Source organism: Nothobranchius furzeri, chromosome 8, assembly GCF_043380555.1.
Source record: "Nothobranchius furzeri strain GRZ-AD chromosome 8, NfurGRZ-RIMD1, whole genome shotgun sequence".
Taxonomy (NCBI): Eukaryota; Metazoa; Chordata; class Actinopteri; order Cyprinodontiformes; family Nothobranchiidae; genus Nothobranchius; species Nothobranchius furzeri.
The window spans coordinates 49,386,127-49,458,215 of NC_091748.1; the positions used below are offsets into that span (position 1 = coordinate 49,386,127).

At 40.4% G+C, this 72,089-nt stretch overlaps 3 protein-coding genes across 5 annotated transcripts in view; 2 read left to right on the top strand and 1 right to left on the bottom strand.

The window, feature by feature from the left end:
* Positions 1–4,043: 4,043 nt before the first annotated feature.
* LOC107393335 (mitochondrial coenzyme A transporter SLC25A42) lies at positions 4,044–14,515 on the bottom strand. Its single transcript, XM_015971618.3, has 8 exons — positions 14,209–14,515; positions 13,684–13,831; positions 11,489–11,600; positions 10,376–10,401; positions 9,854–10,020; positions 7,410–7,526; positions 5,174–5,325; positions 4,044–5,064 (listed from the first exon to the last, which is right to left on the bottom strand). The coding sequence occupies exons 2-8, from the start codon at positions 13,768–13,770 to the stop codon at positions 4,739–4,741; spliced, it is 987 nt and encodes a 328-aa protein (XP_015827104.3). The 5' UTR covers positions 13,771–13,831; positions 14,209–14,515; the 3' UTR covers positions 4,044–4,738.
* An 835-nt stretch (positions 14,516–15,350) lies between these two features.
* mau2 (MAU2 sister chromatid cohesion factor) lies at positions 15,351–37,364 on the top strand. Its single transcript, XM_015971617.3, has 18 exons — positions 15,351–15,631; positions 15,916–15,999; positions 16,116–16,211; positions 19,425–19,519; positions 24,986–25,013; positions 25,100–25,255; positions 25,338–25,484; positions 25,766–25,856; positions 25,951–26,054; positions 27,012–27,089; positions 27,882–27,947; positions 28,035–28,118; positions 28,466–28,515; positions 28,604–28,681; positions 28,771–28,882; positions 35,624–35,714; positions 35,853–35,980; positions 36,108–37,364. The coding sequence occupies exons 1-18, from the start codon at positions 15,398–15,400 to the stop codon at positions 36,180–36,182; spliced, it is 1,797 nt and encodes a 598-aa protein (XP_015827103.1). The 5' UTR covers positions 15,351–15,397; the 3' UTR covers positions 36,183–37,364.
* A 3,902-nt stretch (positions 37,365–41,266) lies between these two features.
* Positions 41,267–72,089, top strand: part of gatad2ab (GATA zinc finger domain containing 2Ab) — a 47,245-nt gene continuing 16,422 nt past the window's right edge. For 2 of the 3 annotated variants that reach the window (XM_015971614.3, XM_015971615.3), the window contains exon 1: positions 62,880–63,889. In XM_015971614.3, coding sequence (XP_015827100.1) covers positions 63,807–63,889 — 83 coding nt within the window. In that variant the 5' untranslated portion in view covers positions 62,880–63,806. Of the gene's footprint in view, positions 41,439–62,879; positions 63,890–72,089 lie in introns of those variants that run through there. The other variant, XM_015971616.3, reaches the window with a different exon arrangement.

Sequence of the window (72,089 nt, forward strand, 5' to 3'; positions counted from 1 at the left end):
GGTTAAAACGGTTGGTTTCACTACATTTCATTGATGTTCAAATATCCTAGATGTTTATAAAATGAAATAAATTGTGTTTGCATTTGAAAATAAAAACATTTGGACAAATTAATACAAAGGAAAAACTGACATATCACGTATTTATAACTTGTCTACAGATAAAATGATTTAAAATATGTTTGATCAATTTATTAGACATATAAAAAGGAATTTTACATAAATGTGAATCAGTAATTTAATGTATATAATTAATTTTCTATAAATGTTAAGATGCAGTCTAAAGCAGAATTTCAGAAGGTTTTGATCATGTGGTTATTGGTAGATTAAATTTGGCATCAAACGAGGAAATATTAACATGTAAGAGCGGGATTTTATTAAAAGTCTAAATAACTTATTTGCTCCTTTTGTTTTTTCTTCAATCAAACAGAAAGAAATGTGCCATCCGCAGGAAAAGTAAACATGGTATTGAAGATTACAGACGGCTGGTTAAAGTAGGTTTTCCTTGAGCAGACACAAGGTCAAGTTCAGGCCATGAAGAGACCACCTAAAGGAGCTCAGTGGTTCAGAGAGCACTGGCAGAGCCGCTCGATGCTGCCACCTAGTGGGTGAGACCAAACCGGTTGCCTCAACCAGAATATGAGAGATGCTTTAAAAGAATAATTTAAAAATGCACAAATCATTTGACGCTGTGGCCCCCAGACTCTGGAGCTCTCTCCCCCTGAGCCTGAGATCAGTGGACTCAGTGGTCTCCTTTAAAATGCAGCCGAAAATTCACCTGTTCAAGCTTTGGTGTGACTTTCATCTCCACCTTCTCCTTACTCTTCTCTTTCTGCCTTTCCTGAGATCCTGATTACCTCTTTCTTCATTTTTTTCTCTCCCTTTCCTTACATTTTTTAATCATAATGTTTTATTTTTATAATATTTTTTATTCTTTTTTCCTTTTTATTTTTTTCTTGAGAAGTGCATTGTGACTTTCATCTTGAGAGGCGCTATATAAAAGATGATTTTCTTTCTTTCTTTATTTATTTATTTATTTATTTTTTATGTTATTTATTTTGGTCATTTACAAGGAAAAGAAAGAACACGGTAATACAGAATCTCGATGGAGAAGGTTTCTTTCTCTTTCTTTCTTTCTTTCTTTATTTATTTATTTCTTTCTAGGTAATTAAAAACTACTGTTAAAAATGAATCCCAGTTAAAAAATATTATATGTAGGATATTTTTATAAAGTTTAAAACAGTTTGTTGATCAGTTTAATTCAACTGAAGTCAGAGTTGTGGGAGAATGCTGACAACATAAAATTATGGACTTGACCCAAGCTTGCTAGTTAAACATAAAACCAGTGTAACGTCCAGAAAAGGTCAATATTGAACTATACATCGACCTACATAGTGACCGGTCATCTGCAGAAATAAGTCCACTATCTAGGTGGATTTTCTATTCTCTCTTCTGACACCCAGAAGATTCTGCAGTGCTTGTTGACAGTCCATGAAGACAAGATTGTCCACTAGGTCTCCAGACAAATACTGTCGTCTTAACTCAGACTGCTGGATTCCACACTCTGAATGAAAAGTGAACTTTTACGACTCATAAGTTAAATAATCATTAAATAATCATATGGTTGAATGAACCAGATGTTATATAAAATCTTTGAATAATCTGTGCCTAATTCAGTGAAGCTGGAATGAATATTGTTCTGACAATGATCCATTTATACCTTATGATCAGAACTGTTTGATTTAACAAGGTAATCATTATCTACACTCATACACATTGTTCATTAGATGCAAATTATGGTTAAGGTCACCACCACAAGATTCTTTATCCACAGAACTAGAAGAGCTTGTATCTGGAAGGTGTGGTTTTTTGAGGGATGTTTAGTAACGCCTACAAATATGTTAAATTCTGATTTGCAGAAATCATAAACTCTAGATCATTACATCTAGAGGGACTTCCCGAGTTATTCAGTTTCGAGCGGAACTCTGAAGTGGCCAATTCGGAGCCAGCCTCCTTGAGACACCTCTCTGTTTTGACACACAGTCAAACCTGTTGGCGCACTGCCAGCTGACACAGCCGTACGACTCCTTAAGAGTCCATCCATGTTAGACGCAACAAACTTTCATGCCTGTTGTGACCAGGAGACATCTCTAGACCGGATTGGTCGCACCGCGGTTAATCTACGAACTTCAGCGCCTTAAGGTCCACCCGACTTCCTGACGTTCCGGATCTGAGCAGGGGTCTCCGATCAGGGTTCGTAGACACAACAGACTGTGTCTGATGTTGTTTTATTAATAATCAACTTTCTAGTTTATAGCAGACAAATTCTTTTACACCCAGAATTCACAATCCCTTTCAGATACAAAGATTCTGATACACATCTACTTTACTACTGTCATGGTCTGTGTCTGCTTCTCCCCTCATGTGTCTCCTTGTGTCCTCCATTCGTTCTCTAGGTGCTCCTTTTGTGTCCTAGCGCCCTCATGTGTCATGTCTGCGTCTTCCTCATGTGTTTTCTGGTTTTCCCCATATGCCCCTAGATCTCCAGCCCTCTAGGTTTCTCAAGTCATTTCCTTTAGTTACAGCCTTTCATGATTTAGTATGTTTTTTCCCATCAGTGTTTATTAATTTTCTACCCCCCACCCCCTTTGAATTGTAGTTATGTTTCCTGCTCTTTTGTATAAGGTTTTATTCTTAGGTCGAGTTAGTTTCTCCCCTGATGAGTCATTGCCTTCACCTGGTCCTCCTCCCACACCCCACACACCTGCAGCTCATCTCCCTCTCATCCTCCCTGTGTATTTAAGCCCTGTCTTGCCTCAGTGTCTTGTCGGTCCATTGTTTGTATTCTGTCAGTCTTGTCTTGACTCCAATGTTTTTGATCTCAGCCTTCTCTAGCCTCCTGTGTTTTTGGTCTCTAGTTTTTGGACTGCCTTTGGATTTATTTTATTTTTTGGCTCCTCCAATAAAGGATTTTTTCTTATATCATTTACTGCCTCGTGTCATCTTGGGTTCCTGCATTTGGGTCCTAACCATTCAGCGTAACGTGACAACTACCTGCAACACACATTACATCACCACATATACACTCCATCACATAAAGCTTGTCATGAGTTCTCATTAGTTTAGAAAATAATACAATTCATTTTTAACTATATACTTGACTCTGCCTGAATTAATATTAGATGTGTTTATGGTCCCTGAACAAGCAAAGAATACTAAACTCTTCTGGTTAAACATTCAAAGATCGATCAGGTTGATATTTCATATTTATATAGAATCATCACATCTTATTGCTCATAATTAAATATGCAGCCGTTATGCTATAAAGTGTGATGCTACACTAGTGGCATTGCCTCAGTTATAATTGAAAAGATTCGACTGAAAAAGCAACAAAAATACAGAAAACTATAAAGCAGAATTTTTCATGGGCCAAATTAGACATTAAAATCAACCAATTGTACCACAGAGCAGAAGTAACTTCATTCAGTCATGTTTCCATAACCTGTTCCTGCAAAAACAAGAAGAGCTGTAACACTAAAATCAGACCTATCTCACCAATAAAATGGTTTCAGAGTCCAGATTTCATCCTTAAGAGCCTCCTGCATGATTTAGATGTTTTCCTGCTTCAATCACTGAATTACCTCTTCACCATGCATCCCTGTTATCCACACATTCATTCAAATCAGGTGTGTTGGAGCAAAGCGGCATCTAAAACACAATGGATCGTGGTCCTCAAGGTCCAGACTTGGACCGAAACAGCCCAGAGGTGAAAAAATTTTTTAATGTTTTACTTAGAATAACCATTTATCTCATTTTCATGTTCCATTACTTTATGTTAAAGAAACAAATCCTCAGGCAATCTCAAAACTAGAATTTGAATAAAATAATATAAAAAAGTTACAGTAACTGCTGACAACTGAATGTGTTTTAGTGATTAAAACAAAAAATAAATCAATCCTACTTCAATTCTAAAAAAAACGCATATACTGTAAAATGTTTCAATCACGTGGCTCCCTCTAGTGGACAACATAACACATTGCACCCTGTTATGATAAACACTTTAATTTGCACGGTCATACACTAAACGCTTTCGCTTTTGGACAAACAAGAGAAATAAAAGCCAGACTGCTTCTCTTTGATCGGTGAAACAAAGCTGTACAAACAAGAAAACAACCAAACACCATCTGTAGCACGGTATGAGCGCGGTACAGACGATCATGTACGTGAACCAACACCGGCAATATACAGTAAATGCGTTCATTCATAACATGTTTGATTAGCATCATGTAAAAGATAACAAAATAACATTCTTGCACTTCAGTGGGAGTGTGCCCTTCTAGCTGATTGTTCTCCCTCGATGTGAAATAAATCCACAGCGAACCCATCATAAAATATAAAAAATGCGAACAACACTATTTTCTAAATGAAAATAAAATAAACTCATTGTGTTGACACAGGACTAAATGACGCCTTTTATCTGATGGTACTGTGATTTTGAAAAGTACCTTTTCTGCATCCACTCTCTCTCTCTCTGATAGTGAGTGATCACTTTGCACTTAAAGGTTTGCGATTGTGCACATCTCTGTGCAGAATGGATCTCCTGTCCACTCATCCACGCCTCTGACATCCCATCTTCAGGATAAAGGTGTGTGCCGCAGGACGGTCCTGCAACAAGCAGAGATGCGCCCGACCCTCATGCTGTGCTTTGCCTCTGTGACCAAATCTCTGACTCTCATATGACTCAGTGGATGAAAAAGCCCATCTGATGCAGCTTCAGCAGAAAGCTGTGTGTGATGTCGAATGTGGTGAAGCTGATCCCCACCGCAACAGGTCCTTTGAGCCAGTTCATGCTCAGGCCTTTATACAGCCCGCGTCTGATTCCCTCCTGTGCTACAATATCCCGCATGGTCCCCAGAATTGTAGGGTAGGATGACCCCATCACGCCGGCAGTCTGCATACGCCGACGTACCACGTCCAGCGGGTACGAAGCCGACTGTCCAATCAGGCCTGCGCACGCGCCAAAGGCCAAGCGTTCGTAGGGATAGGGCTGGGATCGCTTCGTTTTTTCTACAGTGACACAAAATGTAGGACATAAGAATCAGGTGCAAGTTGGAAATGTGTGTTTATCTCCAAATTTGACCTAATTATCTGACATGAAAAGGAAAAGCAGCGATACCTGCATGCAGCTTTTTGAGGGTTTCGTAGGTGAAAAACGTTATTCCCGCATAGGGGATGACACCCAGCATGGTGGGGGTGAAGCCTCGGTAAAGGGTCTTCACGCCTTCCTCCTGGGAGATGCGCAGAAAGACGTGCATGATGTTACTATACCTGTAGGACACACACACACACACACACATCATAGACTGAAGAGATCACTTAGGTGTGAGGGTAAGACAACAACAGGGCATAAACCCAGAGAGAGACGGGGATTAGGTCAACTTTACAAAGCATCTGTACCTCACTTACAGGAAGTAATACCTAAATAAGATCCATTGACTTAATTCTTTTCTAAACAGCGTTGTAGATTTGTTTTGACCTTTCATTGTAGACAACTTGTCAGCAAAACAAGGTAAAACAAATCTACTACGCTGTTTAGAAAGGAGTTAAAACAATGGAGGGATTGCACAGAACGAACGTACAAAACAAGATCCGTTGATTTTAACTAATGAGCTCAGGTTGATTTATTACATTTCTAGCGCAAATTTCCAATAAACCCCAGCGTGTGTTGTTATATCATGACATTTCAAAGACATTTTTGATAATGATATGTATGATGACACAGCAAATCAAATCAAAACAAACATTTTATCAGTTATTGTTGATGCAGACAGGGAGCTCTCTTTCATCTGCTCTTGCCTTTGCTCTATTGTGCTTACTGTGAGTATATTGATGTATATTGCACACTAGGAAATGAAAATGAGTTGTGATGTCATCATTTATGTTGCTATATGACACCTTTTTACTCACCAACAGTGTTATAATTTATATGACTATTAATGTGGAGGAGGTGATTTGGCCTGGCGCTGCTGCAGCAGTAAATAAAGTTGTCACTGGTCAACCTCACTAAGGCAGGTAAGTAACAATGTCACTGGGCAAGCACACTCAGATGTGTAAATCCTGCTAAAAACCCCGATTTACAAACACAACTACAAAAGGTACAACAAGGTCTGGCTCCATTCAATTCAATGCGCCGTAGAAGTAAAGGAGGAAAACAGTAAGTCAATGGATCAAACTGGGCAATAACAAACAATAACAATGTCTAGACACGCTGGCTCCTATTGATGATGTACATATCAGATTGTCATGGTCTGCGTCTGCCCCTTCCTTCATGTGCCTCCTGGTGTTTCTCCATCCTCTCTAGGTGCTCCTTTTGTGTCCTAGCGCTCTCATGTGTCTTCTGGTTTTCCCCATTTGCCCCTAGATCTCCAGCCCTCTAGGTTTCTCAAGTCATCACCTTTAGTTACAGCCTTTCATGATTTAGTATGTTTTTTCCCATCAGTGTTTATTATTTTTCTCCCCCCTCCCTTTGAATTGTAGTTATGTTTCCTACTCTTTTGTATTGGGTTTTATTCTTAGGTCGAGTTAGTTTCTCCCCTGATGAGTCATTGCCTTCACCTGGTCCTCCTCCCACACCCCACACACCTGCAGCTCATCTCCCTCTCATCCTCCCTGTGTATTTAAGCCCTGTCTTGTCTCAGTGTCTTGTCGGTCCATTGTTTGTATTTCTGTCATGTCTTCTAGTGCCCCTCGTGTTTGGATTCTTCTCGTGCCTTTGAATATTTGGATACCCAGATCTTCGTCTGGATTTTTGGACTTTGGCTCCCAGCCTTCTTTGGATTAATTTTTGTTATTGATCATCCCAAAAATAAAGGATTTATTTTATTTATTCAACTTCTGCCTCGTGTCATCCTGGGTTTCTGCATTTTGGGTCCTCCAACATCTCAACCTGACACAGATAAAAGAAAGCTGCCGTTTTAGAACATCTTCATTTCTAAAACCTGCCTGAAACAAGAACCAATGAGATCAGCAAGACTTTCGTAGTTTACAGCTAGTTCAGCCATGATGGAAATCTCTGAAGGACTGCTCTTCTACAGGTGGAACTCAAAAAATTAGGATATGGTCCAAAAGTTCATTAAAAAAATGTATACTAATACATGAGACAGACTCAGTACATGTAAGGTCAGACATATCAAGTCTTTCTTTTTACATAATTGTGATGATTATGGCTTACAGCTTATGAAACCCCCAAATCTAAAATCTCAGACAATCAAAATATTAAGTTAAATTAATAAAACAAAGATTTGAAACAGAAATGTCAAAAATCTGAAACAGTGTAAACATACATGAACCTTTGCCTGAGATTGTAATTTTTCAACTTTCATCCGTTTAATCCTATAATCAGGAATGCTCACATTTCTTTGGCGGTGACAGCCATCCTGGCTCGCACCATGTCCAACGGGTAGGTTAGCATAGCAGCGGTCAACCCAGCCAGAGAGCCGGCCAGAAAGCGTGGGAAGGGAGGCAGCGCTCTGAAACAAGCAACCATAATAACAACAGTAAGTAATGTGTAGTAACACGTGTTTTAACTCTAAACAGAACCACTAATGCCCATTCCAAATGAAAGGGTGGGTGTTGACTGGGTTTCAAAGTTAAAATGAATATTTCCATTTTCTTTAGATCAGGGTCGCACAAACTTTTCAAGGCGATGGACAAAATCATCCAGTTAAGTCTTTTTTTAAATGTAAATTCCTTTTTTTAAGAATATGTCTCATATTGATAAAAAATATTAACATATGAATGTTAAAGAGCATGGATCCACTCAAAAGGCCTCTTGGAGTGGTAATACAGGGAGTGCAGAATTAGTAGGCAAATGAGTATTTTGTCCACATCATACTCTTCATTCTTGTTGTCTTACTCCAAGCTGTATAGGCTCGAAAGCCTACTACCAATTAAGCATATTAGGTGATGTGCATCTATGTAATGAGAAGGGGTGTGGTCTAATGACATCAACACCCTATATCAGGTGTGCATAATTATTAGGCAACTTCCTTTCCTTTGGCAAAATGGGTCAAAAGAAGGACTTGACAGGCTCAGAAAAGTCAAAAATAGTGAGATATCTTGCAGAGGGATGCAGCAGTCTTAAAATTGCAAAGCTTCTGAAGCGTGATCATCGAACAATCAAGTGTTTCATTCAAAATAGTCAACAGTCGCAAGAAGCATGTGGACAAACCAAGGCGCAAAATAACTGCCCAAGAAGTGAGAAAAGTCAAGCGTGCAGCTGCCAAGATGCCACTTGCCACCAGTTTGGCCATATTTCAGAGCTGCAACATCACTGGAGTGCCCAAAAGCACAAGGTGTGCAATACTCAGAGACATGGCCAAGGTAAGAAAGGCTGAAAGACGACCACCACTGAACAAGACACACAAGCTGAAACGTCAAGACTGGGCCAAGAAACATCTCAAGACTGATTTTTCTAAGCATGGACTGATGAAATGAGAGTGAGTCTTGATGGGCCCGTGGCTGGATTGGTAAAGGGCAGAGAGCTCCAGTCCGACTCAGACGCCAGCAAGGTGGATGTGGAGTACTGGTTTGGGCTGGTATCATCAAAGATGAGCTTGTGGGGCCTTTTCGGGTTGAGGATGGAATCAAGCTCAACTCCCAGTCCTACTGCCAGTTTCTGGAAGACACCTTCTTCAAGCAGTGGTACAGGAAGGAGTCTGCATCCTCCAAGAAAAACATGATTTTCATGCAGGACAATGCTCCATCACACGCGTCCAAGTACTCCACAGCGTGGCTGGCAAGAAAGGGTATAAAAGAAGAAAAACTAATGCCATGGCCTCCTTGTTCACCTGATCTGAACCCCATTGAGAACCCGTGGTCCATCATCAAATGTGAGATTTGCAAGGAGGGAAAACGGTACACCTCTCTGAACAGTGTCTGGGAGGCTGTGGTTGCTGCTGCGCGCAATGTTGATGGTGAACGGATCAAAACACTGACAGAATCCATGGATGACAGGCTTTTGAGTGTCCTTGCAAAGAAAGGTGGCTATATTGGTCGCTGATTTGTTTTTGAATGTCAGAAATGTATATTTGTGAATGTGGAGATGTTATATTGGTTTCACTGGTAAAAATAAATAATTGAAATGGGTATATATTTGTTTTTTGTTGAGTTGCCTAATAATTATGCACAGTAATAGTCACCTGCACACACAGATATCCCCCTAAAATAGCTAAAACTAAAAACAAACTAAAAACTACTTCCAAAAACATTCAGCTTTGATATTAATGAGCTGTTTGGGTTCATTGAGAACATGGGATGCACCGATACCGATACTGGTATTGGTATCGGCATCAATACCAGTATCGGTAAAAGTTAACCGATACCAATGCAGTTGCTTGAAAATGGCTTCACTGTAACTTGTCAATTCTGTTCACCTAATATTTTAGTTTTGATGATTTCCATTCAAATTTTACTTTTTATCTACCTCACAGTCTCTTCCTGTTGAAAGCAGAGAAGAAAATAAAATCTGTATTCCAAATCATTGCATTTTTTTTGTGAGGTGGAAGTATCGGTATTGGTAATCGGCATCGGCGAGTACTCAGATCCAAGTATCGGTATCGGTTTGGAAAAAAGAGGTATTGGTGCATCCCTATTGAGAACATGGTTGTTGTTCAATAATAAAATTATTCCTCAAAAATACAACTTGCCTAATAATTCTGCACTCCCTGTATTCTACCATGCTATGGGTCGCACAAAATCAGTCTGCAGGGCCACAAAAAGCCCCCGGGCTACACTTTTGACATGCGTGGGGTAAAAGCTAAACACTTACACAGTGAAATAATAAAGCTGTACTCACTTGCCCTGGAAGCCGTAGTAGCCCCCCAGCAGTTTCTTGTACTGCTCATGTGAGCAGAACTGGATGGCGGCGTACGGCATCACCCTCACCATGGTGGCAGAGTTGCCCCTCCACAGACTGAGTAGCCCGTCCTTCACGTACGTGCAGTAGATGACCCTGAAGGCCTCCTGCAGACAACGCATGCAGATGAATACAATCATTCACATTTTAATCTTGTTAATGCGTCTGGCATGTTTGTGTTACGCAACAGAATTTGCAACAATGTTCGACTGAACCTGTCTGTAAATGAGGACACATTTAATCACACCAGCTGTAAATCGGTTTACGCATAACTAAATAACTGTTCATAAATCAGAATCTGGTATGTTGGAAAGATCTGCTGCTTTTTAAATGACTTTTTTAAGCTCCTGAGTGTGTGCTGGTGGTAATTACTCAGCTTATCACTGAATCTGCAAAACAAGTTGTGAAAATCTACAATTTATCAGTTCCTGTTCTGCCGATGGCAGAGGTGAATGAACTCACCTTAGCTGAGAATCGTTGTGAGGACACTGAAAAACAACAGGAGACACAATAAACCTCAGCTGAGCAACACACACTCATGATCTACTAAGAGGATTAACAACTGCTCTGAAACTGTTGGGAAAACTGAAACAAACTGAAAAAAAAAACACATTAGAGGTCACCTGTTGTACACAGGTGGACAGGCTAACGGCTAGTCACGTTTACAAACTGGAGTGATGTCGATCTTAATATGTTTTATACCAGTTTACTCACATTTTACTGCATAAGCCTTTTACAGCTGCATCGTTGTTGGGCGAAAGCCTCGTATCAGTATCAGTCACCTCAACACATTTCTGTGATTTAAAGATCAACCTCATTTATTTTTGTAATACATTTGCAGTGGTCTCTGGTAGGAATGAATGCATTGTAAGGTATGCTGGGGGTGGAGCTCCAGTGCACCTGCTTCACAAACTAGAAGTGAGCCAGATCAGAAGTGAGCTTCAGAGAGTCAGATTTCCTGATGTTTGAGCATTTCTGACCTTTCTGATCCTAGCGCTCCACCATCTATCGTCTATCAGAAGCTAATGCAGGAGATAGGTGTAGGAGACTATTTTCATGTTCAGCCTGCATGAAAAACTCAAAGTGACTGATTATAATCAGAAATAATCATTAAAAAATGTTTTTTCAGTGACGTTGACCTTTAATTATTTAATATCCAAAGAACAAAGGACAGTTTATCTAATGCACAACATAATAATCATTCTCATTATCTACACTGTTATTGTGACATATTATTAAATTCCAGCTAGAACAATTTCAGACTGCAGTAGAAACACTATAAAACCTATATTTTTACCAAGTAGCTACAGAGTATTACGAATAACTGTGTCAATCCACAGTAGGAAGATTTGTAAAAAAAAAAAAAAAAAAAAAAAAAAAAAAAAACTTGCATTAAAAGTTGTGATGTGTTTTAGAATGAAGATGTTTCATGATGGAGGGCAACCACCTATCAACTCCCTGTTTGGACTCAGTCATTCAGTCCAACAATAGCTAAGATCTGAACTATTCATAACATTTCAACAAAAAACACTTCATTTAAATTACTGCAAATTGTCAACAAATACGTTTAATTACCTTGAAAAATTATTTTGGTGCGATCCAAAGGTGCAATAACGGTTTTGGCCACGGCTCCAGCAAACGCACCGCACAGCAGTGAGTCCAGGGCCGTCAGCCTGGGCCTCAGGTCCTGTTGGAAGACATTTTTCATGTGATACTCAAAAACAGAAAGAAATAACATAGTAATACTAGGGATGCACCGATGGATCGGCATTTGATCCCAATCGGCCGATAGCGCCCCTATCGGTTTTGATCGGAGTTTTCAAAATAGATCAAAGCAGACCGATCAGGCAGGGTTGTCACGGTAACCGGTGTAGCGGTAAACCCCGGTAAAAAAGTTGACAATAAAAATAACCGTCTTGTTTTGTAAAAAAAAACTATATTATCTCGATGGATTACCGTGGTTGCGGTGTAGGCGCGGTGACCCTTACCAGCCACCGTATCATCTGCTGAAGTTGCCGGCGGCACATACGCGCTTTGTTCTTTACAACCAAAACTTTCTTGAAGCTAAAGCTGAAATAATGGCCAAAGGAGGAGACGGCAGTGCTCAGGAGGACATTTTTTATCCCTCATAGAAGACAAAGTGGGAAGTACGGGCATTTTTTGGATATTTGAAGAATGCCGAGGGACATTTGATAGAAGACGGCTATCCTGTTTGCAGCACGTGCAGAAAAAGTGTCTGTGAAAGGCAGCAACACTTCAAATCTCACGACACATCTGCGTGACCATCACCCACAACTCTACAGTCAACGCAAGGCAAGCTAACGTTAGCGTTTTAGCTAAAATGCGTGATCCGAGGATTTGGGTTGAGGGAGAATGGAACGAGTCGCTATATAAAGCAGCCGCAGCGCCGCTACCTGCATATAAACCGTGTCGCGGACACCCCCATGTTGAAATGACGCTATGCATTACGGGGCTCCCAGGGGCAGATAAGAGTTGGTCTCTCTCCCAGGATAATTATGAATTTAACAATGATTACTGCCTGATGACATTTTCCCACATCTGCAAAGCTCACTGGAAGGACACAAACCGAGGACAATATTTTCCTGATATAGGGTTTATTACTCAAGTAAGGGTAAAAAAGTATCTGATTAGAAGGCTACTTGAGTACTGAGTATCATCTGATCTAATATTTTTAAAATGATGACAACAGACATAAAATAAGAAGTTATGGGCAAATATTGGTATTTTAAAGACTAAAGGGAAAAAATGTAAACAAATAAACAACATAATTACAAAATAACACATTTTAGGCAAAATTTAGACACAAACTGAGGACAATATTTCCTGACATACAGGGTTTATTTAATTGTGTGAAAATGTAGCATGTTTAAAAAAAAATACAGTGATAATACTGAAAACCGTGGTAATTTTGGTCACAATAACCGTGAGGTTAAATTTTCACACCGTGACAACCCTAATACAGACCATTTTAGATTAGGTTACATTTCCTTTATTCCCAGATTATGTAGTTTGTAGCACTCATTATAATGTTGTAGAAAATTTTTGGCCAATCCACGTGATCGGTATCGGAGATCGGTATCGGTGATCAGCAGCAAAAAACCTGATCGGTGCATCCCTAAATAATACAACACTAGTTTGTATTTTAAAGTGAAAGGGGTGTTTTGAAATGTATATTATTTACACATGCATGCACACAAGCAAGCAAGCACGCACGCACGCACGCACACACACACACACACACACACACACACACACACACACACACACACACACAGAGTGAAGCCAATACATTAGTAGAAACAACTCCTTCAATAGACATTCCCATTTACTGATAGGACGAACATTTGGTTTGGTAGCAGACAAAGCAAACTGATTTAATTATTTCTTACTTGTGAATAATTAACCCTTAATTACTCCAGCACACTGCAACCTGAAACCCTATTGATGCATTTCTGTAAAAGGCCAGGCCTGCTTAGGATTAGCAGGCATCTCCTCTCTATTTATGGCCATGGATCTGCAGAGTCATGCCCTTCTAGTGAATGTTTACAAGCTGGAGGGCTGTAATAGATTTCACAATAATGACAACAATAACTGAAGCACGAGTGACCTGCTTTAGGGTTAATCCTCAATGAATCACTCAGTGGTGTGTGTACACTGGTAAAGTCCACGATCCACACCCAGGCTACACAAACCTGCCCAGACGGGTTGTTACAATACCACATGAAGAGAACTTGATCAACACAGCTCACCTTAGTCTGGCTGGACGGCGGCAGGGTCAGCACGGTGGTCTGGGCCCCGGGCAGGCGGCGCTGGTGGTCGTGGACTCGGTGGGCCATGTCCTGTCAGAGATCCCCGAGCGCCGTCCGTCAGACACTCACTCAGGACTAAACAAACGCACTGCGGAGGATAAATGCACATGAAATAATTGTTACAAACAAGAAACGCAAACAACCCGTCTGCTGTCGCAGTTCCTCTGTTATTATACGAGTACGTGAGCACGCTCACGGCCCATTTTCCTGCCAGAACATCCCGGTTTGTAAACACGGTGCTGCAGCACCAACGATCCATCCGCTGGAGTTCGTTTTAAAATATCTCACGTTATATTTCCCTGCTAGCTGTTTGTTATGCAAAACTATTGTAGACAAACAATAACTTAACAGCCACTTATTAAAATATTAAATAAATCGTAAACTATCATTCCTAGTGTTGCGAAACAAATAACTGTAATTCTAATGCGATTATTTCCTTATTTTTGATCATGAACGATGACTTACCCCTTCGCTCGCGTCCTAAACGCACCCGTGTTTACAAATATGCGGTCGACGCGTGAAGACGGACGGTTATGACGACCAGCTTCCTCAACAGAACTCTGGTTTGCCTTCCATTCGTCCTTCGCTCTTATAAAAACTTGCCACGGGCTGGGGTGCGTCTCTTCCCACGTCGTTGGATGTTTCTGGAGATGTTCCCCGAAGATAACAAGTGATGAGTGACGTTCGTTTACAAGAGGACGTGGGCGAGATACCATTCTGGTCGAAGCTGCACACTGCCACTGCGCACAAGATCATTCCGGATTCTCGGACGGAAACTGGGGCAGTCTCTATCTTTATTTTGGACTACAAATCCCTCAAAGCCCTTCGCCCATCATGGCAGAATCTCGCGAGAATCTCTGCAAAGTTGGGTTGCCATGTTTGTTTTCAACTTTTTTCTGAACATATTTTCTCATTTTGATCTGTTTGAATTCTACCTTTTAAATTGAAAAATAAAACGTTTGCACTTGTCATTAAAACAGATCAATAATTTTAATTGAGCAAAAAATGTGTTTAATAACTTAAACCAACTTTTAACTTGTTAATTAATTTACCAAGTGTTTTCTTTCTTTTATCACAAAAGTGTGATCCACTCTCAGAAGGGGTTTTGGCTCACCAAAGGTCATATTTTCAGTTTTGCTGATGGTTCTGTCTAACATTTTAAATACAAAGGCTTATAAAAAACAGAAAGATCCTTTTATTTAATCGAAAAAGTATATTTTCTAACAGCATCCATTCATTCATTCTGCTTGTGTTTAATTATCTGTAAATGCAAAACTTCACAGTAAACAAATGAAGATAAATCAAATGTTTTACCACAAAACAGGTATAATAAATACAGGGACTAGTATTAACTAGCTGTAATCAAATAAACATATAATTATAAATACAAACAAAATAATTATTAAAAAAGAAAAGAAAAATGTGTTATTGTCCCTCTGGTTATTCGTTTACTGAAATGAAACGTTAGGTACATTTGAACATTCGTTTTGCTTTATTTTATTAGTCAATAAAGGAAAATACGATTGGTATTATGTTTTTCTTTAACATTTATGGAAAACTCAGACGAAGCTTGTTCGGCAGTTGCCTCTGGAACCAAACCTGGCAACCCGCGGGTCTGGTTGGAGCGCTGAAAAACTTGTTGTTGTCTGGGAAAATGGCGTCAAACGTAGAGGCCCCGGATCGCTGGTACCTCGCCCTTCTCGGCTTCGCTGAGCATTTCCGAACGTCCAGTCCGCCGAAAATACGACTGTGTGTCCACTGCCTACAGGCAGTGTTTCAGTTTAAGCCCCCGCAGAGGATTGAGGCTCGGACACATCTCCAACTGGGCTCGGTTCTCTACCATCACACCAAGAACAGCGAGCTGGCCCGCAGCCACCTAGAGAAAGCGGTGAGGGGCGTTAGATGTAGGAAAGAGCGGGGATGCTGAGGAGAGGGGGACGGGTTTAGGCCGCCGGCGGTGAGAACAACGGCCGGCGGAAGTGTTTAAATAACCATTTATTCAAAAAGCCTAAATTGTTCAAATGTGAAGACGGAAGCTCTGTTGGAGTCTTAATTTGGACAACTGTTTGTTGGGTTCTGGTGCCGCATTCAATTAGCTAATGTTAGCTGAAAATCAGCATTGTGAAGTGATCATAGGCTCAAAGTGACATTAGCAAACCTTTTGTTTCGCAGTGGTATATATCTCAACAACTTCCCCAATTCGAAGATGTCAAATTCGAAGCTGCAAGCATTTTGTCTGAACTCTTCTGCCAACAGGTAAGCTCGTGTAATTGACGACAATTTATGTTATTTGGTAGAAACAGCAATCACGGGTGGTGGTGTACTTTATCCTGCACTGTGACATCCCTAAGACGATTTCTATGAATTTTCAGAATTTGGTTGACTCTGCAAAACCTCTGCTGCGTAAAGCCATCCAGATTTCCCAGCAAACCCCGTACTGGCACTGCAGACTGTTGTTCCAGCTAGCGGTATGTATTAACACCGTGGTAAGAATGTAACAAGTGCTCAGATTTGGTGGTCCCAATGTTAAAAAGTTCAGCATTTCTGATTATTCACATGTGATGTCGTTTCAATCAAACCGTGTAAAATAAATCCTGCCTTACAGTAGGAAGTGACCGGAGGCGCTGATGTCACAAGTTCATCATAGCTGGTTTGTCCTCCCAGAAGACTGATTAATACTTCTCCATCTGCGTCGTACGAAGACGTGTAACTAGTGTTGTCAAAAAAATCGATACCTAGATATAAATCGATACTAAAAGTGGTATCTAGATTAGATATTCCATCCCTGTGGTATCAATATTATGGAGTCTCACATATACACAGCCTTCGTCAAGTACACCGACACGCACGACAGCCAGATGCCGTAAAGCAGCCTCCGCCTCCCAGACGAACAGAAGAAGACGCCGCGTGGCTACATTGCAATTTCCCACGCGAGTTGTCTCCGATCCAAGTTTTGTTAACAATGGCAACAGCGAATTTGGGAGGCGCTTCACAGCCCAACTTAATTAGCATACCAAGTCCTACACGTAGTTGTATATTCACGCTTATGTGCTTAAAGGAAAACTCCCGTTTATTGCAACCCGGACTTAATTTCTAGCATGCAGTACGTTTGTTTACTCACGCTGACAACTTTGGTGCTACTTGGATTCCCCGGGGTATTTAGATCCATCGGCAAATCGCCATCAGTGTATATCCATGTAACGGGTGCGGACGGGCACCCATGGTGCAGCCTCGAAATAAGACATCATCTGCACCAAAACATCTTCATGTCGAAAGGTTTTGTTAGGAATCATTATCGTGATTCCCCCTGTTTGTTTGGAGCGGGTCTGGGATTTCTAGGCGTAAACAGACTAGCCGCGGCTAATCTAGCCGGCACTTTTAATGACGTCACTGCCGTGCGCCAATCTGTTTTTATTAAGATTAGATGTACCTTTGTCCTACTGTGGAGAAATTCGTTTTCTCCCTTTATTGACCAACAGAGTTGTTCAAAAGTACAGAACAAAACATATGGCAATACAGCTATGACAAAAATGCAACTTAAACAGTGTTTAAGCAGCAAAACATCACTCTGCAAATAGTGTATATATAGTGAGACAATTCATGATTTAAAGTGTTAACTTTCGCCAGTTTTTGTATGCACGTTTTAAAAAATGCTGATACTTGAAAGGTTTAAGCACTTAATACACTTAATTCTTAACATTTAATTTTTGCAATATAAATTGAGGAATGTTATTTTTTGAATAAGCTTGTTCAATAAATTGGTGTTTTTAAATAGTATCGAAATCGAGTATCGAGTTTTTTTTCCCAGTATCGAAATGAGTTTGAAATTTTAGTATTGTGACAACCCTACGTGCAACATCATTATGCATTGGTGCAAGGGCTGTCCAACAGGCTCACGGAGGCTGACAGAGACGTTCCCAAATTTTTAAATATTTGTCCAAAGTGACGGAGATCGCAAGCTTGTGATTGGTGGGATGAAACGTCCTCAGTAGGGAACTGGTGCTGTCAATTTTCCTCTGTAGTCTTTTTTTCTTTATGAACTTGTGTAATTCTCCTCAAAATGCTAAAAGGCCCTCACATTAGCTTAAAGTAGTTTAAACATGGAAGCATTTGTTATTCAGGTGCAGCTCCTGATCTAGCCGTAAACTCTCCAAACTCTGATGCTGTTATAACCCACAATGCAGCTCGCTCATTCTCCTTCCTGTTGGTAAACGTGATGCCTGAGTTACGTTCCGAAAGCACGTAGAAAACGTTCTACCTCTTTAAATCCACTTGCTACTCATTTTCATGCTTAATGTAAAACATCTGAACCAGTTATCAGTAGGGATGTGTACCGAAATCGGTACTTTTTAAGGTACCGACTGAATTCCATAGTACCGACTGAGTACTGATTCACGTCATTTCAAACGGTGCCTCGTTTCGGTACCCGTCCTTCATAATGAGAACTTGCCTAGACAGCTGCGCATGCGCAAGAGCGTTTTGTCGTCGGTCGCTGCAAGCGAGTTGTAAACAGAGCAGCATGGAAGAAAGAACGCACGCTAAAGCTTGGGTCCACTTCACTAAATGTGATGGGTAACTGGGTGATGATGAAACCAGCGACAACGATCTAAGTGAGACATCCTCATCTTAATCTGCTCCGGAAGGTAAATAAAATGTTTAAGATAACGTTAGCTTGATATGTTAGCTTCTGTTTCGCTAATGGTGCATTTGCTTTCTCCTCGGAACTCCGAATTTCTGACTAGAAGAACATGAATGCGCTCTAAAGTTTGGCTTCACTTTACTAAATGCGACGGGTGATTGGGTGAAGATGAAACCAGTGACAACGATCTAAGTGTGAGGCATCATCGTTTAAATCTGCTCCAGCAGTTAAATAAACTGTTTAAGATAACGTTAGCTTGAGTCAATTCAATTTTATTTATATAGCGCCAAATCACGACAAGAGTCGTCTCAAGGCACTTCACATAATAAAAAGATATGTTAGCTTCCATTGCCACCGTTGTTATCAGCTAATGGTGCGTTCGCTTTCTCCTTGGAAATTCTAACTTCCCAGTAGGAAAAATCAAATGACAAAAGACGGCAAAAGGAATGAAGATACACAGTAAATTTAGTTCACAGCAAAGATGTTTGCTTCAGTTTAATTATCAACTTATAAAACTACAAGGACGATGTTAAAATACAAACAGTTGAATGTTATTTATCGTGATATTTATCAAATATGGTTATACATTGAGAAAAATATATATTTAATTATAAAAGAGAATTAAAATAATGAACACTCACAAGTATCAAATTGGTACAGTTAAGTACCGGTATCGATTCCTAGGTACCGGGAATTAGTACCGAATCGATTCAAATGTCAAAGGTACCCATCCTTAGTTATCAGTGAGAGCTGCACACAGATTTCTCACACAGAAACACGCTTATCAAAACAGAAGCAGATCGGTCAGGTTTTAAAACTGAGTTTCTGTGACAAAGTCCCAGCAGAATGCCGTTGCTTTGTATTTTATTTATTTTTTTGTTCCTGAATGATATAATTTCATTTTTTTCATATTCAAATCAAGTGTTTCTGCAGTTAAATAAACACTAATGACATTTTGAATGAGTCCGTGTTAAATAAAGTGCTTGTGTTTGTTTTTCACAAGAGAGTATCAAGTGATGGAGCCATTATTTCTCTCTCGCAGCAACTTCATACACTGGAGAAAGACTTGGTGTCGGCATGTGACCTTCTGGGAGTCGGAGCCGAGTACGCCCGAGTGGTGGGTTCAGAATATACCAGGTAAATGTTCCATTCCATTTTATTTACAAAGCACATTTCACGGCGAGGCCATCCAAAGTGCATGCAAAATGTCTCCTTATTAGCTGCTGTTGGGACATTTAAGGATTCCGCTGAACGGAGAAAGTGTCATTCATCAAATGGGCACAAACCAACGTATTATGTCGTCAGTGAGAAGATTTAGTAATTTATACCTGTTTATTACCTCTGTGTAACACACTTTATTATGATTTTGTTTTCTTAGTTCTTCATTGTACACAGTGTGATGAGGGTTTGTTTTTACCTTTGCCGACATGTTTCGACGTAATCATCAGTCCGCTACTAGGTAACACAGACCGACATTGCAAAAATAGCACGAAACTAGCAAAATAACTTCAAAAGATCACTGTTGACGACAGGGACACACTAATCTCACACGACGTTACATCCCCGTTCACACAAACACCAACCCAAACAAACCATTGATATAGTAGTCAACAGACTCAAACAGGATAAAACTCTACTCAGAAGAACAAACAGATGATATCACATTTAATAGCAATTTCAACATACTTCAAATACGATGGAACCATCTACAAACAACAGGAAGGCTTTGCCATGGGACACCCCTTGTCAGCTACCCTCTGAGAAGGTTTCATGGAGGACATAGAGCATAAAGCCATAACCACTGCCCCCCCCCCCCCCCCCCCGGACTGTGAAATCAAGTTATGGAATCGATACGTAGATGACATATTAGGCATCATTCCAAAAGGACAAACGGAAACACTAACGGAACACCTGAATGACATCAATGACACCAGCAACAAAATTTACATACGAAGAAGAAGGAGGCAGCAAACTCTCATGGACATGAAAATAACCAGACAGAGAGATGGGACCCTGAACATGAACACATACTGTACAGAAAACCAACACACACAGACCGATATTTATCATGGACATCTGAACATCCTACCATACATAAAATGTCAGTAATCAGAACACTTTACCACCGAGCAAACATAATAACAGAAAAAGAGCAACGCAGACAAGAAGACCAACACATTCAAAACGCTTTAAAAACGTGTGGATACCCGGCATGGGCTAATAACAAAGGAAAGCAACAAGTAACAACAAAAAGAAAATACGAACCAAAACAAAAAAATAGAAAACACTGAGCCAAAACCAGTAATTACACTTCCATACATCAAAGGCATAACAGAAAAGATTATGACGGCAATGAAAAAACACAACGTAAACACACCAACAAAACCATATATGTAGGGCTGGGCCATATATCGATATTTTAAAAATATCGATATCATGTTTAAACAGGATGACTTTATATCTTTATGTTGATATAACTGGTCAAACTGCTATGCTAGCGATTAGCCGCTATGCTAGCGGCATGTTGCTCCGTCTCTAAGTGGTTATTACGTCTATTCCCACAAGTTTGCTCAATCTGAGATCCTCTGGGTAAATGTGCAGCTCTAAACTTTGCATTTGGCGTCCTGGTTTTTAATTATTTGGGGACGTTCAATGCCAACAAGAGTTCTGTTTTTCCATCCTGCTTGTGCAGAGAGACAAGCCAAACCCTTCCCTCCCCTGTGTAATCAGAAAACATCTACGGATAGTCGGAGTGTCCAAATCACCTCAAACTTATTGTAAGGGTTTGAATGGTAAACTATAGGGTTAACGTTTTATTTTGAAGGTGAGCTCAACGGGTGAGAAATTTTGTTCCGGTTCCGTTTTATTCTGCTCTGCTTTGCTATGCTAGTAAATACTCCGTTACGAGCGATTCTGTTGAAAAAGGGGTATTGTGGAAGTTTGACAGCCAAAACATGTATAGAAATAATAAATGTCTTCTTCATACATTCTCCTGCAATGCCCTGGTCCTGTAGAATGATCCCTGGCATTTTTGCTGTGATTGCCTGTTTTTCTGTAAAATCACAGAAAAAGAGAGATGCTCGGGTCGAGCAGGCTGCTTCATGCGCGTTCACGCTCAGGCATAGCCCTCCGAACCGTTCTTTGAATGTTGTTTCAGCTGTCATCCACAATATGAATGTTACAGATACAAATACAAATACAAATGATGTCACTGGTGGTTTAGCTTTGGGCTGCTCGATTATGGCAAAATCAATAATCACGATTATGGTGACTGAAATTGAGATCACGATTATTTAGGACGATTTTTCTATTTATGTTGATTTTATTTGTTTTTATTCAGTCATAAAATTTCTCAGGGCACAATCAGGGCAAAAATAAATAAGAAACAAGATGATCACTAAAATAACTCCTGATCCCCAGTATAAAAAGACCAATATACTTATAGCTCATAGTCTATGACCCAAGGGCTGTAGACCTTGGTTTAACTCATGTAAGTCTAACCAGTACAGACCCAAACACCAACATCTGGCAAATACTGACAGCAAGAATTATACTGTGGCATTTATAACAAATAAACGCAAATAAATTGATGTTCACAAAATGTTGCATAACATTTATTGAAGTCGTGTCAAGGTGCTGTAGGAGTGCACTAGCACTGTGTCCTCAGAGAGATTAGTTATTATTTATCAGCGTGAGGAACTTATTTCTACCTTATTTATAAACTATTTATTTACAAGTCCATCAGTTAATGTAATAATTGTCCCAACCACAGCTGCACCCCCCCACCCCCCAACCTGCTCTCACAGCAAACTGGGCAAGCTGCACGTGTGTTTAGCACGCGCACATTTAGCCGGTTTTAGCGGCTCAGAAGTCCGCAGGTGGGGTGTGTGTCACTCACTCTGGTTAATCCAACAGGGAGCCGGCTCCGAGAGCCGTTTCTGTAGCGACTGGCACATCACTACATCATTCCCTTTCCTAATGTCCTGAAGAACGGTCCGGAGCGCAGGCGGAGTGTTTAGCTAACCTGCAGGAAACGTCGACGACAGTTATCCAGAAAGTAGCTAAGGGTTACCAGAGATGTTTCTGAGGTGTTCGCTAGGTACTTTTAAGATTTAAAAAGTCAAGAAGGGGGTCTGAGAAGCTGTTGGAAATAGCGTCAAAGTCGCCAAGTTGGCAACACCGGAGGAGCGCTTCATTTGCAACTCAGGGCAGCGCAAGTGGGAGGAGCAAATAATCGGCTTGTTTTGTTTTTTATAATCGTTCGAAACTCAGATCGTAATCGTGATTAAAATCCGATTAATTGAGCAGCCCTAGTTTAGCTCATCTAGTAAGACTTCGGGATTTCGTGCAGAAGACCCGGGTTCGATTCTTTATGTGAACATAGTTTATTTAGAGTTTCTTTTTTACATTAATGGTATTTTTTTTTTACAGTAAGATGCCCAAATTTTTATTTGAGACTCGCCGAACGGCATTGAATTCACAGAAAAAAAAGATGTGGGTTCAACTTTCATTTTGGAACAATTTTCCAAGCAAGGGAAGGGAATGATCTGAGCATGCAGGAGGACTGACCCATCATAAACCTTTGTTGGCTCTGCTGAAGAGAAAGGTACAGAACCAAATTATTTAATTAATTAGCGACACGTTCTCCTGTCCTCTGTCCTCCAGGCCACACACACACACAAGGGACTGTCTCACAGGGTATCTGTGGGTCCTTAAAAAGTCTTAAATTAGCGTTTCCAAATTTAAGGCCTTAAAAATCCTTAAAAATGACAAATAATCCTTAAATATGGTTTCCAAAGGTCTTAAATTACCCAAGACCCAATAAACTAGATTATTTTATTTCTATAAAATTTTCGTGAATTTCTAGTTAGTGTTCAGCGTTTTTTGTGTACGATATTGGCAAAAGCGGAACCATACACATGCAGTTGGTTGTGAAAGGGGCCTATTTTTAGATGAGCACATTAGCTGGTTAAGCTAGTGGGAGCTTGCGCCATGAGGAAGGGCAAGTTTAATGGTAACTGGATGGCTAATCCCATGTTCGCAACGTGGTTAGCACCGGTTCCAGGCAATAGCTGGAAATTATAGCTTAAATTTATTTTTAAAAATAGCTTAAATTTGGTCAAAGTGGCCTTAAAAAAAGTTCTTAAAGTCTTAAATTTGGCTCCCTTAAACCTGCAGATACCCTGTCTCAGCTGTTATTTTCGTTCAGGAGTGTGCACGTACAGCATGTGCGCCTCGTGCACGAGCCTTCTATTGAAGCTGCCGTTACGCTTTTGGCCTGAGAGGGCAATCGCGAGCATAAAAATTCAAAACTCCGTAAAGTCCCTTTAAGAGTTTGTAAGGCGTGGGTTACGGCGACCGTAGCCCGAAAATAATACTCATAAAAGAGCAACCAGAGACTCTTGAGTCATTACAGTATAATCGCTTATATGAGTCAATACTGTTAGATTCCAGCCATGTTTGCCCTGATAACTAATATCTCCACAGTGCAGGACCCATTAGATGCAATTACATCATCATAAATTTAGCTTAACATGATAGATTATTTTTTCTGTGGACAAGAAATAGACGATATGGGCCACCTCTAGATGAAATTTAAATCATTTTACTTTAATTATAAATATATAATTAAAAAGTGCCTGTGGGACATTTGATACACCTCTAGCTCTAGTGTGTGTGTGCGTGCGTGCGTGTGTGCGTGCGTGCGTGTGTGTGTGTGCGAGTGTGCGTGCGTGCGTGTGTGTGTGTGTGTAGACATCTGTACCAGAGAATAGGCACTAAGGTTAAAGTTTGACAAGAATCAATACATTTTTATGCATTTAATCTACTGATTTATGTATATAATTTCTCAAGACAGCTTGAAGTGAGTTAACTTGTAAATATTTTACAGGAGGAAAAATATCGAGATATACATCGTAATACCAGAATTCAGCAAAAAGATATCGAGATATAAGTTTGGTCCATATTGCCCAGCCCTACTTATAAGACAGTTAGAAAAAGACTGGAAAAGACTAAATATAATCGGCACAAAAATGTGGAGTCATAGGAAATCCCGTGCAAACTCTGCAATAAAACATACATAGGAGAAACCGGACGCCAACTCAACACATGAACAATAGAACATAGTAACGAGTGCGAGAAGGAAACTAGTCGAAGACACAAGAACAGCAAAACGGGAAGCAGAAAGCACAATAAAAAATCTGCCATAACTGACCGCTGTACAAGAGAAAATCGTATAATGGACGGGCATAACACACGGAGCATCAAAAGTTTAAAAGATGGATCAAAGAAGCAGTTGAAATAAGGAGGCATGGACCCAGGACCATGAATAGGGACAAAGGATAAAGGGAAGTGACGCCACCAACACCTGGTGGTTACCCTGACGAAGACGACGGCAGTGACGTTGAAACATGTCGGCAATGGTAGAAACAAACCCTCATCACACTGTGTGCAACGAAGAGCTAACGAAATCCGAAACAAACGCAGTACAAACGTAACAAAGACACTTTATTATGAGTTTATATTATTAATATGAATGGTTGTCTACTGAAAGGGATATTTAAAGTCAGAATAGTTTCTGATTACTTTCTTGTATTTTTTCAGAGCTTTGTTTCTTCTCAGTAAAGGAATGGTGAGTTTTCTAACCTCTTTCTTTCTTTCATCTTGTGTATAATTGTGTACGTTAAACATTGATTATGGCGACTTCCAACCTTCTAGTTGCTGCTAATGGAGAGGAAGCTTGGTGAGGTTCATCCTCTTCTCACACTGTGTGGAACTATAGTAGAAAACTGGCAGGGAAACCCGATCCAGAAGGAGTCTCTGAGGGTCTTCTTCCTGGTACTACAGGTCACACACTACCTGGATGCTGGACAGGTAGGAGATCTGTTTAAGGAGGATGGATGTTTAAAACATAACTGATGACAGTGTTTGGTTGTTTGTCCCCCCTCCCCTCCAGGTTAAGAGCGTGAAGCCGTGCCTGAAGCAGCTGCAGCAGTGTATCCAGACCATCTCTACACTCCAGGATGATGAGATCCTGCCCACCAACCCAGCAGACCTTTTCCACTGGCTGCCCAAGGAGCACATGTGTGTCCTTGTATATTTGGTAATGCTGAGTTTTTTTTTTTGTTTGTTCACCTGCTGTTATTGTTCTTACTGTCATTACAGAGTAAACAACCACAAATGTTTGATTAGTAGCAAACACTCATGTAGGTTGTGTGAAAGATGAGTTTGAAAATTTTCTTGAAAGAAAAGGAATCACGTCCTACCAATGAGAGCTTGTTGCTAGGGTACCAGAGGGATGGTGAATAACAATGAGTGATTCACATTCGCCTGACCCTGAGGACACATTAGTTAAAAACCTGCTTTTGCTTCGTCGTGTTTCAGGTGACAGTCATGCATTCCATGCAAGCAGGCTATCTGGAGAAAGCCCAGAAGTACACAGACAAGGCTCTTATGCAACTAGAGAAACTCAAAAGTGAGTCTTTAACATTACATCATGCTTGACATTCCTCGTAGCGAGCTTTTCTTTTTAAATTTTGCATACTGATATTTATTATTCTATTCTTCAGTGTTGGACTGCAGCCCCATCCTGTCTACCTTTCAAGTCATTCTGCTGGAGCACATCATCATGTGCCGACTCGTCACAGGGCACAAGGCCACAGCGTTACAAGAGGTACTTTGTTTATCTCCCCATGATCGTCTCTTGGGTTTCGTGTCTTATCGTGTAAATGCAGGGTATCCGCGGGTCCTTAAAAAGTCTTAAATTAGCTTTTCCAAATTTAAGGCCTTAAAAATCCTTAAAAATGACAAATAATCCTTAAATACAGTTTCCAAAGGTCTTAAATTTTCAAAGACCCAATAAACAAGATTATTTTATTTCTATGAAATTTTCATGAATTTCTAGTTAGCCTTCAGCATTTTTTGTGTATGATATTGGCGTAAGCGGAACTGTACACATTCAGTTGGTTGTGAAAGGGGGCTATTTTTAGATGAGCGCATTAGCTGGTTAAACTAGTGGGAGCTTGCGCCATGGGGAAGTGCAAGTTTAATGTAACTGGATGGCTAATCCCATGTTTGCGACGTGGTTGGCACCGGTTCCAGGCAATAGCTGGAAAATAAAGCTTAAATTTAATCATTAAATAGCTTAAATTTGGTCTAAGTGGCCTTAAAAAAGGTCTTAAAAAGTCTTAAATTTGGCTCCCTTAAACCTGCAGATACCCTGAAATGATTCATGTTATGTCACGTTCCACAAATGTGGAATGACCCACCAAACACTACAAGAACAGGGGCTTCCTTTTCGATTTTTAAGAAACTCCTGAAGACCCTGCTCTTCAGAGAGCATCTTCTAAACTAGCACCCTCCCTGCACCCCCCCCCCCCCCTCTACTGTCCACTCCTTGTTCCCTCCTCTCCATGAGTCATCATGCTGCCTCACTGCCACCTACAACTGACTGGAAATTATTTGTAGTTGTTGTTATTGTTGTTGTTGACCTCAAGGGCAACATGCCGATTATCACTTGTAAGTCGCTTTGGACAAAAGCGTCTGCTAAATACATAAAACATGTTTGTTCTAGAAACCTTGAAACTCAGTTTTGTGTTTTCCATTAACTCCTTCTTTTCTGTCTGTTCAGATCTCACAGGTTTGTCAGCTGTGCCAGCAGTCCCCCAGGTTATTCACCAACCATGCTGCTCAGCTGCACACTCTACTAGTGAGTATTGAAGTCTAAGCTCTTGTCTGTTGCTGGTGTGTACCTCTGGTTTCTGTCTGCCACTGACCACGTCAGGCCGGGCCAATCGCTCTGGTCATTTTCTGTGAACACTAAAATGTGATTAGTTCAGATATGATGGCACACACTCCTGTCACTATAGTGGATTGTCCTACACAGTAGTGGTTTGTCATAGGTTTTCATATGATCCTCTTTTCAGAGGAATCTCAGTTTTTAATAAAAGCACCCCCATCCAAGCCTTTCTACCCCACGTTTACTTTAGATCAGGATATGGTTCAGCAATTAAGTACTATTTTCAACACTTGTCACTCCAAAAATAGGACAAAATAATAGAACTCCACTGGCATGTGGGGTGGTGATATTGAATTGTGACCATCTTTGTTGCAGTAGTGCACTTACACCCTTGTGTGTTCATCTTAAAACAAATCTAGCTTCTCCCATTCACCGCCAGTACACTGTCCAGCCTCTCACAAATATGCTAAAGTACCCACGTTGGAATATAAAACTGGTTGTTTTAAAGTGGTAGAACAATTTAAAGATCAACTTCACAGAAAACATTTTTTACTGATTATTTCTGACTATAGTCTGGCTGAACATGAAAATAGTCTCCTACACCTATCTGCTGCATTAGCTTCTGATAGAAAATGGACGGAGAAACTCTAGGATTAGAAAACCCTCTAAAGAATGGAGAATGTTTAAATGTAAATTTAAAATGATAGTCAATGAAGTGTTTAGTCATCGGTTTGTTTTTGTCTCTTTGTCTCAATCCACCAGGGTTTGTACTGTATCTCTGTGAATTGCATGGACAACGCAGAAGCTCAGTTTACTACAGCATTACAGGTGAGCACGTTTGTCTTCACCTGCACCGTAATTGTTCTGATCTCTCTATTTCTCTGCTTTATACTCCAAACGTTTGTTGTATTTCAGCTCACCACTCACCAGGAGCTGTGGACGTACATTGTGACCAACTTGGCTAGTGTGTACATAAGGGAAGGAAACCGACACCAAGAGGTCACTTAAAAAAATATTAGGTTTTTCTTTTTATTATTATTGCAGTCACAATACACTGCAGGTAGTAGTTAAAGGTCGGTGTAATTATGAACATAAGATTGAATAAATGAGTGACAGCTCTTCCACCAGCTAATGAAACGCATTTAAATCCATAGACGGTGTTGCCGTCGCACCAGATCTCCACCAGAGGGCATCATTAAACTCACTTAGACGGTTTTCTTTTTTTACACTTGGATTAGAAAAGAATTAAAATACTGTCCTACAGAGTAAGAGCACAAGTTGTTCTTATTGCTAAAAGTACGAGAAGAATGTGTTTTGATGTGTTTTTGTTCTTGTGTTCTTTTCAGTTATACAATCTCTTGGAGAGGATAAACCCAGACCACAACTTCCCAGTGAGGTAAGGCTTTTTGTGCATTATCGCAACATAAAAGCAGTGTTTAGTTGTCTTAGTTAAAGGTACATGCTTTGTGTCTGTTTGATTTCAGCTCCCACTGCCTCCGTGCTGCAGCCTTCTACATCAGGGGGCTGTTGTCCTTTTTTCAGGGGCGTTACAACGAAGCAAAGTATGCAGACCTCAAAACTTCTGGTCTCCAAAGATGCAAACACGCTCTAGTGCTCATGATTTTTATTTTTTATTTGTAATGTGTTGCAGACGTTTCCTGAGAGAAACCCTGAAGATGTCGAATGCTGAGGATCTGAACAGACTCACTGCCTGCTCTCTGGTTCTGCTTGGCCACATTTTTTATGTACTGGGCAACCACCGAGTAAGAACAAACACTTAGCATACAAAATTATTTTACTGCTTACTTTAAGAAAGAAAGAAACTAGAGCTAGTTTTACATCCAGAAACCTTGGAAGTTTTGACCAGGATTTGCCTTTATAATTTCACCTCGTAGTATTTCCAAAATTAGGAATATTCTGTTCCAGAGTGATGCAGAGAAACAATTTTATTTATATTAGGTCTGTTTCCACAATAGAAACTTTTTACCAGACTTTTGCTGGATGCGTAGCTCCCCTGAACATCAGTAGTAGAGCCCTGCACGGGCCTAAAATCTGAGCCCGTGTCCGGCCCGGCCCGAGGGGGTGGAGCCCCAGCCCGACCCGGCCCGAAAAGGTTTTCAGGATTCTCTGGCCCGGCCCGAGCCCAAGCCCGACTTTTTTTTAACCAACTAAATGAAAACAAAGTGCATCTATCTTGACCAATGTGTTAAAGATGTGCAGGATCCGAGCGTCGCAGAAGTGCATGCGGGAAGCTTCCTGCCACTGAAGCGAGTGTTTTCCAAACCCTGTCGCTCAGAGAGACTTGTCACTTAGAAAATGTTCCCTGATTATGAAACTTTGGCTGAATAGTGCTTGTTCCTGTCTCCAATGTGCGACGCATCCAGGAGCCGTCTGAGGAGAATCCCAGAATCTCACATCCTCTTCAGCTCATATAAGCGCCTATGATTACGCACAAGCGTGACCCAACCCGGTCTCACAGTAGACCGGGTTGGACCTGTTCAGGTTTACGCAGACAATCTTCACATAGAATTGACTTACAGATATAAAATTAATTCAGTAACATATAAAGCATTTTATTTAAATATCCATTCATTATTTTACAAGCACAGAGAGCCGCATCAGATGGATGGAAGAGCCGCATGCGTTCCCAGAGCTGCGGGTTGCCGATCCCTGCTCTAGTTCAAGATATCATTAAAATTCCAAAAGTGCTGAAAAGATTAAAAATGGGGCTTTCCATGCATATACAATACATTACGGTATCCACCGGGATTCCCTGTCTTGAGCGCAACGAATCACAACACAGATTCAGAGACGTGCCGAGTTTGTCATCCAAAATGCTCCGTTTTATAACTTTTGAATGGCTGATCAGATTCAAATAATTCCAACGATTCCTAAAAGTACATAAAAGCAGCTTTCCAGCGATCTATAGCATGAAGCAATCAGAGTTAGAGAAAATATCGCTAGGGGAAATCCTGCTGTACAGCCTGATTGAAATGGAGCGCAGCGCCGCGGTGAAAGCGGATAACGTATAAAATGACATGTTGAGGACGCAAACTCAATACATCTCTTTTATTGTGAGGTAATAATTTCTCCGAGTTTTGCGGTTGCGGGCGGGAGTAGACATGCACGCTGCAGGTGCGGGCGGGAGTGTAACACACGTTGCGGTTGCAGGCTGTAATGGTCAGAAATTCAGCGGGAGCAGGCAGGAGCGGGATGAAGAAAACAGTCCCGCGCAGGGCTCTACTGCTGCGTGTAAGTGTTTTAATTTTTTTTTTAATGATTTCGATTAAAAATAAAGGAGCCCGACCCGTGTTCGAGGTCATTGCACAGTTGTTGGCCCGAAGCCCGGCCATCGGGCCGGGCCGACCCGAGGGCCTAGGGCTTCAGTGCAGGTTTCTAATCAGTAGGTACTCAGAATGGCCCGATGGAGTCACTGAGCAGGACATCAGCAGACGTCGCCAAAACAAATGGCCTTTGTAAAACTGGAAGAGTTGCTGGTAGAGCAGAATGGAAGGAAACATCGGCACATTGCGACCGCTGTGTTGTGAGTTTCGTCATTAATTGGTGCAAAACACGCAGACCGTGCCAAAAGCTGTGAAAAAACATAATCTCCGGTGCTTCCCCTACATAGACTCAGGCGTGGCACTGCACCACGGCTACGAAAACTACTTTATCTGTCTGACACTAAACGGCTACAAAAATGTTTCTGAATGTTCGTTCTGCGTGTTGATTCATAATCGTCTTCATTTTTCTTATTTAACACCGTGTAATTGATGTTATTTTACCTTTGGCTGACATGTTTCGGCTGGAACTTCCGCCTTCGTCAGAGCCGCCAGCTGTCCGTGACGTCACTTCCGTTTATGTGTTGTGAGCATGAAGGACGCGGGCAGCAGAGTACTATGTTGCCCTAGGGGGCGCTATAAATGGCAAGAATTTATACTGTTGAACTGGCTAAATGGATCTGCAAGAAATTTTGTAGATGTCATCATTATATAGTCTTAAGACAACATTATCAATATGGTAATGATCTATCTATCAATCATTTCAATTTTAAATTTGAAAAAATTACTAAAAATCATTGTTTGCTCGTAAGAGGCAAATATTTTTAGGTTATGTTAACTGCATAGTGATTAGTTCATATAACTAAATGTGAAGAGGTTGACTGTTTCTATTTACAAAAGTGCATTTTTAGGCTAGCAGTTGTAGCGCAATTTCCATTATGCCAAACTTCTTGAAATTTGGCACAGAGTTTACCCTTACGTGTTTCATGAAACACTTAAAATATAGTCCTGATTTGAGCACCCCCTTGTGTTTAATATTAGGACTAATTTTTATTGATGGCAAATAACGCAAATATATTTTTATTTTAAGATAAGTTTAACATTTATGATTTTCATAAAAATATAGGCAGATGTCCCACATCATAAAGGTAATCAAGGAATATTTTGAGATTTTTGTACGAAAGCATTGTTTTTTTTTTTTAGGAATTATTTACTTGATGTCAGTTTTTCAGTATTGTTGAATAAAAAAGTAAATAATTTTTGTTAGAATATTTTTTATATAGAGAGTAAATATAAACCATATACAACATTCCACATGTACCTATAGTTATCTGAGAATTTTCTACTAATTTTGTAAAGTAGCATTCTATTTTTATGAATATTTTAATTTTGGGTGTGTTCCTTAAAATTGTTTACCAATTTTTTTTAAAGCAACTGATTTAAAAACAACAGCCTCGTATTCCACATGTTGACTTTGCCACGTGAGAATATTTAGGTAATTTTATGATAATTTATGGATTTTTCAGGGTTTTTTAAAATCATTTGATCAGTAAGTCATGAAATGAAACTCATGGTTTTTGTTGAAATTGCATTAAATCTAGAGACATTAATAAGTACTAATATTCTTCCCAATATACTATTGATGTTTAAATTGTTGTTTGGTAATCTTTAGAGCAAATTAGGATTTTATAATAAAGTTTTTGTTTCGGTTAGTTTAATTATAAATCTCAATATAAATATTTTTTGAAAAATGTTTTATTTAGAAACAATAAAATTACAAAACCTGAATTCTTATGACCCCATGATGGTCCAAGAATATTTTGGAAATTACTTTAAAGGGACTTTATGGAGTTTTGAAATTTTATGCTCGCAATTGCCCCCTCAGGCCAAAAGCGTAACGGCAGCTTCAATAGTAGACTCGTGCACGAGGCGCGCATGCGGTACGTGCACACTCCTTAACGAAAATAACAGCTGAGACAAGGTTTAAGGGTTTAAGGGAGCCAAATTTAAGACTTTTTAAGACCACTTTGACCAAATTTAAGCTATTTTTAAAAATAAATTCAAATAAAAATGTGGGCATCTTACTGTAAAAAAATATACCATTAATGTAAAAAAAGAAACTCTAAATAAACTAGGTTCACACCCAGAATCGAACCCGGGTCTTCTGCACGAGAGTCCGACGTCTTACTTGGTGCGCTAAAGCACCAGTGACGTAACTTTTATCTGTAACATGTATATCCTTGATTACACCTGAAACAACGTTCAAAGAACGGATCGGAGCAGAAATGGCTATTTTGTTGCTAATTTGCAGGAAATCTCTAGAAAAAGTAGCTAAGGGTCCTCAGAAATGTAGCTAGCTTTGTCACTAGGCGTTAGGAACAGCGACAAAGTGGCACTGCCTCTTTCTCTGCTGCTAAAGCTACGGATAGCAAATGCTACGGGCTATGCCTGAGCGTGAACGCGCATGAAGCAGCCTGCTCGACCCGAGCATCTCTCTTTTTCTGTGATTTAACAGAAAAACAGGCAATCACAGTAAAAATGCCAGGGCTCATTCTACAGGACCAGGGCATTGCAGGAGAATGTATGAAGAAGACATTTATTATTTCTGTACATGTTTTGGCTGTCAGACTTCCATAATGCCCCTTTAAAAATAATACATTTTTAATTAATTTAATAAGCATAGTCAGTAATATTGTAACAGTAAATGGTAAATAGCATGTGTTTGTATAGCGCCTTTGTAGGGTTCTACAACCCCCCAAAGCACTTTACAACACAATCTGTCTTTCACTCATTCACACATACAGTCACATGCTAGCGGGGATGAGTTACAATGCAGCCACAGCTGTCCTGGGGTGCACTGACGAAGGGTGAGGCCTGCCGAAAACTGGCACCACTGGTCCCTCTAACCACCACCAGCAGGCAAGGCGGGTTAGGTGTCTTGCCCAAGGACACAACAGCAGCATTCTCTGGTCAGAGTCGGGATTGAACCTGTAACCTTCCGATTACTGGAAGTCCCGCTACACCTCCTGAGCTACTGCTGTCCCATAAAGCACGACTTAACTGACTAAATCTCCATGATCTTTAAAAATTAAACGATGGAACTGAATTGCAATAGGGATTGAGATGTTTACCATACCTATGAAAGATTTTTGCATAGGCTGTGCAAAAGTTTCAAAGAGTTTTCCTGAGTGTTCATTTCATTCTGCCGGTTGAAGTGAGCTGACAGGACGTCGGCAGGAGAACGTGTTTTTGGGGCTTTGCGACGCGAGGAATGGAGAAGGCGGGGGCGGGGCCGTTTCAGTCTTTCACCCATTCATACACGCAGTCACACGCTGGTGGGAATGAGATGCAATGTAGCCACAGCTGCTCTTGGGCGCACTGAGAGGTGAGGCGGCATTCGCTGGTCAGAGTCGGGATCAAACCTGCAACCTTTTGATTACTGGAAACCCCGTTCCACCTCCTGAGCTACACGTGACTTAAATGACTAAATCTCCACGATCTTTAAAACTTTAATGATGGAACTGGATTGTTATATGGATTGAGAAGTCAGCCATGCCTATGAAAGATATTCGTAAGAGCTGTGCAAAAGGTTCAATGAGTTATCCTGAGTGTTCCTTTTATTGCGCAGCTTGACGTGAGCTGACGGGGTGCCGGCAGGAGAACGTGTTGGGGCGGGGCCATGTGAGGGCGGGTGGGGGACTTGCGCTGGTTGGCTTGGAACCCGTTGATAACTGCTTGCAGTTCTAGTTTTGTCTTGATGGTGCTTGAACAGTTTGAAAATGTACTTTGAAATGCTTGAAAAGTGCTTGAATTTGTCAGTGGGAAAAGTGTAAGAACCCTGTAGAAATAAATGTTTCTGTTATTCTTGATCTGAAAGCTTTTAATGCTCTAGCTCACACCTGGTATAGGAGGGATTTATCAGGTCCCTTTAGTTTTTAATCTATCCCTAATTTTGGTTTAGGAACATGGAGCAGGAAATGGGAGGGATTGATGTAAGCGCCCAAACAAACGAACAAAAACGTTCCACGTGTATGAAGCCAGAGCCAGTGTTCGCACTCTGGTTGACTTATTTAAAGAGAGAAAACACTTTTCTATGTAAAGGTTCTTGGTGCGGCGTTTTCAGCTGCAGCCAGATTCAGACTGACAGTTTCATTAGGTTACTGGAGTGTGTGTGGAGTCCACAGACTTCAGTAGCCAATAATACATCAAAGGGCTGCATGGTAGCGCAGTGGTTAGCACTGTTGCCTCGCAGCACGAAGGTCGCAGGTTCGAAACTCGGCTGTGGCCTTTCTGCGTGGAGTTGCGTGTTCTCCCCATGCATGCGTGGGTTTCCTCCGGGTACTCCGGCTTCCCCCACAGATCACAACATGCCCTACAGGTTATAAATTGTAAGTCGCTTTGGATAAAAACGTCTGCCAAATAAATAAACATAAACATGTCTTCCTCTTTTTGAACCTGTGGTAAAGGAAGTTATTGGAGTCTGCTTCTTTAAAAACCGGAGAGAATTCGGGAAAGAAGGTTTACACTGACTATTTAGTTCAAGTCTTCACCAACATGGCTACAGGAAGTCCTGTGTGTGCTGGGTGTGTACACAGTTCATACATTTCTAGTGTCTGGGATGGATAAATGTCACAACAGAAAGCAAAACCAAATGTACGCTCGAGCCCAGAGAGGACGCGTTGTTTCTTGTGACAAGGATGTGTTGAGGGAAGTAAACAAGGAAGAAATAAACTATAAAGAGGGTCATTTCTGTGAGCTGCATGGAACTTTTATTTGAAGTGCATTAGCAGATTGAAAAAAAAAATGTTAATTCACTCTTCTGGGATAAATGTGGCTAAGAGGAAACAGCTATTTAATTTTATTAGGCTAATTCTTTTAACATGAAGTTGAAAGGGTTGTTGATAAAGAATCAAACCTTCTGGTGGTGTTGGTCAGATTGTCCATGCTCCCTCCCTCATAAGACACCCTCTATTCCAGGTTATGAAATCTTAATTTCTTTAAGCCCTGAACACCACATGAATATATTAAAATATCTGATAAATCATTCAGTAATTGTTGGCTTTTCTGGGCTAAACACGTGGAAGGCTAGCTCTTCCCTTTTTAGAGTTTGTAGCAACACAATCTTAAATTTGAACTTGTGTAAACGGAGGAATTGTTTATTTTTTGCAAAGATGATGTTGACCCAGATTCAATTGTCTGAAAAGTTCTGCTTTTCCCTTTTAGGAAAGTAACAACATGGTGGTTCCTGCCATGCAGCTGGCAAGTAAAATCCCTGATATGTCAGTCCAGCTCTGGTCTTCAGCTCTGTTGAAAGGTAGTTTTAAGTATTTGTGTTGCAAGATAATTCAGTGGAAGATGCTCTGCTCATTCTCCACTATGAATAAACTCAACATATGCTTTTGATTCGTGCACCTTGTTTACGACGCAACCCGTGCCTGTGCTGTGCTCACAGACCTAAACAAGGCTCTTGGAAACGGCATGGACGCCCATGAAGCAGCACAGATGCACCAGAATTTCTCCCAGCAGCTGCTGCAGGACCACATTGCTGCCTGCAGCCTCCCAGAGCATAACCTCATCAGTGTACGTCATCACATCTCACTTCAGTTCTGTAACAAATGCACATTTGTATTTCTGATCCAGATGTTTGTTTATTTTTTCTAAAATGCATCTCCTCTATTGCAGCTATTATAATATGTCTGTTTTTCAGTGGACCGATGGCCCTCCCCCTGTCCAGATCCAAGCCCAGAATGGTCCAACCACCAGCCTTGCAAGCTTGCTATGAGGAGCCTCGTGGTGCCTGTGACCATCGCTGGTCAACGATCACAAACAGCAATTTGATGCCTAACAGCCTGCTATCCACACCTCTGTAGCTTGACTGTATTTTATCAAGTGACAGGTTGGACCTTCACTTTATTCGCTTCTCAAGATTTCTTCCTGATTGTCTACTTTTCAAATTTTTTCCCCTTAAAGTTATAAAACTCTTAGACTCTGACGGCATGGACACGTTTGGGGCACCAGAACAGGGTCAGACTGTTGGTTAGGAGTAAAAGACTCGCAGGATCACATCGCCTCAGAACCTTTCCTCACATTTGCCAGTTGTTTTCTCTTTTTTTCATTTAATGGGAAAAAAATGGGTTTGATGGAGGCAGTAAAAAATGTAGAAGAAATAAATTAATTCGTGATGCTATTTTTGTAACTGTTGATAAATATTTTACACCTTGCCTTTTCTTTGTATGGATGCTGTTTTCTCTGTCCCATGCATGGAAGTTACTGACACCGACTCCCTGTACAATAGGTTCTGAGCCGGGTTGCTAACATAAAGTTTTTGATATTTTTTTGCACAAGATTCATGGTAGGAAATGTAGGGACTTGTAACTTATTTTCACAGAATATCAATATTTGAAGTTTCATTTTTACAAACTAGCTATGTAGATTTTTTTTTTTTTTTTATTTTTTTTTAGACAACACCATCCACTATGGCTAAAGATGCATTTAAAAACTACCGGGTAGTAGAATTATATATTATGTTCACTAATACCCTAAAACAACACAGAGTCACTAATGTATTTAAGTTTCAAGATGGAGTAATACCTGTTCTTGTGTATTACTTTTTGAAAATCAAATTGAGACTTTGATTTTTTTTATGGTAAAATAAATTTATTTTATTTTGTTATATTTTCCATTTGTCTTGATAGTTCTAAGTTGTCTTTTATCAGTCTGTTTGTATAGATTTGCCTCTTGTCGAACCTTTACTGTACAGTGACATTTTATAAATTACAGTTAGTAAGGTGTGACATGTATTTTAGCTTTCCTATGTAGTTATCTCAAATGCTTTGTATTTAAAGCACTAAAGGAGTGAAAACACAGTTTTGAGCTTGAGTACTAGCCATATTTTATCCAGTCCCCCTGTTTTTAATTCTTACGTTGTTTTCAATAAATTTCCAATAAAATATGATTGAATTAATCAGTTTATTGATTTTTCACTCTGCACCCATATTTACTTGACAGTGTGGGGAGGGGGTCCTCTGGTATGGAGGAGAGAGTGAGAGGTGCTGCTGTGACCTTGGTGACTTCAAATTATGTTAAATTCAACAACTTGTATGGAAGGTTTGGTTTACTTTTTGGTTTCAGTAGATGATTTAATTGTTTACCTTATCTGCTCCTCTCCAGAGAGACAATGGACAGGGAGATGAAAGTCAAAATGTCCCCATAGGACAGGTTAGTGGAAAAGTTTGTAGTTAGCTGGTTAGTGACGGAGATCCATCAGCATCATTAAATCCTAATTCTACCCACAACCTCCTGCTGCTATTATTGTCGTCAGCAAACATAAAATAAACATCTCAAATGTTTTATTGGAAGTTTAGGATTCTTTAGCGTTAGTATATCCAGCAGCAGAGCTTGGTTCATGCTGTTAACACATTTCTGAAATGAGACCATTGGGTTCAAACAAAACAACTAACCAGGCAAACATGTCTTTTCATGTTATTTGTTGATATTGATTTCATTTTACTGATAACTCATTTCGTTTTTAAAGCTCACTTATTTAAAGATGCACTTTGCAACTTTTTCATATTTTTAAATCATTTTCTTAAGCCACTATGTGCTAAAATGACCCTTTACAGGGTTAATGAAAAGCCACTAAGCCCCCATCTCCTCCTGCGGCCAGAATATTCCACTTGCAACTTTAGAGTTGCCAGTTTTTTCAAATTACAAAACCTGAATTCTTATGACCCCATGATGGTCCAAGAATATTTTGGAAAGTTCTTTAAAGGGACTTTACGGAGTTTTGAAATGTTATGCTTGCGATTGCCCCCTCAGGCCAAAAGCGTAACGGCAGCTTCAATAGTAGACTCGTGCACGAGGCACGCATGCGATACGTGCACACTCTTTAACGAAAATAACAGCCGAGACAGTCCCGTGTGTGTGTGTGGCCTGGAGGACAGAGGACAGGAGAACGTGCAGCTAATTAATTAAATAATTTGGTTCTGTACCTTTCTCTTCAGCACAGCCGACAAAGTTTAAGATGGGTCAGTCCTCCTGCATGCTCAGATCATTCCCTTCCCTTGCTTGAAAAATTGTTCCAAAATGAAAGTTGAACCCACATCTTTTTTATCTGTGAATTCAATGCCGTTCGGCGAGTCAAATAAAAATTTGGGCATCTTACTGTAAAAAAAATACACCATTAATTTAAAAAAAGAAACTCTAAATAAACTATGTTCACACCCAGAATCGAACCTGGGTCTTCTGCACGAGAAAAAAAAATGGAGATGACATACCTGGCACTGCAATCTGGTTCCGTCAAGTTCCCTGCATGTTTTAGATCATGAACACAGCTGATTTGTTTAATTTAGTGACAAATCACTCCTGTAGACCCTAAGGAAGGCTGGGGAGATGTTTCAGCTGTTAGAATAAAGTGTTAAAAGACAAACACACCAAAAGGAGATACTTTTTGATTTGGTTCTACTAAATGGACACTAAGGGTGCCAAAAGCAAGCCAAAACAGCCTAGTCTCCCTTCAAGTTGTTAATTTAAAAACAACCATGTAAATATAATTTTACAACTTGTTAAAAAGCAACAGAATACAGCAAATGACATCTACTTCACTAAGAGTGAATCAACCGAGAACCTCTCTCTGTTGTCTTCTTCGGAGCTGCGGCCAAGGCTGGGACATGTGGCAAAACATGTCTTGGCTTCTTCAGGCAGAGCGGGTTGTGTCTTGCTAAAGGACACAACAGCAGAATACTCTGTCAGAAGCCGGGATTGATCCTTCAACCCTGGGACATGTGGCAAAACATGCCTCAGTCTTGGCTTCTTCTCAGGAGGAAAAGAAACTTGTTAACAAAAGGCAAACAAATGCTTTGCTACTCTGTGTTAAAATGAGAATCCCAACTTGATATAGAATCAGGCTTGTCTGAGCAGGGACATGTAGAAAACATGCAGCCACAGTGGCCTCAAGGACTGGGTTTGTTCGACCTGTTATTCAGTATAGAGGTTGGTTTTATTTCTAAAAACAAAATAAAAGAAGGTAGAGCGGGTTGTCCGGTAATCAGAAGGTTGCAGGTTCAATCCCAGCTCCAACCAAAGAATGCTGCTGTTGTGTCCTTGGGCAAGACACTTGCCTGCTGGTGATAGTCGGAGCGACGGGTGGCGCCTGTGTCCAGCAGGTCTCGCCTCTGTCAGTGCACCTCAGAGCAGCTGAAACTACATTGTAGCTCACCCCCCACTAGAGTGTGAATGGGTGAATGACTGATTTCATTGTGAAGCGCCTTGGGGGGTTTGTAGAACCCTAAGAAGGCACTATACAAATACAGGCCATTTATCATTTAATGTGTGAGAATGTTTAGATACTTTATTGTAGATTCATACTGCCTCCTCTGCTTGATTTGTTTTTCCTCAAAGTGCACCAGGCTGATGCTTTTAAATCTAAAATGTCCAAAATTACTGGCACTTTCATTTGCAGCAGGTTCACTTGCTGGGGAGGGTGTGTGTGTGTGTGCTTGTTAGCGGCGTAACCAACGTAGAATCTCTGTGTGCGGGGTTTCTCACCGTTTTCACCCTTTACCCGTTTTCATGTCTGAAGCTTGTATAATACACATCCAGGAAGTGTGGTAGTGGTTGGGGATTGTCAACAGTCTTAATATATGACTTTTATATGATAACTAATGCATGACCTGCACTTGCAACACTTCATTCAGGGTCAGAGGAACCCAAAGCACTTTACACCACAGTGTATCATTCATTCATTCACAGGTAATGGTGGTGAGCTATATTGTAGCTACAATTGCTCTGAGACTCACTGACAGATGAGAGGCTGCTGAACACAGGCACCACCACCAGCAGGCAGAGGGGGTTGTGTCTTGCTAAAGGACACAACAGCAGAATATACTCTGCCAGAAGCCGGGATTGATCCTTCAACCCTGGACAACCTGCTCTACCTCTTGAGCCACCGCTGTAAGATATTTTAGTGTATTTACTAAAAAATGTGATTTCTATAAGATCTATTTTTATAAACCATGCAAATCAGCAGCAGGATAGTTTCAACTTGTAAGAAAATATTATTTGGGTTTCACTGATTAAGTTTTTTTTACACAATTCTGAGAAAGTATTTTTTGTAGGCAAAGTGTAAGCTAAGTATTTTGCGTATCTTGAGAAATAATACGGCCCAAATTCAGAACATGACATAAACTGGTTGTGTGGCTATTCAAATATTGGAAGAATTGATGCAGACTTTCATAATTTTTCAACATGTTCAGGCAGAAAAACCTCTCTGAGAAAAACACAAGGAACCTGGTTGCCTTCATGTGTGTAAAACGTCAATAAAATCCAATTAGTGCTGCAACAATTAGGAGCAGCTCTGTTGATGACATGATAATAAATCAACCAACACATTTCTATGACAATCTGTTGCAGTAAGACTCTTCTGATTAGTGTTGGCTTTTATATAGTTTATCTATTGTTTCGGGAAGCCCATAAATGGGGAAAACAATATTTCACTGTGACTTATCCGTGTAATATCGACTAGGAATAACATTGGTGCAATCTTTGTAGGTAGTGTAGTAAAATGTCATCAATAACATTAATAATGTGAGGAATATATAATTTGGGTTTTACATCAGTACTCGATAGGTGAGGCCTGCCTTCTTCAGTAAATATAAATCATATGGAAAAACAGTACAGTAAAAAAACGCACGTGCAGATGTATGAAAACAGCAAAATAGCTTCAAATGACCAGCGGTGATATACACAAACTTTGAGGGGAAAAAAATATATATTATGCATTACAATTTCTCCGTCACTTCCGTCAAGTGGTTCCAAAATAAAGATTTTGTCCTTACATCTGAGCATTTACCGTTTCCGAGGTGTGTATGAACGCAGCATGACGCCGCCTGTGGTGGTTCATTACATTATCTGGCAACCGGAGTGGCAGCGGACAGAAGAGAGGGGATCCCCGGGATTTTTTTACACCAAAGCCAGCAAAATACTGACATCAAACAAGTGAAAATAGCGGGGGAACTCGACCTAGCTCCTCCTATACCCCGTAAGTACTTAAAACTTTATTTCATTAACGTGTAATCTTATCCGATATCTTAAATTTCAATTAAAATGTGACGATGACGGAAGTTTTTTTTCTGTCGGCGTTAGCCCAGTTAGCATAGCTTGATCTTTGCTAACGTGCAAGAGGTAACAGTTTATGTGTAGCTCAGCTACGCACACACACTCCCCTACTCAGAGAACAGACTGCTCTCAAAGTAGAGGAATATTAACTTAACTTTTCGGGGCAAACTTGTCATATACTATCTCAGTAATAGCCAATAACGAAAGTTGTTTTCTATATTTACTCACAACAAATCCAGAATATTCAGAGTTAAGATGTCTTTTTCTGACTAATTAACTATCGGTTATTCGTGAATACATCTAGCGACTGTTTGCAGACGACTGACCGGGGAGTTAGCGTTAGCAGGCTAACTTAGCTTGCTCGTTAGCTCGTCTTGTAATTCTCGGTGCTCTGTGAGACGGGGTCATTGTCTGTCGTGTATCGCTATTTGGAGGCGTACAAACATCCCAGCTATATATCACGATTTCTGTTGCCACCTTTAGGGCACCGACTACATGTTTCAGCAATTCGAAGAGTAATCTCTGTAACTGCTGATAATTGTCGTGAGCTGGTTGTTCGCTTTATTTAGCAATTGGTTTTTTTAGCCGGACAGATGGACAGGTTGTTGTTGGGAAGCCAAGTTAGCATCCGATAGCTTGTTGTTGATGGGTTAGTTGGACATAGGCAGTTATTCTTTTGGTCAAAGTTGCGTCACTTAAGTTTATGGACATGATACCCAGTGCTGCCACCGGGTATTTCAAAGCCCATTGTCCATTTTAACCGTGGGTAAACACGGTCGTAGCTTTATGAGCGATTGATCTCATAATTTTGTCAGATTAGCTCAACCGTGAAAAGACTTTATGGAGGCGTAATGGTGGACGATTTCGCCTCAGTCGGTGTCTGTCTGTCCTCGACGGCTTGGTAGCAGTCACCCACGCCAGAACAAGAAAACTAAACGCCTACTTTTTATTTACAGAAGAAAAAAAAAACGTTTTATTGACTGATTAAATCCAGCTCTTATTGGAGCACCTTATTCACTTGGCTACACTCTTCATTCCTGATTGAGGTCAAACTTTTAAAGGCATTCTGGAGTTTTATTAAGTTTAAACGTGTTAAGGGATGCCTACCCAGCACTGTTACTTTATTTTTTATTTGCGTTTATGGATTGTTTTGAGAAATCCTTTAATTTACGTTATTCTGTGAATAATGGGTCATGTGTGTTTTGTATTTGACTGACTGTCAGGTAAACAGAACAACAAAGCATTAATTTCTTCTCTTCCGAGCAAGTGTCCTCTGTTTAGATCGAGCAGACAGTTGGCACCCTTGGCTGGGGAAATAGGACGTGTGTCACTTTGCATTTTATGATGTGCCTTGGAGTTGCCTGAGGAAGGGTCTCTCTCATAAAAAATGCTAGAATGATGTAATTGACATCTTATTTACTAACATTAAAGTTGAAACTTTAGAGATCTGCATCTTCTGCCCTCTCACATTATTTGTTATTCCCCAAATTTTATAAATTTGCGGTTGTTGAGTTCATTATGATTTTACATGCCTCAAACTTGTTTAAATCTGAACTTCAGCCCAGATTTACCGCCTTAACTTTTTACCTGTGTTGAGTTAGGTCCTCTATATCATAACTGTGATGTAGAGTAAAAAGTAAAGCATCGGATCAAAAAAAATTTTTTAAACTTATTGGACCTGCATAGCAAATCATTTTGTACCTTGCCTTTTAATCGAAATGTAAAATTCATCACAGTAATGTTTGTTATCCACTGAAAACAACAAATGTAGGGCAATCCATTATATATGACCTCAATCTTCCAGGTGTCGGCATGAACGATAAATGAGGAAAACTTAGATTATTCTACAAGAATGGCATCCAAAGTGTAACATTTCTTGAATTTATGTAGTGATGTCATTTAGTCTTAACCAGAGATTCAGTAGGAAAGGAGGCAATTATTGACTTCATTAATAGGTGTTTGTAGCAAATTGTTGTCTAGAACCAAAAATGGTATGAAGGCATGAACTAATAAAATAAAGGTAACTTGTGAATCTGTTCCATTAACTGGTATTTTGGAATTTTCTAATCCATAAATTAGATGTGAAAATGTAGGCCGATAGATAAAAATCAGTCAGATAACTGATATTTGCCGAGGTTACATTAATAAAAGTAGGGATGTAAGAAAAAGAGGAGGCACTGAAATATTGCAATATTTGGTGTTCAGATATTGAATCGATATGTAAGAACAGTGTATAATGTTTTAGATTGTGATTGAGGATTTACATTCAGACATTTACTTTATTTCTTTTTTGTGATGCAATTCAAAGTGTGACTGCTTTATGGCAGTAAGTTTTACCACCATCCTGACGGATCAACGAGATCTTGTGATAACACTGGATGTGTTTTAGAAGCATTTGACCTAAGTTTTTGAATTAAATTTAGTCTACAAAATTGCAAATATTGTCTGACTTAAAGTATTACAATATATTGTTTTTTTATTATTTACTGGTGCAATAAGTTGCTTCTCATTCTTAAACAGCCTTGTCGAAAGACATCTTGTGGTCGTGGAAATGTTGGTCTCTTTGAGCAGGGACATGTAGAAAACACGCAGCCACATTGGCCCTCGAGGACAGGATATAAGTCGAATCACTGGTATGCACCAATCAGATAAAACATCTGAGGAGATTGCAGAAACAACTAAAATTTGTTTAAGAACTGTCCAAGGCTTTGTTAAAAACTGGTCTGATGAGTCCACATGGACCCTGTTCCAGAATGATGGGTGCATCAGGGTAAGAAGAGAGGCAGACGAAGTGATGCACCCATCATGCCTAGTGCCTACTGTACAAGCCTGTGGGGGTAGTGCTATGATCTGGGCTTGCTGCAGTTGGTCAGGTCTAGGTTCAGCAACAGGATGTGCTCCAAGAATGAGGTCAGCTGACTACCTGACTATCCTGAACGGCCAGGTCATTCCATCTTCCCTGATGACACAGGCATATTCCAAGGTGACAATGCCAGGATTCATCAGGCTTAAATAGTGAAAGAGTGGTTGGGTGAGCATGAGACACCATTTTCACACATGGATTGGCCACCACAATGTCCAGACCTTAACTCCATTGAGAATCTTTGGGATGTGCTGGAGAAGAACAGACTTTACCATCATCAACAAGTGGTGCTCGCTGCAGAACCACAAAGGCGGAGCTGCACCAGAAGGTGGAGCTGCACCAGAGTCAGCCCCGCCCATTCCTGAATCAGCCCCGCCCATTCCATCAGAGTCAGTCCAATTCCTTCCAGTTGTCAGACTTGATAGCATTCTGGAACCAACGAGGGTGTTATAGCTAAAAAATGCAAGATTGAGGACTGAGTTGAGAAGCTAATTGAACAGTTTTTGTAAAGGTTCCATATAATTAAAAATCTAACTTTTGGAACTTTTTATCATGTTATATTGTCATTTCCTCATAAGGAACACGCCAAAGCCATTTTTGGCCTCATTCATGCATTTTCCTCCCATCTCAGCTTCAATTTGGTCTCCTCCTCCGAAGCGGGTCTGGTCTTGGTTCTCAAATCTGGATATTCTGTGAATTTTCTGACAAATTATTTCTGAAATGACTTCTACTGAGACACCGCCAATAAACCATACATCCCATCTCCAAAGACACACTAGGTAGCACAATTACATATAACTCCACTTAATTTTTATCAGATGTGGTGGTGTAGTGGTTATGGAGTCAGGTTGACATGCAGTTTTGCGCAGGTTCGCCTCCCAGTAGCGGAACTATTAGGTAGTTTACAACCTCTTTTCTTCATTTCTAGCTACACTTGCCAGTACTATGTTTACAAAAATTTACTGGTATACCATTTGACATATAATGACTAATGTGTTTTTTTATTTATTTATTCGTTATTTAGCCAGTGTGAGTCCATTTGTGAGCAGAGTTTCAACTAAAATGCTGTTTAGAAACAACCAAATTCAAAGAACTTTTAGAGACATAAATATTTTGCTGAAAATAAACATTACAACTAAAATATAAACAAATGTTTCAGCTGGCTAAATAGATAGCTGCCGACCCCACCGAGAATCGAACCAGCATCAGCTGAGGGGAAAGCAAAATGTGATTCAGACGATCTTGCCACTAGACTACCAGAACCCATAAGATAATCTTGCATGCTGTTGTATGCCACTTTTGTTAGAGCGGCTGTGGGCAGATATTCACTAAAATAAACCTTTTCATTTCGGGATGTATTCAGGCTTTGTCATGTAGCAAGTTATATTTATCTTGTTTAATTGGAGCATAGAACATAGCATTAACGACTGTAAACCAGTAACAGCCGTAATTCATGTGGGTCAGGTTAGTTTGCGATAAAGTAGAAAAACAAAAACGGAAGTCAGTGGGCTAGGCTGAGTTTGCGTGAATGGGCGGGGCTGACTCTGGTGCAGCTCCACCTTATGGTGCAGCTCCGCCTTTGTGGTTCTGCAGCGAGCACCCTCTCATCATCAATGCAAGATCTTGGTGACACATTAATGCAAAATGCTGGATGGAATGGATTTTTTGACATAGCAGAAACTTATTGAAACAAGGCCACAGCAAATGTGTGTGTAATCAAAGCTAAAGGCGGTCCAACGAAGTATTGGTGTGTAGTCACTTATTTTATTTTATTTTTGGGTGGTGACTTGTTTTTTGGCCTGGCTATATATATATATATATATATATATATATATATATATATATATATATATATATATATATATATAACACACACACACTCACTCACGCACACAGAGACGGATGTGAACAAAATTTTTAATTTTTGGTATCCTTAGGTCAATGAAAGAAACCCCCACAATGGTCACAGAAATAACTTGAATCTGACAAAAGTAGTAATAAGAATTCTATTAAATGTAACCAATCAGGGTTTCCCCCAGTGCTTTATAAGCCTGGCGCCCCACCAGGCTTTGCTTGGCCACCTGCCAGGCTAAGTGTCATGCCCCGCCCCCTCATTGTGCCCTAACGTGTCCGCTGACACGAACGGCACAACGAAACTAGAGCCCTCCATCTAGTGCGAAACAGCAACCCCCCCCCCGGCAGCCAAATCCGCCAGGCTTAACTCATTTTCTGGGGGAAACCCTGCCAGTGATAGTCGGACATCGCTTTTCGATCATGCTTCAACGGAATAATAAAAAAAAAAGACTAATGGAACAATCCTGGACAAAATGAGGTTACCCCTAACTTAACTCTCAGCAGGTATTTTTTCCCCCACCCCTCATGAGCAAACTGCTCCATTTGTCACAGGTTTGAAGGGCGTCTTTTCCAGACGACATGTTTCAGCTCCTTCCAAAGATGCTCAATATGATTGAGGTCAAGGCTCTTTGATGGTCACTTTAGAATAGGCCAATGTTTTCCTCTCAAGCCAGATTCATGCTTCTGCGTCTGCATCAGTGCGGAGACACGCAACGCCATTATCCGTCCTTGTGGGCCTGCTGGAGAGCCCCACAAGGACGTATGGAGTCGAGCTCTCTTTTCTAAACATCCGTCCGTCGAGAAGGAGAATGCAAGCTTGTGATTGGTCAGGGCACCGCTGTCGTCTACACCGCCAGCATTGCGGCCTCTAAAACATAAAGAGAGCCGAGAATAACTAGCGACAGACACGGAGAAGCTTGAAGAATACCTCGCAAAAAAACTAAAAATATGAACGTTTAATTCCCCCGTGACTGGAGGAGTGAAAAGATGCACAGCAAGCGTTTTATTTGTGGACGGGAATGACAGGAAACGTGGGTTTAGAGGTGGCGAACCCATGAAAAGATGGAGGAGAATGAGAGACAAATTTGTCTATGTTAAAAAGACTCTTATATACAAACAATATAAATACACTATCTTGGACCGGATACATGACAGGATACCACAAAACAGCACTACGCCCTCTGTTGTCCTGCCTGGGAATTGCTTTGTAACACTCTCCAGGAGACGGAGAAGTATGAGGGCAAAATGTCTCCGTCTGTGTGTGCGTGTCTCTATGTTGGAGCTGACGGAGAAGCATGAATCAGGCTTTAGTTATTCTTGGCTGTTGTTAACTGTGTGTGTCATTGTCCTGTTGCAAGACCCATGACTTGCGACTGAGACCAAGCTTTCTGATACTGGCCAGCACATTTCTCTCTAGAATCCTTTGATATTCGTGATATTTCATTGTACCCTACACAGAATCAAGACGCCCTGTGCCAGATGCAGCAAAGCAGCCCCAGAACATATCGGGGCCTCCTCCATGTTTTACAGTAGAGACACTGTTCTTTTCTCGATTTGCTTAATTTTTCTATCTGTGAGCATAGACCTACCTGATGTACCTTGGCAAAAAGTGTTTTCGAGGGGTACCATCATTTTTGTCCATGCCTGTTTCATGAGTTTATTTTATTTTTTTTTTATAATTCCGTTGAAGCATGGTTAAAAATCTATGGCTGACCTTTATAGGTACATTTCATAGTGTTTTATTTTTATTATTACATTTTTCAGATTCAAGTTATTTCTGTGACCATTGTGGGTTTTTGTCTTACTGACAGAAGGGTACCAACAATTTTGTCCGCATCTGTATATATTATAAACGCACCACACACATTTATGCTTCTGAAATTATTAGGATCCCTGTCACATGACTAAACAATTACACATTATCATCCCCCTTACCATCTGAACCAGATACACAAATGGCAACAAAATGGAAAAAAAAATTACTAGTCGTTAATACTGGTCTAGTATTAAGCCGGGCGTACACTGTGCGACTTTTTCACTTTTTTGAGCCGATTTTCCAGTCGTGCGAGAATCCACGACATCGGGGCGAGTTTTGCGCCGAGCGGTCGTGTAGTGTACAGGGGGTTACGAGAGGCGATTAACACCACGTGACCAGCTGCCGATCAGCAGTTGTGAGGTCGCAGGGACTTCTGGTGTGTTTAATATTTCGCTCGTCCCTCGTGAGGGTATCGCACTGTTGAAGCAGCGCTGCGAGCAGCTGCGAGCCAAAAAGTATCAGAACCGCTCACGGCGCATGTGCGCGCAATCCTGCATCAACGCCGGTCGCCCGCTATTTCCCTAATAACACACGTTGTTCGTTTTTGTTTCTACACGTTTTTTTACTCACAAAGATTGTCAAGAAAGCGTGTTTGTCGTGTTCACGTCAAATTAAACTATCACAAAACACAGATTTACTTTCTTTATTTCGTTTTCCTCATCCAACCCCATAAATCCCTGTGTGTCCTCCTGCAGCACTCCCGAAGGACAACAGGCAAGACAAGACAAAAAAGTCTGACGTGTTGAGTAAAAACTGCTATTTTTAGCACATTTTTAGGGCCGACGTGTTGCTACCAGACGTACAGTGTGAGCAGTCAGGTCGCATGCGAGAACTGGGTCGTGCAGTGTGAGCACACGACTCGTGAGATCTGCTCTGCGAGGAAGTCGTACAGTTTGAGCTGAAGCTGAACGCTGCGAGTGAAAAAGTCGCACAGTGTACGCCCGGCTTTACTTATCAGACTGAAATATGTTTTAAAAAATGACTAACATTAGCCAATACCTGTGTTAATGCTGATATATCGTGCACCCCTACAGTAAATGGCTTGAATCCGATTTTAAATGGATCAGAGATGTTTCCTAGCAGCCCATGGGGTACAGTCCTTCAGATTTTGTTATTGTTTATATGTTGTAAGATTGAAAAGTTCTATACTTTCCAGCCAATAAGCTGTGCTTTAAGGATTCACTATATCCACTACATCCTAACTGACCTTAAACCTTACTGCCTGACTATTTCCATGTTTTCAGACTTTAGCTCAGTTAAAGTTTGTAATATAGTGCACACAGAGTCTCTGTGGATTTTAGATTTTTAAAAAGTAAAAAGGCTGGTGCTCACTTAACTTTCAATCAAGAAAAGTCCACATGAAAACTGTTCTTGATCAGTGTTTTTTTTTTCTTAGTCCATGTTTATTTGTTTTATCAGCAAAGAGAGTTGGATACATGGAAAGTATGTAGCTGGTGCACTTTATTAGGACTCTTACTGCAACATCACATAAAAAAAGATTAATGATGAAAGAATAAAGAGCAAGTCAGCTAAATGCACATGACCTCTGCTGTGTACAGAGAACTGGCCGCCCAACCCGGTACGTTTCACAGAGGACCCTGCACTGTAAGTGTGTTCCCTAAAGGAGATGTTCACACTGACTTTTATGGATAATTAATTATAAATGGCTACAGAATAAATAATTGTTGTACAACAAAGATTTATTTTGGTGTATAATTAATGATGAAAATCAGACCTTCTTTAAAGAAGATGTTTTAAAAATGCATGGCTAGCTTAGGTTATTTGTTTTGAGATCCTTTCCTATCACATAACCCAAGCAGATTTAAAGAGACTTTTCTTATAATTAGCTTTTATGCTGATCTTTGATGAACGGCCTTTTTGACAGGTCACATAGCTGTTGTTTCGGTTACCAGAGTACTGCAGTACACGTGTTTGACCAAAGTAACCACCCAAAGGCCTTGGGCGAGTCTGAGCAGAAGCAGGCAAAATCTCTAAACTGTAACTAACTTAACCATTTCTTGTTTACCTTGCTGAGCTTTGTCAATCATGTGTCTCAACAACATGACCAACCTTTCCTTTACAGACCCTGCACATGCTCTGGTGATCTTTTTTGAAGTAGTGGTACCACAGGTTCACATTAATCTTTGATTTTTACAGTGTTCCACATATGCTTACCAAAAATAACTAGTTTCTAACTAGATACTGAACTTGCATTCACCTTCTTAATGATGATTATGTAGTCAGCTGAGCAAGACGAGAGACTCAACTGGGTAAAAGTTTAAATGAAATTATATTACAGCAGATACTGTGTGGTTAATATTTAAACTAATAAAGGGTTTTACTGGAAATTTGAAGCTGTCTGATTTAGACCATACTGTTAAAGACTGGTCACTGCAAATGAAAACATGAATCAAGGTTAAAAAAATTCCGTGTTTGGGTGTTGAGGAGTTTCACTTTGTTTTTAATCCTAGTCTTATCTTCAGATTTCAGTACTTCAGTGCAATATTATATACAGGTCAGGACCTTCTTTTTGTCAAGTACACTTTTACACGCTAGGTAACTTAATGTTTGAAGGGTTACGTTGATTCTTGCTGACAGAATAATTCCCCTTAGAGATGTAATCTTTAAAAATGTGATTAGTTGCCTTAACATTGTCACGTATTGATGATCAGTAACATTATTTTTAATAAATCACAATAGAATAAAACTACATTCATTGGTTTGGACCTTCTATTGTATTTTTGGGATGTCTACTAGGTGAAAAGACAGCTTGACAGATATATTTATGAAAAGGTGAGCAATTAAATGTTGGATATATTTTATCAGTAGAAAACAAAGCAACAGCATAATTAGGGATGAGTACCGAATTCGGTACTTTTTAAGGTACCGACCGAATTCCATAGTACCGACCGAACACCGATTCACGTCAATTCAAACGGTGCCTCGTTTCGGTACTGCCAAGACAGTTGCGCATGCGCAAAAGCGTTATGTTGCCGGTCCCTGCGAGCCCGTTGTAAACAGAGCAAGCATGGTAGAAAGAACGCACGCTAAAGCTTGGGTCCACTTCACTAAATGTGATGGGTAACTGGGTGATGAAACTAGCGACAGACAACGATCTAAGTGAGACAGCCTCATCTTAATCTGCTCCAGTAGGTAAATAAAATGTTTAAGATAACGTTACCTTGATTTGTTAGCTTCCGTTTCGCTAATGGTGCGTTCGCTTTCTCCTCGGAACTCCGAATTTCCGACTAGAAGAACATGAACGCGCTCTAAAGTTTGGCTTTACTTTACTAAATGCGACGGGTGAATGGATGAAGGTAAAACCAGCGACAACGATCTAAGTTTGAGGCATCATCGTTTTAATCTGCTCCAGCAGCTAAATAAACTGTTAAAGATAACGTTAGCTTGATATGTTAGCTTCCATTGCCACCGTTACCAGCTAATGGTGCGTTCGCTTTCTCCTCGGAAATTCTAACTTCCCAGTAGGAAAAATCAAATGAAAAAGGACGGCAAAAGGAAGGAAGATACACAGTAAATTTAGTTCACAGTAAAGATGTTTGCTTCAGTTTAATTATCAGCTTATAAAACTACAAGGACGATGTTAAAATACAAACTTGTATGTTATTTATCGTGATATTTATCAAATATGGTTATATATTGAGAAAAATATATATTTAATTATAAAAGAGAATTAAAATAATAAACACTCAAAAGTATCGAAAATTGGTACCGTTAAGTACCGGTATCGACTCGTAGGTACCGGGAATTAGTACCGGATCGATTCAAATGTCAAAGGTACCCATCCCTAAGCATAATTAGATTCAATATACAACCATCAGCAATTGTTTTTCCAGGTTTTGTTAGATGAATTCTCATCCATATTTTCATTTAAAAATCTCTATGTAACAAAAATTTTTATTGGGAGCATCTAAAGAGCAACCACATTGGCCCAGATAATAACATTCATTAGAAGCATTAAAAGCAGAGTGTTTTCTAGATGGCTGTTTATTTCTGAATAGTCACTTAGATGAAACACTGGTTACTTTACCTTCAGCAGCCTTCAACCTTTTATAGGTATTTGTGGCACTTACGTGGTTTGGTTTAGCTCTACGGTTATTCCTGCTCACCAGTGAAAACCTGCAGGACTGGTGTTCCTTAAATTAACTGGTAGTACCTGAAATATTGGGTGCAAGTAAGACATAATTGTCTTTTCTTAATAGTTTCTTTGAATGCACATTTGCTTTTACTAACTGGCATGGACTAACACACCACCCTTTGAACTCTGCTGTCAGGATCATTGGACATACGCAGCTCAACTGATTGTCTTGAGTGATTGTTGACACATAGTTGATTTGTGCACATGCCATACTCTCGTTCTGGACGTAAAGCTGCTGAACCTGTAGCCAAGCTGCGTGGTACTTTGTTTATCAGCTTATATTTGAGAAATTGCAGGAGACTTCTTTATATTTTGTGTCGGCTTATGAGAAACAACTTTGCTGTGCAGAAAATTGCTGCATGTAGGTGGGGTGCATGTGTGTCATACCGATTGGATGGCACAATTCTTGTCATTTGTTTGATGCAAAATATTTAAAGATGCCTCAGTGAGCCAAAACACCTGCATGCAAATGAATACTTGTTAATGTCCCACTGGAAAAACGTATCAATTCAATTCAAATTCAGTTCAAAAATACTTTATTAATCCCAGAGGGAAATTGATTGCTGTAGTAGCTCAGAACAATAATAATAATCAAGTCATCAAAGAGTTATTGTACATCACAATGGCTGTTGGCAGGAAGGATCTCCAGTAGCGGTCAGTGTTGCAGCGAAACTGAAGAAGCCTCTGACTGAAGACACTCTTCCGTTGTCGGACAGTCTTGTGAAGAGAATGTTCAGGGTTGTCCATCATTTTCTTGATTCTCTGGAGAATCCTTCTTTGCATTATCTCCTCCAGTGGTTCCACAGTCGTCCCCAGAACAGAACCAGCCTTTTTTATTAGGCTGTTGAGCCTTTTCAGGTCCCTGCTTCTGATGCTGCTACCCCAACAGATGATGGCTGAAGAGATTACACTCTCAACAGCAGACTAGTAGAAGATCTGCAGCATCTTGCTACAGACATTGAAGGACCTAAGCGTCCTCAAGAAGTGCAGTCTGTGGTGCCCCTTCTTGTAAACGGCTTCGCTGTTCTTTCTCCAGTCCAGTCTGTTGTCCAGGTGAACTCCAAGGTATTTGTATTCCTCAACCACCTCCACTTCTCCCATTATGGAAACAGTGTTTGACTCCACCCTGTTTCTTCTGAAGTCTAAAAATGATCTCCTTTGTTTTGTTCACGTTCAAGGTCAGATGATTGTTTCCACACCATGCCACAAAGCGCTCCACCAGCTCTCTGTACTCAGCTTCCTGTCCATCTCTGATACACCCGACAACTACAGAGTCATCTGAGTATTTCTGTAGATGACAGGTCTCTGATTTGTACTGGAAGTCTGAGGTGTACAGGGTGAAAAGGAATGGTGAGAGTACAGTCCCCTGTGGCGCTCCAATGTTACTGATTGCCTGGTTTGATGTGCAGTTCTTCAGTCTCACAAACTGTGGTCTGTTTGTCCGGTAGTCTTTAATCCAGGCGATAGTTGAGGCCCCCACCTGTGTCTTCTGGAGTTTCTGGCAAAGTACATCAGGCTGGATTGTGTTAAACACACTGGAGAAATCAAAGAACATGACCCTGACAATGCTGCCTGCTTTGTCCAGATGACAGTGGGTTGGTTGAAGCAGCTCGATGATGGCATCTTCAACTCCAACTCCATGGCGATAAGCAAACTGCAGCGGGTCCTGATATGTCCTAGTTTGCTTATTTAGGTGGACCAACAGGAGTCTCTCCAGGACCTTCATGATGTGGGATGTCAGGGCAACCGGTCTGTAGTCGTCATTGACTGATGGGCGAGTTTTCTTTGGAACTGGAACAAGGCAGGATGTCTTCCACAGGACTGGAACCTTCTCCTGGGCCAGGCTGAGGTTGAAGAGGTGCTGCAGAATCCCACAGAGCTACTCTGCACAGGCCTTCAGTACTCTGGGGCTGACACCATCTGGACCTGCAGCCTTGTTCCAGTTCAGTCTCTCCAGCTGCCTCTTCACCTGACTTCTAGAGAAAGATAGGTGGGAGGGGGCGGTAAATGGGGCAGCAGCATCACCTGACTTGGTTGAAGACAGATTTATAGAACCAGAAGAGTCCATGACTGTGTTAGAGGACAAAAGAGCTGGCGTGTGACAGGAAAATGTTGGATCAGAGGAGGATGGGATGTCTGATTGGCTGGGGATAGACGAGGAGGATGCTGGGTTTGTTCCTGAACTGAACCTATTGAAGAACTTGTTCAGTTCATTGGCTGTGTCCAGGCTGTCATTTGTGCAATCCTTCCTCTGCTTGAAGCCTGTGATCTTCTTCATCCCTGACCAGACATCTCTGATATTGTTCCTCTGTAGTTTGTTCTCCAGCTTCTTCCTGTATGCGTCCTTGCTGTCTCTGATCTTGATCTTCAGTTGCGTCTGTATACTCCTCAATTATTCCCTGTCTCCCTCCTCGAAGGCTCTTTTTTTCTCATTTAGCAGATTCTCCAGTTGACTGGTGATCCAGGGTTTGTTATTAGCGAAGCATCTCACTGTTCTGGTGGGTATGATGTGGTCCACACAGAAGTTTATATAGTCAGTGATAGGGTTGTCACGGTAACCGGTATAGCGGTAAACCCCGGTAAAAAAGTTGACAATAAAAATAACCGTCCAGTTTTTAAAAAACTATATTATCTCGGTGGGTTTACCGTGGCCGCGGTTTCGGCGCGATGACCCTTACCAGCCACCGTCGCTTCAGCTGAAGTTCCCGCGGCGCGCACACGCACTTTTTAGTTTGCAACGGCACCAAAACTTTGAAGCTGAAATAATGGCCGAAGGAGGCGACGGCAGCGCCCAGGACATCCATCAGCCCTCAAAGAAGACTAAATCGGAAGTATGGGCATATTTGGGATTTCTGAAAAATGCTGAGGGACAGTTAATAGAAGACGGCTATCCCGTTTGCAGAACGTGCAGGAAACAAGTGTCTGCAGAAGGCAGCAACACTTCAAATCTCATGGCACATCTGCGTGACGATCACCCACGTCTCCACAGCCGGTGCAAGGTAAGTTAACATTAGCATTTTAGCTTAAATGCATGACGCGAGGACTTTTGGTTGAGGGAGAATGCAACGAGTCACTATATACTGCAGCCGCAGCGTCCTCTGCCAGCATTTAAACCGTGTCACGGACACCCTGTTGCTGGATGAAGCATCTTATTTGTTGATGATGAAGAGAAATATACAATTAGTTCCTTGTCATGGATTTGTTTACTTATTCAATGCCATTTATACTTGAACATTTGGATTTGATTACATAGTGTAGTAGTTATTTTAGTAATTTGTTTATAGTGGCCATTTATTTTAAATACATATTTTTTAAGGTTGACTTGTACAGTGCTCAAGTCAAGTGTGGACTGGAGTTTTAGATTTTCATTTTGATAATGAAGAAAACAAGTATATGAGAAAACAAGTGGTGTTTCTTTGATTTGTTTACATATTGTTTATGTTTTGAATGTTTGGATTTGTATAATTTAAACCTGCACTGACTACTGTAACATGTTCCAGAAAAATAAGCTGTTTGTTCCTTTACTTGTGAAAAGTTGCACTTTTGCTAAGGCTTTGTGTTATTTTAGGTTTAATAAACACTGTTAAACCTTTTCAGAACTATTTCAGTTTGTGTAGAACAGGACTATCAATGCTTTCTGAACATATGCAACACCGTTTAAAAAATACCGCGATAATACCGAAAACCGTGATAATTTTGGTCACAATAACCGTGAGGTTAAATTTTCATACCGTGACAACCCTAGTCAGTGACACATCCAGTCATGGCATTGATGTCCTCCTCATATCCTTGGCAGAGTGTCATCCAATCTGTGGTCTCAAATAGGGCTGAAACGATTCCTCCAGTACCTCGAATAATTCGAGTACAAAAACTCCTCGAGTCAAATTCTCTGCCTCGAAGCTTCGTTTAATTCATGTTTAATTAATTCATGGCTTTGCAATCGCCCGGGGTCATGTTTCACCCGGACCGAAATAAGTGACGCACATACACACTGCACTGAATGCACACGTGAGTAGCGAACGCAACTTAACTTTCTTTTAAGCCATGGCGGACAATGTGGACCCTGGTGGAGTGCGAAAAAGACACAAAATGTCAAAGGTGTGGGACCATTTTTCACGTCCTAAGGCGGAAAACATAGTCCAGTGTAAATACTGTAAAATGGATTTAGCCTACCACAACACCACATCCTCCATGCTGCAACCTGACCAGGAAACATCCACATGTAAATGTCTCTTCTGCAAGCGGACTCGGAGCCTCTACAAGATAATGCATTTTAGCCTGTATTTCTTCATATTCTGCGGACACTGTGCGACTTTTTCATTTGTAGCACTCAGTTTCAGCTCACACCATACGTCTGGTAGCAACACGTCGGACTTAAAATGTGCTAAAAATAGCCGTTTTTACAACACGTCGGACTTTTTACTGTGTTGTTATTGATGTCTGTTGTCCCTCGGGATTGCTACAGGAGGACACAAGTATTTATGAGTGGCAGAGGAAAACGAAAGTAAATGTTTTGTGATCAGTATAATTTGACATAACCACGGCAAACATGCTTTCGACAATCCTTGTTAGTGTGAGACAAAAAAGTGTAGAAATTAAAACGAACGTGTGTTAATAGGGAAACAGCTGGCGAGCCATGTTTGCACATGCGCCTTGAGCGGTTCTGGTGCTGTTTGGACCGCAGCCGCTCGCATTTGTTTACTGTGAAGTAAAGTTGAAGTGCTGAAGTTTTGAAAACTAATTTTGAATAAAATTTGAAGAATAACTGGCAATTGCTTTCTCATTTCAAGAGGTCTTTCATATTTTGTAACATGCTATTTGATATAATGGTTTAAAAACGCAAAAGAGTAATTTATTAGAGTACTCGATTAATCGATAAAAGATTCGATAGAGTACTCGATTACAAAAATATTCGATAGCTGCAGCCCTAGTCTCAAAACAACCCTGCAGGGCTTCTCCAGCGTCCTGTGACCATTTTCTCACAGTTCTTCTTGTCACAGGTTGCCTCTGAACAAGTGGTTCAGAGGCAACCTGCCATCCACATTAAAGTTCTCAATTTGCCCAAAATTCAGCACGAGACATAAATTACTCTATGAACTTGGAGCCTAAAATGCTCAGCTCTTACTCCTAGCCCGACCTGAACCTGAGGTTTTGAATTTTCTGAGCTACTTTACCACACACTGTAGACTAGGGGTTGTATCGACTAGTCAACTTCACTGCTCTGTAGTGACTTTTTATGCCTTTCATAGACTAGCCGCTGTCACATGATAATGACCGACAAGATGCAGTCCTCGGAAAAGACAGCAGGTGACGAGCCCCTGCGGGAGGCGACGCGCTATGCCAGAGCATCGGTATCTGACGCCCGCGGTAAAACAGACATTTGACCGAATTGTGACCTTTACCCTCTTGCAATTTAACCTTTCCCTCACGCCCATCCTAACCTTAACCAGCTTCCGCATGCAAAGCTCTGATAGTTGACACCCTCCAGACACCTGCGTCCTGAGCACGGCCACAGTAACATTATCAAATTAGGTGTCGCCACCTCAAGAACAATTTTAACACGCGATCGTTCATGCCGGCTCATTTCCTTTTGTTTTCTGTCTTTTATTTGTGCCTGATGCATTTCGCTCCTGTGGAGCGGAGCGCATCACCTGTTTTGTCCTCCGGTGACTTCACCTCACCAGTGCGGCCGGTGCGCAGATCTTTTAGAAATCCAGTTCAAAGGTAACTCATGAGGTGATATATGAAGCCAGGTAGCAGTTTTTCTTTAGGATTGAGAGGAGATGCAGGAAGAACAGAGACAAGACAGAAAAATAGTCAAAATAAAAACAAGTTTGTTTTTGTACCTGGTGGTTGCAACAAACACACCATTGAAGGTAATCAGAAGTGAGGAGCATAAAATGAAATAATTATTTTAATGTTTAGAGCAGCAGCAACTCTGAGAGGCTGCCGGCGCATCAGTGAGTTTGCGGCCACTGCGCAGGGGGATGGGGGAGAGGGCTGAAGCAGGGGAACAGTAAAGATGCAGAAACTACCATTGTTAAAAGAGATGTGTTTAACTTAGAAAATGTGGGTGCAATTTTAATTGTCAAAAACTCCAGCGAACCAACCCGTTTCAAGTGTATGACGTCATCAATGACTCGTCAAAGTCGACTTGATTTTCATTACTGGACTGTCGACTTTCAAAAAAATTAAGTCATGCAGCCCCTACTGTAGATAAATAATAATAATTATGTGTCAATGCTGTCTGGTTTGAGGCACGTCCTCCTGTCCACTATTGTGCGGTCCAGCCACACTAAACATCCCTATCTCTCCGCTATCCAACTCTACCCACTCAGTTAACTTGAATAGTCAAACCGACCCGACACATCAGTCTTACTCAATTCAGTCTCCGTTTGAAATTGAAGTCTAATCTACATTTATGTCTCTTTTACTCGAATAACCTATGTAAACATTTTAAAGATTACCTAAACCAACATTAGGGGTAGACCGATATATCGGTTGGCCAATATATTGGGCCGATATTTACCATTTTTTATATATTTATGTGCACTGGCCAATTAACTTCCTTAGTAAAGCCGATTTAAAGTTGGGCACATCCCCGGGCAGCCTGGTGCTGTTGCAGAATTTCAGTGGAATGAATATTTGCATTCTTGATTAGTCATCTGTATAATAAATGCCCTAAAAATGATTTTCAACTGAAAGTTCTTTTGATTTACCAGTTTTGATTGTTATTTAATAATTAGTCAGTTTATTGCTTTATTTGATTAACTTTTTGGGTTAAATTCAGTGTTCAAAAACTGATTCAGCTTCAGAAAATGTGTGCATCAGCTGATGTTGTTGGTGACATTTTAGCATGCAAGTAAAGTGGAAAATGTCTGGATATTGGCCACGAAAAGTTGACCTAAAATTTGGCAGTACTTATCGGCCATTGACTGACAATTTCTCCTACACATCGGCATCGCAACAGAAAGACCAATATTGGTCAACTTCTACCCAACAATCAACATCAACACAATACCAGTTTGGTGATCCCACCTTCTTTTCTTTTAGAAGAGGGCATCAGTCAGCCCTTGAAAAAATGTTTAAAGGGGGCATGCTTTACAAAACTCACCTTTTGCATCCTTTTGTGCTGCCATGTGACTCTACTGCCTCTATTAACATTCCAAGCGGAGAAGAAAACTTCTGATTTTTGCCTGTGCTTGGTGTTAGGAGTTATTTGCTTACAACAAGACATTTCAAAAAGGCTTACAATGTCAAAATCAGGGGAATTTGTATAGTCCCCCCATTAGGGCTGAACGATTAATTGCATATGCAATTAAATTGCGATGTGACAAAAGGAGATTTTCTAATCGCAAAGGCTGCGATTTGACTGTCACTGAGAGGTTAGCACAATGCTAATATATATTGAAAAACCCATAGGGATGCTAATGCTAATATCACCGATTACATTCTTACAAATTACGAATTAGGAACGTGCCAAATGATTGCATTTGTAGTCTAATAAAAAGTAAAAAGTGCTAATAATCAAATAAGTACAGACAAATATTTTAGTAAAGCTAGAAAACTGTACGAGGCTTCAATTAGGGATGGGTACCTTTGACATTTGAATCGATCCGGTACTAATTCCCGGTACCTACGAATCGATACCGGTACTTAACGGTACCAATTTTCAATACTTTTGAGTGTTTAATATTTTTAATTCTCTTTTATAATTAAATATATATTTTTCTCAATATTTAACCATATTTGATAAATATCATGATAAATAACACACAATTGTTTGTATTTTAACATTGTCCTTGTAGTTTTATAAGCTGATAATTAAACTGAAGCAAACATCTTTACTGTGACTAAATTTACTGTGTATCTTCATTCCTTTTGCCGTCCTTTTTCAATTGATTTTTCCTACTGGGAAGATAGAATTTCCGAGGAGAAAGCGAACGCACCGTTAGATGATAACAATTGTGGCATAGCAAGCTAACATATCAAGCCAACGTTATCTTAAACAGTTTATTTAACTGCTGGAGCAGATTTAAACGATGATGCCTCACACTTAAATCGTTGTCACTGGTTTCATCTTCACCCAATCACCCGTCGCATTTAGTAAAGTGAAGCCGAACTTTAGAGCGCGTTCATGTTCTTCTAGTCGGAATTTCGGAGTTCCGAGGAGAAAGCGAACGCACCATTAGTGAAACGGAAGCTAACAAATCAAGCTAACGTTATCTTAAACATTTTATTTACCTACCGGAGCTGCTCTGTTTACAACTGGCTCGCAGCGACCGATGACATAACGCTCTTGCGCATGCGCAGCTGTCTAGGCAAGTTCTCGTTGTGAAGGACGGGTACCGAAACGAGGCACCGTTTCAAATTAATTGAATCGGTGCTCTGTCGGTACTGTGGAATTCGGTCGGTACCCTAAAAAGTACCGAATTCGGTACCCATCCCTAGCTTCAACTCCACTGAGTTTTGGTTAGCAGCTGTGAATGTAACTGAGCTATCTTACACAAGCCCAGGTGACTGAAGCTTGGCTTCCATTTGGTTTTACTTACCTTCAACTCTTCTGAAAATAATGCTGTCACCACAGTTGATAAATCACCTGACCAAATGGGAAGAGAACATTCTGTTGTTGATCCTTTGTTTGTGGTAATGTTGGGATTACTTTATTAATATTGCATTTCAACTGCTAAGCTTCCTAATGATGTATGCTTCCTGATCATTCATCTTATTAGATGAAAAATCAAGTAGTTTCTGGTAAATTACTTTGTGAATTTTCTCCCATATGTGCCGTTGAAAAGAGAAGTATGGAAAGCGGAGTTCGGTGTTAATTTAACACTTACAGAGAGCAGGTGTTTGATGCTGTTAGATTTGACATTCATGGTTGGGGATGTGCATGTGGACAATGTAAAAATGAGTCCCAATGTGTCCGTTTTAAATGCGTCAACGTACATCCTGTTTGTGTTACCTTCACATTCTTCTTATCATAAGAATGTTAAAATCAGAAGGAAACAAGAGTCTGACCAGATGTTTTTGCTATGATGTCACTGCTTGGTGTGGTTTGAGAAAAAAACTCAAGAAATATGCAAAGCTTTAGTTACAGGAAATGTTAGGTGTGGTCGTGGGAAGAAAAAAATCCTGTTGTTTCTCCTTGCATTGTTTTTCAGATGATTCTGAAATGGGTTAATGCCACCTTTATTCAAATCTAACCAATATGTTCACTTTCTGTTTGCAGATTCTGAGTAACAAAGAATATTGATTGAACACATCCACTTTGTGTTTGTGTTTTCAGGTTGGGTTGCCTACTAATTTGTAGCCTTTCGTTGTTGTGGATGGATTTTTATTTTCAGGATACAATGTAGACTGCAAATATTCCCATATAGATTCTGATGATCCAAACGACCTACAGGACTTTAGGTGAGGACACTGGTGATGGACTGGTGGTGCTACAGTATTGTTGTTGGTCTTTAGCCTCTGGTTGATCTCACCCTAACATTTTGTTGTGTTCCTTTCACTTTAAAAGTACATTGTTTCCAATGAGTGCGTTTACATGCAGCCAGTAACCTTTTAAAACCCAAAGATTCACAATAACCCGGTTCCGCACGGCTATGTAAACACCGCCAAAAACCCGGTTACTACACCTGGGGTAACCCCTTTCTAACCCGAATGTTTGGTCGTGTAAACGCATATCGGGATATCCCCATCAAAGCGTGTGTTCTGCGCATGCTCTGTTCGCAAGGAATATTGGTCTTTTGAGTAGCGAGACGTCTTGTACGCGCCAGAACACCGGAAGTAAACAACACGTTGGGAGCAACATGGTGAGTTGCAGTAAGAGCTGCTGGTGGGTCAATACCAGCACTAAAGCGCAAACAAACGCGGTCACTATCTCTTCCGAACTGGGAAACATGTTGTTGTTTTCACGGATACCGGAACAAGAAGAACCGGAAATGACGCATATTGAGTTAGGGGTAAGTCTTTCTATTTATGCTTGTAAACGGGTTATTCTGATCAACTCAGAAACCCGAATACCGACCTTAACCCGATCATAACCCGGATATTGGCTGCATGTAAACGTAGTCAGTGACACTTTGAGTGTGCAAAGGAATGAAAGGGCTACAATGGCTGCCATTGAATAAATTACTGCCCTTTGCTCATACTGTTGGGTTATTGTTGCAGTAATTTATGTAGTTTGGTTGGTGCTCTTACAACTTGGTTTCTGAACCATAGATGTAGCTAATGTGTTCAACAAATGCACTTTTGGGTGGTTTTCTTGTCTGAATGTGATGGCCTAAATTTTGTTTTCATTTCACTGTTAGACTCTAGATGTTTTTTGTGGTCTAACCTAGATTAACCCCATCTGATGAAGATGTGCTTAGTTCAAAATGTGGGACAACTTACATAAGCAACTTTTGATAGGCTCCATTTTCCGTTTTTAAGACTTAACCTCTTAAATAAAGTTTTATTTATTTTCTAAAATTCCCTATGGTCTGGTTTTTTCTCTCTCTCTCTCTTGACTCTGCTCTGGTCACTTCCTGCAACCATCCATTTCTAAGAAATGTAATCTGATAGCAGCCTGCGTGTGTCCTGGCCCTCCAGTTTGTATGAGGGTATGCGCTTCTGGTTTTACAGGATTACAGAGTAACCATTTGGAAGCAATTTGCCTGAAATTGGAGATTAGCCCTGCCTTGGATTACTTTTGGAAAACTTTAGTTTTTTTATTATTATTATTATTATAGCTTGTAAACATTTGTGGTTGAAAATGCATATATTGATTTTTTTGAAGTTATGGACTTAAAAACACAACTAAGCTGACTTGAGACAATGATGTGCTTCAGAAGATGTGTTCGTATGCTTCTCAGAACCAAGATTAGAAGCGCCTGTGATGTTTCTTCTCTTCACTGCAGAGGATACATTAACAAAGGCGAGCATGTCTGCGTGAAGAAGACCAAACTCTTTTGGTTTAATATGACTGCATCTGCATTCTTACGTGATCATATACAGAAGTCTGCTTTCCACTTCCTGGTCTTGTTAGTGCTTTGTCGTCGTCATGTTGCTGGGGGAGAATCCAGGTGGTGACATGTGCACACATAGATACACTCTGTGTAGCTCTGGCTCTCATACACACACACACACACACACACACACACACACACACACACACACACACACACACACACACACACACACACACACACACACACACACACACACACACACACACACACAAAGAAGCAGTCTGGCAAATTCAGGGTTAAAGGCTTCCATTTTGTTAGGTAACACCCTAATGGCCTGATCTGTCAGTGGCGTTAAAATGGCAGGGGCTTAACCCTTGGCGTTCGGGACACAACCAGTAGGGGCACACACACACACATGTGTGCACGCACACACACATACGCACACAGAGACTTCTGGGCTGGCCAAGCCTACAGCAGAACAACTGAGAAGAGGAGTGTGTGTGTGTGTGTGTGCGTGTGCGTGTGCGCGTGTGCGTGTGAGTGTGAGGCAGGGAGGGGTAAGATGAAGAGTGAGCTTGTGAGTGAGAAAGAGAAGACAAGGAAGAGTATTTTTCACTTGGGTACAGTTAGATTATGGCTCAGCTAACCACATGCGCTCTGCACACTTCTCCCTCCCCCAACCATGGCACCTCCTCAGCTGGGTCCCTGCCCCCATTCCTAGTCTGGTGCACAAGTAGGTAGTCTAATCTTAATTCTTTCATTATGTAGATGATGTTTGAAAGGGACATCAGAATCTAAAATTGCTCGAAAGATGCGCGATTGAGAAGACATGTTGGTCATTAGTGTTCGTGAGTTTGGAGTTGTAGCCTTTAATTCACATTTTCAGTCAAATCCACTTGTGAAATACTTGGCAGTTTGAGGGATTAAATCAATATTCCGAGGCCTGCTGCTCCTTAGCCACCCAAAAATGAGTTGTTTCTTTATTTTCTAGTGTTGGTAATAATAATTCATACTTGTACTGTGTTTATTGGACAGTGTAATTGTTTCCCCTCATATAGAGCCCTAAGGACACAGTTCAGAAGCTTCTGTTATTTATTTATTTTTTATTATTATTATTATTATTTTGTTAAAATGGCTGTTAATGTGTTCGCTGGCTGTGTTCAGTCCCAGTGGGGGGATCATTACAGTGCTTGAGATGAGCGGCGAGCAGGCTACCTGAGGGAGGGGCGAGCCTTGTGCCATTGATCTGTTCTCTGTGAGCTGCTGGACACAAAAGGAGAGTGACTGGGAGTTAAACCTAGAGTGTCAGCTCAGGTCACAGATTTCCAGCTGCTCTCAAGCGAGCACATCTTGTCCCGCTGTCCTGTACACATGGGTGGTGCAAATATGATTTGGGCTGAGAGTCCCTCTTGGAGAAATCTAAGTGCATTAGCTGTATTGATTTTTGGAGGCAATTGGCCTTTTCATGTTGTTTTTAAGTTTTTAATAAATTCACAGCCCCAGTAATGTGTATTTTCTTTCAAACATTTCCTCAGTTTTCATGCCTTTTTAATTTTTGGGAAACTATTGACCCATTTTTCTTCTCCCTCTCTAGTCTTTTGATAGGAAGCCGCCACATAAAACCTATTACAGGCTGGTCCCCATCCACCATCTTTTTCATTTCCATGTCTTTGCTATTGTTGATACAATTGTATGCTAGGTAAAAGTCTTTATCGAACAGTCTGGTGACAAGCATGCTCCAGCTTTAATTAGTAATAAGACTGTATTATTGATATTAATGCTTGATCGTTCTTGGTATCCAACATTTCTTTACTCTTTGTATTGTGTGGACCACATGTATTCACTCAATCTATAAGTAAGTCAATTTCTTAATTGTTTTTCATTAAGGTAGAATTAAAACGTACATTCTCAGATGATTTATTCAGTGGGTGAAATGTACCAATTACTGTCTCCCACACATGGTTTATAAACAAAAACGTCTAGAAAGGCTGATATGTGAGGAACAGTTGTGACATTTAGTTACAGACTTTTGACCAGACCACTTAAAACCTTGTTTTTGTTGTTTTTTTGAGCTTTTCATATACACATACTTGCTAGGTTGCTCAGCTCATTGTCTTGCTGCATAACCACGTCAACTTCAGATGAGATAAAAGCTGGACACTCTGCTCCAGGTCTTTCTGGTTTTTCTGGTATAGAGCAGATTTCATGGTTTCATTGGCAATACCAAGACATCTTGGTCCCAAAGCAGCAGAGCAGACTATCGCACTGCCACCACCAGTTTGGTCTTTAAACGTATCCGTTGATACCAGTTTGCCTCATCTCTTTCTCATTTTTGAAACATAAATTAATGTTAGATTTTGTTCCGCTTCTCTTCTAAAACTTCTTTAGAACCAGGCATGATGTGTTGTATTTTCAACTTCATGTTATCAGACAAGTTCTATTGATGTGATTGCCTAATTCTACAGACCTAGCACCAGTCAGACCCATTTCTCTAAATAGCATCAATCAGAGGTCGACCGATATTGGTTTTTCTATTACAGATGCCGATATATAGGAGACATGGTCAGCTGATGGCCGATATATATTGCAAAATTTTATGGACTGATTTTCATGGCCAATATCTAGACATTTTCTACCCTGTTTTCATCCTTAAATGTCACTTATAACATCAGTGGATGCACAACATTTCTGAAGCTGAATCAGGTTTTGAACTCTGAATTTAACCAACTGTTAAATCTTAACTTTGTGCTCTGCTCCATGTTAAAGTTGGTGACCTAAATAAAGTTAGAGTATTTATTATGCAGATGTTATTAGTGAATGTTGCATTAGAGTAAAGTTCTGCAACAGCACTGGCCTGCCCATGGATGCTCCTGATTTTAATTTGGCTTTACTAAGGACAAACATTGGCGGATGCCAATGTACAAAAACAGTACATAGATACACAGCTGATATATCGGCTGACTGATTTATCGGTCTACCCCTAGTAGTATCCCAAAGATGAAATATAAATCCCGTGGAGAGCGGGCCTTCACGTTCGCTGCCCCCAAACTTTGGAATGCACCCCCCCTCAGTGTTCAACAGGCCCCGTCACTGTGTCGGTTCAAGTAGGTGCTGAAGGCCTATTTTTATCATTTAGGTTTTGATCAATAATCAAACTTTTAGTGTTTTACTCTGTGGTGTCTTCCCTGCTGACATGGGCTAACCTTTTACAATGTTTTGTTGTGGCCTTGTTTTTACTCTGGGATGTTTCTTTTAAATCTTTTATTTCTTCTAATCTATTATCCCTTTCAACATTTTATCTGAACTCTTATCTTGTTGTTTTTTGGGGGTTCCCGTATATTTTATTATTATTTTTTTTTTACTACTGTAGAGCACTTTGGCCAGCTGTCATGCTGTTTTTAAATGTGCTTTATAAATAAACCTGATATTGTATGGTAGCAATTAGAGTGGAGTTTACCTTTTTAAACAGCCAAAATGATTGAAACATATTTTGTTCTTTAATTAATGAAATCCATCATTTGAAAGCAGTATTTTATATTTACTCATGTTATCTTTGATCTTGAACTTTGTGCACTGATCTGAAATGTGCATTCCAAGTGCTTCATAATGAAGCACTTGGAATGCGAAAACGTATACGTGGTGCATTGCTGGTCATTGTTAGATATTTTGGGTGACAAACAGCGTTCTTGTCTGAAGTCACCTGATTTCCATTTTGTTTAAAAAGAATAATGTGACCCTTGACCCGTGTTTTCCAGCGTCTTCTGAAGATTGATTAGATGATTTACTTTGCTGTTGACATGCTGTTTGCTGGAGTTGTTGAGTCATTAAAGCACCTATCCCCTTGGTCCACATGGGTTATTTAGACTGCTATGATTTTATACGTACATTTTTTAAGACAAGCTTTAAAACCTGTTGGCTCTAAAACTGTACCACAAAAAAAGCAATGTTTCAAGTATGTTTCTTTGCAGTTTCTCAACCACAAACTGTTGTTTATCAGAAATAGGTTTGTGTTTATCCCACATGAGATCCCCCTCAGAGTCTGGTGTCAGAAGGCAAGGCGCTATGATTGATGCGTTTCTTTTAAAACTTTTAATTTCCAATTCTTCCTCACTCCTGGTTTGACGGGATATAGGCAGATTACACCCTACTCAGCCTCACTCCCACACTTCCTTAAAACAATGAGAATTAGCTTTATGTGCTTTACAATAGGGCTGCACAATATATCGTAAATATATCATTATCACGATGTCAGCATGCGCAATATGCATATCGCAAAGAACAGATAAATATTGCAATGAATGGTCAGCTCAAATGTTTGCTACACATAGGGCTGTAGCGAAGCCTCGACGAAGTCGACGGCTCGATTCTAAAAATTTGTCGACGTCATATCCGGAAGTCGACGCACCGCGCCCACTTGTTGCATCCCCAGGAGTTTGTAAATAGAGGAGGAATCTGCCTGTTCTTCCTCTAGTTTGCCCTCTTCTCCGCCTTCACTAACATCTCCGCCAAATACCGAAGACCCGGAACAACGTCCGTCCACTACTAGATTATTTTCCTGTTTTGCCCCTTCGTCTCCCGGTAACGGACAACAACTTCCGGGGTCAGATGCGCTGCTTCGTGTCTATCGCAGATGTAGAAAATCACCGGGAGCGCTTCTCCCTTCATAAAGGAGCTTTTTTCAGACATGAGGAGAGCTGTTTTGGTGGTAGCAGTCTCTCCTCCGTGCTGGTCTGTTTGCTGCTGGGTGTTTTTGGTTTATTTAAACTTGGTAACTTGAACTTAATGTTGGTAAAGCTACTGTTAGCATATTCGCTAACAGCTTCTTGCGTTGGGATAAGCTGTTACGTTTTGGTTTAGAGTTCATATTTTTTGTGGTGTAGATCTCCCTTTTATTACATTTAGAGTGTTGTGGGTTTTCGGTTTAGTGTAAAATACCGCCTGAGTTTGGTTTAACCCGTAAGACCACTCGCCTCACGCACATAAGTGACCAAAACAAAGCAGCGTGGAGACACTCCATCTTCTACCACCTCTCAGGCAGCAGCCTGCACTCCCAAGTTCTACACGTCATCAGAACATAAACAACCGCAACACAATAAACGCAGTGTTATACAAAATGGAAGGCCTGTAGTGTTTATTCTCTTACAGTAAGAATTTATCAATTTTTTTTGAGGAATTTATTTGAGATTTTCTGGTTTTTGTTAATTGTGCAATAGAAAAATAATCATTAGATTAATTTTCTAAATAGTCATTAGAATAGTCGACTATTCGATAAAATAATCGTCAGAATAATCGTTTTAAAAATAATCGTTTACCCCCAGCCCTAGCTACACATAATGCATTCTGTCAAACGGAAGCGTGATGTTTTTTTTAACAAATCAAATGGAACTCTTCACCCATTTGGAAACTTGGGTGGGTTCTCATAGGTTGGATGCCCGTCCTTGAGGCAGACGGCACTTCATTTTGATGGTTAGTAAACACCTGAGTTAGCTTTGTTCTGCTCTTTCTGCTGATTCTGCTTTTCCCGGGATCCACTGATTGCCGTTTCTTGTTAATTTTCTTTTTCCATTTCCTCACATCTTTTCCTTTTCTCATTTTTATGATTTTTTTGTCTTTTTATTTTTGTTTTTGATTATTTTTGTTCCTGAGTTAAGTTTTTATTTATTGCAAGTAATATCATCGCAGTATTAATCACAGTTATCGCATATCGCAGGTTTTGCCAATATCGTGCAGCCCTACTTTACATACTTGAAGATTCTTGTAGGGTTGTCACGGTATGAAAATTTAACCTCACGGTTATTGTGACCAAAATTATCACGGTTTTCGGTATTATCGCGGTATTTTTTAAACGGTGTTGCATATGTTCAGAAAGCATTGATAGTCCTGTTCTACACAAACTGAAATAGTTCTGAAAAGGTTTAACAGTGTTTATTAAACCTAAAATAACACAAAGCCTTAGCAAAAGTGCAACTTTTCACAAGTAAAGGAACAAATAGCTTATTTTTCTGGAACTTGTTACAGTAGTCAGTGCAGGTTTAAATTATACAAATCCAAACATTCAAAACATAAACAATATGTAAACAAATCAAAGAAACACCACTTGTTTTCTCATATACTTGTTTTCTTCATTATCAAAATGAAAATCTAAAACTCCAGTCCACACTTGACTTGAGCACTGTACAAGTCAACCTTAAAAAATATGTATTTAAAATAAATAGCCACTTTAAACAAATTACTAAAATAACTACTACACTATGTAATCAAATCCAAATGTTCAAGTATAAATGGCATTGAATAAGTAAACAAATCCATGACAAGGAACTAATTGTATATTTCTCTTCATCATCAACCAATAAGATGCTTCATCCAGCAACAGGGTGTCCGTGACACGGTTTAAATGCTGGCAGAGGACGCTGCGGCTGCAGTATATAGTGACTCGTTGCAGTCTCCCTCAACCAAAAGTCCTCACGTCATGCATTTCAGCTAAAATGCTAATGTTATCTTACCTTGCACTGGCTGTGGAGACGCGGGTGATGGTCACGCAGATGTGCCATGAGATTTGAAGTGTTGCTGCCTTCTGCAGACACTTGTTTCCTGCACGTTCTGCAAACGGGATAGCCGTCTTCTATTAACTGTCCCTCAGCATTTTTCAGAAATCCCAAACATGCCCATACTTCCGATTTAGTCCTCTTTGAGGGCTGATGGATGTCCTGGGCGCTGCCGTCGCCTCCTTCGGCCATTATTTCAGCTTCAAAGTTTTGGTGCCGTTGCAAATTAAAAAGTGCGTGTGCGCGCAGCGGGAACTTCAGCTGAAGCGACGGTGGCTGGTAAGGGTCACCGCGCCGAAACCGCGGCCACGGTAAACCCACCGAGATAATATAGTTTTTTAAAAACTGGACGGTTATTTTTATTGTCAACTTTTTTACCGGGGTTTACCGCTATACCGGTTACCGTGACAACACTAGATTCTTGACGCAAAATTGGAAATTCGTCTTTGAACATGGCTGCTGCTGCCAGTTGAGTTTTTGAGTGAATTTCTTGGGATGTCTCTAATGGACAAACTACTGGTATGTTTGTATCATGTGTTTGTGTTTTTTGACAGATTTGAAACTGTCACGACTAGGGTAGACCAATAAATCGGGTGATATTCACCAGTTTTTATACATTGGCATTGGCCTTTATTTGTCATTAGTAAAGCATATTTAAAGTCGGGCACATCCTCCGGCAGCCAGGTGCTGTTGCTAAATTTTATTTAAATGTATCTTTATGTTCACTAATAACATCTGCATAATAAATGCTCCAAATTAACTTTATTTAGGTGTCTGACTTTAACACGGAGCAGTGCAACTTAAGATTTAACAGTTAGTTAAATTCTGAGTTAAAAAACTTCAGCTTCAGAAATGTTGTGTATCAACTGATGTTATTGGTGACATTTTAGTATGAAGATAAGGTGGAAAATATCTAGATATCGGCTCATAAAAATCGGCAATGGCGGACATTGGCGGATCACATCTCCTACATATCAGCATCGATATCGGCAATAGAAAAACCAATAATGGTTGACCTCTAGTCAGGACCAATGGTGGTTGTTCCTTTTAGAAGTTCATTGCCAACCGTAAGAAGTGTTTACTCATACTGCATTTGAATTGTTTTCACCTGGACATAGTAATAGTGTTGTCTCTGAGGCTCATGAATGTATACTTGTTTCTGGCTTCTACTTCCCTATCTCCTCATTGGAATGCTACCTCAGTCTGAATCATTGTTTCATAGAATAAACATTTCCACATCAAGTTATAATCTGCACATCCAGGCTCAGTGGGCCAGCCAGGGCTGGATTCGGATGCTATTTTTCTTGGACAAAGGTAACCACATGTTTCAAAACCTGAAATGGACTGCCACTGCCATGCTGAATACAAGATCTGACTACATAGCCTCAAAAGATTATTAGTCATCTTGCATCTGATGGTGTGCCACCAAAGTGCAGAACTGTGCAGCCATTATTACAACTTGCTGGTTAAGTATGACTTTGAAAGTGCCGTGTGCAGAGTACCCACCCTCACACAAGCTGTCATCTCTGTCAGATAGATGGTCTTTGTTTCCAGGGATGGGACAGCAGGGCACATCTGTCCTTGCTGTGCTCCAGAGCAGGGTGTTTCTCAGGCTTCACAAACTTTTTCAGAAGAAGACCTGCATGCCGTTTACAGCAGAGTTGTTTTGGGGTCTGTTTGGTAACGTTTTAGCATAATATTCTGGCAAATGTCAACCCTTAGAGATCAAACACTTAATTTGTTTAATAATAATTAAAATGAAGCTTGATTCTTAAGCTCCAGGTACTGTTGCTATATCCTGAATTCCAGTTTATTGGTTACTTTTCTTCTTTTTTAGCAGGTGTTATAGCCAGGAATCAGCTACTCAACTAAATAAACGTCAAAACATGATGTCTTTTATCATTTCTAGATCGAAAATGTTAGGTTTAATTATGTTGTCGGATTAAAAATGAAATTACGCTGTTTTGAAGCTTAATTTCTTCCCCTCATTGCACACATTTGTTGAACTATGTAGGTTTTTGTGTACTTTGAAAGACCATATTTAAAATAAATTCAGTCTTTTACATCTCTCATAGCAGAGAAAACAATCCACAATGTTTAATGAGCCCAAACTGAAAGTATTTTCTGAGACTAAACAGATACCATGAAGGACAGCATTTTATGTGATATCGTAAAACTTAACAAGCACAAAAATATGTCATTTCCCTCCTCTACATGAGGTGGTTGTGTTGTTCAAACTTCTGACGACATAATTCGCTCCTCCTGTGTTGCTCCGTGTGTGGATCATCTTTGGGAATCTTTGTTTCTCCTTGGGTTAATTCTTTGCTTCTGTCCTGGACCAGTTAGAACTGGTTTTTCAGGGATGTGGTTTGACTCATAAATTCTTCA

Excerpts from the sequence above, each read along its gene's own strand:
- LOC107393335 (XM_015971618.3), bottom strand. The coding sequence starts at position 13,770 with ATGGCCCACCGAGTCCACGACCACCAGCGCCGCCTGCCCGGGGCCCAG. Across the intron at positions 7,527-9,853 it reads TACTACGGCTTCCAGGGCAA|AGCGCTGCCTCCCTTCCCAC; the intron begins GTGAGTACAGCT and ends TGCTTGTTTCAG. Across the intron at positions 5,326-7,409 it reads GCTGTCACCGCCAAAGAAAT|GTATAGTAACATCATGCACG; the intron begins GTGAGCATTCCT and ends TGTGTCCTACAG.
- mau2 (XM_015971617.3), top strand. The coding sequence starts at position 15,398 with ATGGCGTCAAACGTAGAGGCCCCGGATCGCTGGTACCTCGCCCTTCTC. Across the intron at positions 16,000-16,115 it reads CTGAACTCTTCTGCCAACAG|AATTTGGTTGACTCTGCAAA; the intron begins GTAAGCTCGTGT and ends ATGAATTTTCAG. Across the intron at positions 25,256-25,337 it reads ACTACCTGGATGCTGGACAG|GTTAAGAGCGTGAAGCCGTG; the intron begins GTAGGAGATCTG and ends CCTCCCCTCCAG.